At 37.4% G+C, this 72,089-nt stretch overlaps 1 protein-coding gene and 1 pseudogene across 1 annotated transcript; both read left to right on the top strand.

Annotated features, from left to right (window-relative positions):
* Positions 1-22,760: 22,760 nt before the first annotated feature.
* Positions 22,761-26,122, top strand: LOC105048558 (small ribosomal subunit protein RACK1-like). The gene is made up of 2 exons (XM_073260937.1): positions 22,761-23,837; positions 25,797-26,122. The coding sequence occupies exons 1-2, from the start codon at positions 22,953-22,955 to the stop codon at positions 25,896-25,898; spliced, it is 987 nt and encodes a 328-aa protein (XP_073117038.1). The 5' UTR covers positions 22,761-22,952; the 3' UTR covers positions 25,899-26,122.
* A 6,310-nt stretch (positions 26,123-32,432) lies between these two features.
* On the top strand, positions 32,433-55,791 carry LOC105048458 (uncharacterized; annotated as a pseudogene).
* The last annotated feature ends 16,298 nt before the right edge of the window (positions 55,792-72,089 follow it).

Below are 72,089 nucleotides of genomic sequence, written 5' to 3'. Positions count from 1 at the left end.
TTGTTGTTGAAGTAACTGTTGCTGTGTTTGAACTACTCCGATCAGAGTTTGCATCAGTTGAGTCATGTTCGGCTCCTCTTGTACTGTCGGAGTATTTTCGGTAGGATCATGGATTCCCTCCTGCTGAGTTGTGCCACTGTTTAATTGGGGAGTATTATCGCCAAGTGGATTTAATGTCCCTCCTACCGCTCTTTGAGTATTCCTCGCTCGTCGTGGAGGCATATTGACCTATGTTAGATTTGAGATAATAACTTATCCTTAATAAGGTTATAACTTGTGACAAGTCAAATCATAATCATCATAACTAACCTTTCAATTTCCTAATATCTACCCATCACTCGCTCACTTTATTCTACATGTCTCTATCTATCTACTTATGCTCTGATACCATATTAATTGTCATGCCCCCGACCCGAGATTTGAATCGAGGGTCATGGCAACCGCCGCATACTTATAGAATACTTTTTTCATAAGCATGCAAGGCATTTCATCATGATATCTTCACACAAAGTTAAATAAATTTTTCAAATCTTAGTTCAAATAACAAATCAAAACTCAGTGTTCAAAAAAAAATAACTGTCTGACAAAGTCAGTACTAAAAACAAAACTAAAAGTCTTAAATCAATTCTGAAAAAAATTCTAAAATCAATGAGTTAACTCCATCTCTAATTGCTCTCCCAACCGAAATCCCGCATCATGCTAATTTTTTGGATCTGTAAGAAAAATATAAAACTCATCATGAGCTAAACAGTCCAGTAAGCAGTGTATATCTTTAACTGAATAATCAGGCAAATAATACTATGCATAACAAATCAATAAATAATTTTATGAAATCATATTCATACTGTTAATCATTTATAAAAGTCAAATCATCATAATTTTCAATTATGCTTTTCTTCTTAAATTCATCAATTTCTTAAATTTTTCTTACCAACCATGACTATGACCACATTATCCCTGTGGCAGGGTCATAATACCGCGTATCTGCTTGCGGTGGGCTGCGAATCATCTGGCAGCCAAGTCCTTTGGAACCGCTGGTCTCGCTGGCGATTTTGTCGCTGGTCTATCTGACGACATGTCGCTGGTCTTACTGGCGACATAAATCCTCACGACAGTCAATTGCCAACGTATATGCCCCCATTGGCGGGATCCTCAACACAGTCAGGTTGTCAATTTTATATTGTCTTCTAATTCATATATTATTTTTAAAATAATATAAATAAATGATATTCGAGTCAAATCAATCATGTCATTCTTTGTGATCATACATCATCATAATAATATTCAATAACTTCAATCATAAATAATTTCTACAATTAACTTTAATCATAAATAATTTCAATAATTATTTCAATAAATAATTCCAATCACAAGCATGCATAAATTTATTTAATTCAAAATTTTATCAGATAAATTCAGTAAAAGTAAACACTACTTACCTCAAAAGAAAGTCCAAACTAGAAATTCTAGGGATCTCGAAAATCCTTCTCTGAACCTGATATGTCAAATATCATATTTTAAATCAAAATTTTATCGAATTAAAAATAACTAAATTATTAAAATCTAATATCCCCACGATGATCAATTCGTCGACAGCATCCAGGATTTTCGAACTAATCCATGGATACCCTAATTATATTTATTTATTTTTTATTTTTATTACTAATTTAATTAATTTTTTTAATTTTTTTAATTAATTAATTCCATAAATCCTAAAATCTAAAGTGAGAGAGAGAGAGAGAGAGAGTTTCTCTCTCCGCCCCATCTTTTTTTTTTCTTTTTCTTCTTTTTCTTTTCCTTTTCTTCTTTTTCTTCTTTTTCTTCTTTTTCTTTTCCTTTTCTTCTTTTTCTTCTTTTTTCTTCTTTTTCTTTTCTTTTTCTTCTTTTTCTTCTTTTTCTTTTCTTTTTCTTCTTTTTCTTCCTTCTTCTTCTTCTTGGCCCTAACCGCGCCGGAACAGAGGACCCTTGGTCCTCCGACCTTGATCGGCCGTTCGGATCGCGACCGCCACGGCGGAGGCCGACGGTAGAGGAGGGCCACTCCCCCGATCACGGAGGATCGATCGCCGGCATCAAAAAATTTAAGGAAAAGAGATCCAAAAACAGAGTCTCTTTCCCGACTGTAGATCGGCGACACTCGTCGCCGGCAGCCTCAATCAAAAATACGAAAAGAAAGGGAAGGAAGAGAGGAAGGAAAGGAAGGCTCACCCCCGGCCTCTGGTAACCTCACCGGCGAGAAATTACGGTGAGAAACCAACAGTGCCCGCGGCTCTACTTCAAAAAAATCGGAGAGAAAGAGAGGGAGAAGAGGCCGATGGTCGATCTCAAGGGGGAGGGGGTATTCTTATAGGGAACCCTAGGACTCCGAGGGGTTCTAGGAGTCCAATTTTGCCTGGGTTTCGTCGGAGAAGAAGACTCCTACCGGGAGTCTTCTTTCCGGTTTTACTTTGTTTTTCTTTTTTTTTTTTTTTTTTTGTTGGGCTTGGATCCTGATGCCGTGGGCTTGGCTTGGGCTATAACAATATTTCAATGTCACTTTTTTTTTGAGAAACTTTTAAATATAGCTTTTCTTATTTGCTCAAATGGATAGAATGATCTTCATTAAATGTTAGATACTCGGTAATAACCAGCTGAATTTTCTAAATGGTCTCCATGCTTCCTAGAGAATTATTTTTTGGGAGGAAAAATTTAGTGGATAGCATGAATTATCAATTTTTTTAGTAATTTCCAGTTGAACTTTCTAAATGGTGTGCACGTTTCCTAGAAAATTATTTTTTTTTGGGAGAAAAAGTTTTAGTAGCTAGCTTGAATTATCAATTTTTTTCAAGAGAAAATCTTGCATAAATGATGAATGATGTCATAATCGCACATATATGATGGGTAAATTTTAAGAGGAAATGTTGCATATATAATGAATGAGGTTTTGATGTTGCATATATGATGGATGAAGTTATATGGTTGATTAAAAAAATAAAATCGATTGGTTTACCAACTTTAGATGTATATGATGCTACAATCAAGTTGAGATTCTGCTTTGCAAGGAAAGTTACATTACTAATTCCATATTTAGCTTACCATAGTAAATTAATATCGTAAAAAAAAGTGACTAACTAGAAGAGTTTACTACCTTCATAAAGAATGGTGCATGTGGCATAAAGTAATTCTATATTCTATTTTATGCAGCTCCACGGGACTAGACTGAAAAGTAATTAAAAGGTATATTCAAGATATAATGCAATTTCTGCAGTTTATGCAATCCTATGCTTATTAGACATAATGCAGAAGTGGCCTCCGGTTATTATTGAATTCACTGCTTACATTCTCTTTATTTTTTATTATTATTTTATATATTGATATCTTTTTTAAAAAAAATAGGTTGATAAAAAAATGGAGTACAATCTGTTATCCACTTTGTCATTGAAAAAACATTATTGGAGAGTAAAAGTAAGACTTTTAAGAATGTGGGATTCTATAAATTCAAATATAGAAAAGCAATTGATTAATATTGATTGCATATTTCTTGATGAAAAAGTTATTAAAACTTCTACTTATTATCTTGCCTACAACTTTTTCTCACAAAAAGATATACTCATGTATTAGTAATATATTTCTTTTGTATTTAAGGCACTTCTATCCAAGCATCTATACATAAAGAAGATATTGCTTAATTTAAAAACTTTCTTACAGAAAAAAAATATATTATCTAAAAAAATTTAATGTTGCTTAGAATAGAAAAAATTTCAAGACTACTGTCCATCAATATATGATCTACATGGATAGATGGACAATTATACAACATGTAGATCACGATGATGATGCAATACTTCTATACAAATTTAATTTTGTTGACTTTAGTAATATTCTATCAAGAAATTATAATGAGATAAGCCTAAAAATTAATTGCCTTACTTTCAATAAATACAAATAAGATGATGGTTACATAATTTTTCTTTCTTCTTATGCAAATATTATTGGACATTTCACAATGATTGGATCTCTGGACTAGTTGTACATTAGAGAAAAATTAACTTTCAAAAAAAAATTGAAAATAAAGAACCTAAAGTAAAACAATTTAGCTTTCCTTTTCTTTATAACCATTTAAATTTTTTTCCTTTCTGGCTCCTATCTTTTGTTTTTTAGCTATCAAATTTTGTCTATCTTACAGAAAAGAAAAGTTAGCTAACATTTTTTGAGGTAAATATTAGATGTATGTCCTAAAAGCCAATATGACTGATATATTATAATTAATTTAGGACATAATTTTGTACTTAATATATTGATATGATCAATAAAAGGATAAATTCTTTTTCATTCAAGTGTAATATGTTATTGAATCGTTCATGGAATTAGTTTTGATACATACTCTCAAGATGTTGAGAATTAGAGACATATATTTAATTTCTAAAGGCTCCCGATCATAGGATCATCATGAGGATGGTGATAGATCCGGATAGACTGATGCACAAATCACTTCCTTCGGGATAGATGGATCTCTAATCTATTGTGTAGAGACACAGGATGACAAGTACAGATGCTTGTTAGAGAACAACTAGCACTAAGCATGATAATACAAGAGATCACTTGAATTTTTATTCAATCGTCAGTGATTGTCTCAAGGCTGTAGTTGTGTGACTGGTCCTTTGAATTGAGATGGTACTATTGCTCACAGTGAGGCTGCTGGAGTTTGATTGACACATAAATATAGGTCTCAATGAGCCCTTGTAGTAGATATTGACGACAATTGATCCACTGTAGGATTAGGGTGTGCATCAAGATATGATCTATCAACCTTGATAGAGAAGAGTAGTCCTATAAAATTTGATAAGCTAAGTCATAAATCTGTGACCACAGTAGAGTAATTGATGGAAATAAGTTTTCATAGACATCACATCTGGACTTGAACTAATCGAATCTATCATATGACTGATGTTGAGGTTTGATGATTTATCCATGACCTGTCATCTAGTCGGGACTCACGATAGAGGGACTGAATCACATGTTAACTACATCTAGAGGTTCATTTCAGTTTTACTGGATTGCCACTACATACTGCTAGGTGTCACTGATGGATTATGAGAGCTCACTAGGATTATTTTGGATCGACAATCCTTGCTGAGTTAGAGTGAAATTATTCCAATCCATTGAAAAGAGTTTCAATGATACAATGATAGAGATCATTGTATATCTTACTACCAGATATAATTGAATCTATGAGGTCATACAACAAAGAGATTAGGTCTGAAATTAGTAATTGAGCTTATGAAGTATCAATTGGGTTTAGAGAAACTCATTGGGTTCACGGTAACCTTGCTAGTATATGGTTGGATCCAATTTCTCTTTTTATTGGGATTACTTATTTGATAAGTTAATTCTAACTTAATTACCTGCTAATTACTTACATGAATAAGATTCATGAGACTCCAATTGTTGAGTGTCTAAGATTATGGATCACATAAATTAAGGATGCAAGTCCCTTATGAATCTCCTTGATAGTTATTATGGGGTGCCACTTTGAATTGTTCAATTTGGACGTGTCTATTGATTAGAGAGCCTTTAGTTCTCATATGGGGTGTCTCTTGAGTGCAAAAGAGGGTGTCTAATTATGGGTGCAAGGGCTCCATTAGTTGGGGCCAATAAAGTCTCCTAATGTAAGTTAGATAACTTAAGTTAATAGGAAATCCAATACAAGTAGGACTTGTATTTTGAGATTGAATATGATTCAATCCTTGTGCCTATAAAAGAAGACCTCTCATGAGATCCTAAAGCAATTAAGGCCAGCCCCTCTCCATGCCTAAAGGAGCTCCCACGCCCTCTCTTCCTCCCTCTTTCTCTTTTCCTTAGGCGTTCCCATGCCATATCCCTTGGGATGCGAGTCCCAAGGATTCTCATGCCCAAGGTGTTGGGTGTCCCACCAATTGCTGGTTGCTGGTGTTTTGTGGCAACATAAAGTAAGGAGAAAAGCTTAGAGAAGAGGAGAAGAAGAAGATCAAGGAGAAAGATCAAACATTGATCGCGATCCAAGCTTTGTTCAGATTCAATAGGTTGAATTTTGGAGAATCAAAATTCAAATTATAGAGAACTGTTCCAGACTGATCTTGAGTAGATACTCATAGAGGTCGGATACTTATGCGGCTAACAGAGAGCCTCATCTCTTCCAGATTCAGATTTGAAGAAAGAGATTGCGAAAAAGGTATGTGATTTGATCACAATTTAAATTTTAGCATATATCAATTTCAACATATGAAATAGATCCATGTGATTTTATATTTTTATGCATGTAAAATTTAGATTAAAATTATTTTAATCTTATTTTCTATTGCAATGTTTAGAAAATTAAGTTTTTGAAACACATATGCATGCTTCAAACTCCAAATTTCAACAGTGATACCAGAGCCACAAATTTTTATATGCTGAATTTTGATATATATATATATTTGAAAAGATTTTAAAATTAATTTTTTCTCGATACATGAGATGTATGGATAGATCTTCAAATCTAAAATTTAATTTTAAGTTTAATTCTAAAACATATAGTTGATATATTGATGCATGCATAGATCTGAAAATTGATCTAGAAAGAATTCTAGTTCATGTGAAATAGTTATATGTATGAAACCTGAATTTTTTTTGTGATCTAAATTTTGATTCATATATATGATATATGATTACATATTTAGATCATAAATTTGACTTTAATCTGATCTATGATTAGTATATGAGATATATGATATCATGTTTAGATCTGAAATTTTGTTGAGATCTGATTTTACATGCATATATGTGATATATGTTTGTATATTAGAACTTAAAAATTATTTTTATATTTTAATACTTACTTTCATGCAAAGAATTTAGATCTAAAATATGATTTTAGAATCTAAAATTTATGTTTGTGCATGAGAGTTTTGATCATGAAAAAAATCAAAAATTAGATCACGTAATAGGATTACATCTAAGATTTTTGATTTGAGTCATATGGGTCTAATTCAATTAAGAAATTGATCAAACCGAGTCAAGTATTGAATTGAGTTAAATTAATTAAGTTAATGATCATAAAATTATTATTGATCAAATCGATTGAATCCCATATGTAGAATTGATTAACCTAAGGACCTAATTTGACTCATTGGTTTGAGTCCGATACGCTTGAGCTAACCAATTCTGAGCGATCGACCTATTGGTGTCTAAGGCAAGTTAATGAGACGTGATTATTTAATTGGTTCCGTTAGCCGATCTAATTAATTCGTTGGTGTCTAAGGAAGGCAACGGGGGGAACCCCACCGTTCTCTACTTACCGGACCAACTTAGAAGATTGGGTCTAGAATTAGGTTGCTTAGTGGTTTAGTTCAGCCCATGCCAATTAGATCGGTCATATGATGACTGATTAGATGAGACCTAAAACCAAACCTCTCCACTAATATTAAGTCTATAGGTCTTCCACCGTTATAGATGTATGGGCATGTTACCGGTATTGATTGTTCTTAGTTGGTCACAGTGGTTCAGTTGCATTGAGAACACGCAACTACTCTATTAGCAAAGAGTTGCTCCAAGATAAGAATGGGGTTGGACTCAATAACTGTTAGGTGATAAACCCAATGACGGCCTTGCACTTGCTTGTAAACGATGGGTCGAGCCTAACTAAGAAGTGTGGGCAATAACTGTTAGGTGAGCCTACATGACTTAGAGACCAAGTAGCTGCAACATGCTTAGTGAAGCATCTGGATAAAGAGTTGTCCACGTATCGATGTGCATATTACCAATAACTGTTAGGTGAGGTGCATGTCATCGATGGGACCGCAGCACCCACTGAAAATCCTTTGTCACGTTAGGATTTTTATTTTCTTTTCGAAGAGTGGAGGGATCCAAAAAATTAGTGAGAATCATTATTTGCATCTTAAAGTCCGTAGAAGTAAATTAAAAATTAAGTATAAAAGTCTAACTTGAATCTTTACTCTTGCAGTTAAACCATCATGTCAGCCTCAAATCCTCTAGCTTGCATCCTTGAAATCAATTGTTTGATCGATAATAATTACAAAAACTGGCTCAGAAATCTCATGATTGTCCTGACTTCAGAAAAGTTAAATCATATTCTCGATCAGAATCTCGTTGTGTTGCCAAAACATCCTACTGCTGAATAGAGAGCTGCTTTTGAGAAATAGACGGATGAAGATAGTCAGGTTAAGTGCTATGTACTGGTGTCTATGTTAAACGAGTTACAAAGCCAGCACGAGCATATGCTCACTGTTCGGACCATGATAACTCACCTACAAGAGTTATATGGTGAGTAGAACCGTACTGCGTGCTTCGAAGTGCTCAAGAGACTCTTTAATCTAAAGATGCGTGAAGAGCAGTCTGTCTATGAGCATTGTATGACAGTGATCAAGGATATTAAGAAACTTGGAAAGCTCAGACTGGATATGCAAAAAAAATTACAGATGGATCTGATCCTTCAATCTCTTACAAGTTCATATAGTCAATTCATCATAAATTTTCATATGAACAAACTTGACTGCACTATTCTCGAACTTGTCAATATGCTGGTCACAACGAAGGGTACCTTGAAGAGTTCAAGGGACTCTGTTCTTTCTGTGGAGCGGACTTCTTCTTTCAAGAGAAAGTCTATTGGAAGGAAGAAGGCTAAATCCGCAAAGAAGCAGAAGAAAGAGAGCAACCCGAAGAAGGATGGTCCAAAGGTGGCTGAGGCAAAGGAAAAGTATTTTCACTATCATGCTGAAGGCCACTGAAGGAGGAACTGTCTGAAATACCTAGAGAGCCTATAGACCAAAAAAGATGATAAATCTTCTGAAGGTATGCTCGTAATTGAATCTAACCTTACGATTTCTTCTACTTCTAGTTGGGTATTAGACTCTAACTCGAGTGCTCATATATGTACCTCAATGCAGGATCTGATAGAAAGTAGAAGGTTGAAGGAAGGTGACATGATCCTTCGGATTGGCAATGGAGCAAAGATTACTGCAGAGGCCATTGGTACTTATCCTCTTCAATTATCGTCTGGCGTCAGATTAGATTTGAAAGACTGTTATTATATTTCTGTACCTAGTCAGAATTTAATTTTCATATCTGTGCTAGCACAAGAAGGTTTTAAAGTTAGTTTCAATAAAGACTTTTGTTCTATTTATTTACGAAATAAATTGGTTACACGAGGTCTTTTAATTGACAGTCTTTATCACTTGCATGTTGATGCGAATGTGAACCTAAATGAGCAAATAGGGAGTGCCATAGGTTAAAAGAGATCCAGAGATGAAATTAACCAGAAGTACTTGTGACACCATAGACTAAGCCATATTGGAGAGGACATGATAAACAAACTGAAAAAAGATGGGATCCTTGACTCTCTTTGCCCAAAGCCATATCCAGCTTGTGAATCTTGTCTTCGAAGAAAGATGGCTAAGTTACCCTTTGTAGAACATGGAGAAAGGGCCACAGAGTTACTTGTCCTGGTACACACCGATGTGTGTAGGCCATTTAATGTGCAGGCCAGGGATGGTTACACCTACTTCATTACCTTTATCGATGATTTATCTAGGTACGGGTATGTGTATCTAATGAAACACAAGTCTGAGGCCTTTGAAAAGTTTAAGGAATTCAGGCATGAAGTAGAAAAGCAGACAGGCAAGTCCGTTAAGGTTCTTCAATCTGATCGAGGAGATGAATACATTAGTCGAAAATTTTTGAGATATCTTAAGGACAATGACTTAGTCTCTCAGTGGACTCCTCCTGGAATACCTCAGCTCAACGGGGTATCTAAAAGGAGGAATAAGGCTCTATTGGATATGGTTCGGTCTATGATGAGCTTCACTGATCTACCTTTATTTCTTTGGGGACATGCCTTGTTAACTGCCATTCACTTGTTGAATAGGATTCTTTCAAAGTCCGTTCCTACCATACCATATGAGATATGGTTCGATAAGAAGCCGAATCTGGATTATCTTAAGACTTGGAGATGTTTGGCCTATATCAAGAGACAGATGGCAAAAAAATTGAAGGATAGATCTATTATAGCTCGCTTTATAGGGTATCCAAAAGAATCCATGGGATACTACTTTTACTTTTCACAATATCACAATGTGATTGTGAGTCGAAATACCGTATTCCTAAAAAAATAGTTTATCCAAGATGACGGTAGTGGGAGGTTAGTGGAGCTCGAAGAGAAGATCTCTGAAGAGCCTAGAGCTATAGATTCTCAAGAACCTGTAATTCCTGAGCTAGTAATTGATGTTCTTTTACTACCTCGTAGATCTATTATGGTCTCCCAACCTCCTGAAAGATACATGGATATGCTTACAGAGAAAGTGAAGAAAATATTCCTTATAAGAGATAGGGGTCATACTGATGACCTTAATACCTTTGATGAGGCGATGTCTGACATCGATTTCGAGAAATGGTTAGATGCTATGAAGTCAGAAATTGACTCGATGCACTCAAATTAAGTCTGGATTTTAGTGGATCCACCTAAAGGTATTGTAGCTATTGGATGTAAAAACTGCCTTCCTGAATGGATATCTTGAAAAAGATATCTATATGGAGCAGTCTATGGGTTTCACGTTTAGTGATGGTGATCATAGAGTCTGCAAGCTACACAGATCTATATACGGATTAAAGCAGGATTCTCAGAGTTGGAACCATCATTTTGATGAGACAGTCAAATCGTTTAATTTTATCAAAAATGAAGAAAAACTTTGTGTATACAAGAGAGTCAATGGGAGTGCATCACCTTCCTCGTACTGTATGTAGATGATATTCTCTTCATTGAAAATGACATTCCTATGCTGACCACGGTCAAAAGATGGTTGTCCAAAGAATTTTTCATGAAAGACTTAGGAAAAGCATCCTATATTCTTGAAATAAAGATCTATAGGGATAGACCTAGACAGATGCTTGGCTTGTCACAAAAGTTATACATAGAGAAGGTTCTGAAGAGGTTCAACATGAAAAATTTCAAGAGAAATTTTTTACCTCTTAGGCATGGTATTTGTCTCTCCAAGATGATGTGTCTGACCACATCTGAGGAGGTTCGATGCATGAGTAGGATTCTTTATGCTTCGGTGATAGAAAACCTCATGTACGCCATGCTATGTACTCGACCTGATATTACCTTTGCCATGAGTGTCATGAGCAGATATCAGTCGAATCCAGACGAAAAGTACTGGACAGCTGTGAAAAATATCCTTAAGTACTTGAGAAGGACTAAGGATCTGTTCTTGATCTTTAAAGGTGATTTTGAGTTGTGATTCGAGGGTGTATTCTTATTCGATTTACTAAAAAGATTCTAAGCAATCGATCAACAGAGGCTGAGTGTGCTATAGATGTGTAGGATGAATTCTGATTTTAATGTTAGTTGTAAAACTGGATGTCATACCATGACTCAGTACTGCAAAGACAATGGCACCATAGCCCTTGCTAAGGAGCCAAGATCTCACCATAAGTCCAAACACATAGAGCACTGATATACGCGACTACCTTATATCGAGGTGCGAAGAGTAGACTCTGCGGATAACGTGACAGACCCACTGACTAAGTAGCTGAGCTAATAAAAAATGAAAGTCTACCTTGAAAAGATGGGACTTAGATTTATGACCAATTGATTTTAGTCCAAGTGAAAGATTGTTAGATGTATATTCTAGAAGCCAATATGGCTGACACATTGTAATTAATTTAGGACATAATTTTGTACTTAATATATTGATATGATCAATAAAAGGATAAATTTTTTTTCATTCAAGTGTAATGTGTCCTTGAATCATCCATAAAATTAATTTCGATACATACTCTCAAAGTGTTGAGAATTAGAGATTGTATTTAATTTCTAAAGGCTTTCGGTCATAGGATCATCATGAGGATGGTGACAAATCTGGATAGACTGACGTACAAATCACTTTTTTCGGAATAGATAGGTCTCTAATCTACTGTGTAGAGACACAAGATGATTTGTGCGGGTGGTTCTTAGAGAACAACTAGCACTGAGTGTGACCATACGAGAGATCATTTGAATTTCTATTTAATCATCAGTGATTATCTCGATGCTATAGTTGTGTGACTGGTCCTTTGATTTGAGATAGTATTACTGCTCGCAGTGAGGCTGCTGAAATTTGATTGACACATAAACATGGATCTCAATGAGCCCTTGTAGTGGATATTGACGATAGTTGGTTCACTGTAGGAGTAGGGTATACATCAAGATAGGATCTATCAACCTTGATAGAGAGGAGTAGTCTTATGAGATTTGAGAAGCTAAATCCATGAATCTGTAGCCATAGTAGAGTGATGGATGGAAATGAGTTTTCATAGACATCACATCTGGATTTGAACTAATCGAATCTATCATATGACTGATATTGAGATTTGATGATTTATCCATGACCTATCATCTAGTCGGAACTCATGATAGAGAAACTGAATCACACGTTAACTACACCTAAAGATTTATTTCAGTTCTACTGGATTGCCACTACATACTGCTAGGTGTCACTGGTGGATTGTGAGAGCTCATTAGGATTGTTCTGGATCGACAATCCTTGCTAAGTTAGAGTAAAATTATTCCGACCCATTGAAAAGAGTTTCAATGATAAAGATTATTGTATATCTCACTACTAGATAGAAGTAAATCTATGAGGTCACACAACAAAGGGATTAGGTCTGAAATTAGTAATTGAACTCATGAAGTGTCAATTAGATTTAGAGAAACTTATTGGGTTCATGGTAACCTTGTTAGTACATGGTTGGATCCAATTTCTCTTTTCGTTGGGATTACGTATTTGATAAGTTAATTCTAACTTAATTACCTGCTAATTACTTATATAAATAAGATTCATGAGACTTCAATTATTGAGTGTCTAAGATTATGGATCATATAAATTAAGGGTGCAAGTCCTTTATGAATCTCTTTGATAGTTATTTATGGGGCGCCACTTTGAATTATTCAATTTGGACATGTCCATTGATTAGAGAGCCTTTAGTTCTCATATGGGGTATCTCTTGGGTGCAAAAGAGGATGTCTAATTATGGGTGCAAGGGCTCTATTAGTTGGGACCAATAAAGTTTTCTAATGTAAGTTGGATAACTTAAGTTAATAGAAAACTCAATGCAAATAGGACTTGTATTTTGAGATTGAATATGATTAAATCTTTGTGCCTATAAAAGTGGATCTCCCCTAAGGTCCTAAAGCAATTAAGGCCAGCCCCTCTCCATGCCCAAAGGAGCTCCCATGTCCTCTCTTCCTCCCTCTTTCTCTTTTCTTTAGGTGTTCCCACGCCATATCCCTTGGGATGCTAGTCCCAAGGATTCTCATGCCCAAGGTGTTGGGCGTCCCACCAATTGCTGGTTGCTGGTATTTTGTAAAAACATAAAGCAAGGAGAAAAGCCTAGAGAAGAGGAGAAGAAGAAGATCAAAGAGAAAGATCAAACATTGATCGCGATCCAGGCTTCATTCAGATTCAGCAGGCTGAATTTTGAAGAATCAAAATTCAGATTATAGAGAGCTGCTCCAGGCTGATCCCGAGTGGATACTCGTAGAGGCCAGATACTTGTGCGGCTAACAGAGAGCTTCGTCTCTTCCAGATCCAGATTTGAAGAAAGAGATTGCGAAAAAGGTACGTGATTTCATCACAATTTAAATTTCAGCATATATCAATTTCAGCATATGAAATAGATCTATATGGTTTTATATTTTTATGCATATAAAATTCAGATTAAAATTATTTTAATCTTATTCTCTACTGCGGTGTTTAGAAAATTAAGTTTTTGAAACACATTCATGCTTCAAATCCCAAATTCCAATAGTAAATTAGCTCAAGAATTTAATAAAAATACTGTTTGAGAAAAGGAAAGGAAAGGCACGATAGTAATCATCTTGGTTGGTATGATTGCATGAACATATAGATGTAACTTTTTGAACTTTTTTTTTAAAGGGAGTTTCATGATCAATTTTTTAGATGTTAATGATAAAATCTTTCTATATTTTTACTTCGCATTCAGAAAAATTATGTCTATCCACCTCCTCAGTATCAAAATATTATATAAATTTACAGATTGATGCCATTACTAAGTACTGGAATAGGTTCGCATATAGTACTATTAAATATTCTATTGTATACATACCAACCTTATAGATTATTGTTTAAATATATACATGTATCAATATGTAGATTGAAACTACCATTTGCTCCAATTATATTCATGGCTCATCAAACACAGGCCACCCTTGAACCTCGACAAAAGCAGCAGCTAATAGAAAAACAATCAAAGATCTATTGAAATTGAATCCGTACAAATTTTAGGTAAAATTTGAAGGAAAGGAATATACTATGCATAGTAAAAAAATGTTGCCAAAAAACTAATTGCCATAGATTGATTACAACATTATTTTCCATGTGCCATCTTACTATTATTTTTTTATATAATGATAGCTGAAATAACATTTTATCTTTTTAGGAAGAAAAATTTACTTGCAAAGTTGTGCTAAAGACAATCGATAGCTCCTATGGTTGGTGGTATAAAACATGCTATAATTGTAAGTCTACTATAAAAATCTATGAAGGTAGTTTTTGGTATAATCAGCGTTGCAAAAATGATCAACCTTCTGTACTATGGTGAAATTATTCTTTTTCCTATATATATATATATATATATATATATATATATTAAATTCTTAAACATAGAAAGGAAAGTTTAAAACTCAATATTAAAATAGCATTTCCTCTAAATTCTTCAAAGGTACAAACTTAATACAGTTGTTGAGGATAGAACCAGTATCAAAAATTTCATGATTTTTGACAAATTGGCTCAATAATTGATAGGTGTATCGACACTTAATCTCACTGCAAATAGAAGAACTGATAAATTCACTCTTCTTGCTGTCATTGAGAAAATAATCAATATCACTTATATTTTTCAGATCACATTTGATTTGCAAAACTTTAATGTTGATACAATTAGCTTTAAGGTAACAAAAATTTTTTTAAAAAGTGAATCACAATTGGTTGATATACAATAAAGTTTTGATGCTGGATCTTCTTCTTCTCAAGCTCCAGAAGAAGCTATCCTTTCAACTCCTAAAAAAAGTATTGATACCAAAATTTTTCAAGACGAAACTCCTACGAAGGATAAATTTCCTATTGATGAGTAATATATTTTTGTTTTTGATCCTTTTTTCATTACATAGCAATACTTAATTATTTTAAATTTAATTTTTCTTTTTTGAATGCACGGACCAATTTAATGCACCTTCAGAAAAAAGAATGTGTATAAGATGATCTACTATGCACACATGGCAAGTTTGTAGATAAGTTTTTTCCTTTTTGGTCCTATTGGTGAATCATGTAGAAATCATGAATAGCACATGATGGGTGATATGGTAGTATGAATGTATGTGTATATCTATAAATACATAAAACAATATGTACATATATATAAACATATATATACATGTATGTGCTTATCAATCGTATGCTACTGTTTTTTTTTAATCTAGCAAAAAACCACAGCGTAGCATGACCTTTGTGCTAGTTTTCATTATAGTGGATCCATAAGAATGTGATACTATAGATGATGATCATTATTTTCATTTTTATCTTCTTTTTTTTTGATAAAAAAATGGATACATTCATACAAATCTTGTATGAATACATCCCAAAGAGCCAAAAAATAAAACATCCTTGAAAGATCGAGAAATCAATCTCAGATCAGTCCACAAAATATCATCAGAGTGCTCCATGACAAACGTTGTAACCCAATTGACTGTACTATTGGCCTTCCGAAAAATATGCCGGATAAAAAGGCCCCTACACCCAACTAGTAGGATGGAGATATCCCGTAAGATATAATGAGAGATAGCTCCCCGCATACTTTCCTATATCCATGACATCACTGTGGCAGAATCACCCTTAATAACAATACAATCCATGTATAGATTCCTTCGAGCATATACAACCCCAGTCCAAGCAACTTGAAGCTCCTCACCTGGAGCTAAGGGCACCGCACCTTGTTTATATAGTAAAAGATTAATATTCTCTTATCTGATAAGGAAAAGATATTATGGTTATTTTTTATTATTGTCCATGATTTTTTTGTTATAACACCCATTATTTCAACCTCCATCCTTTGCTTAAATCAATCCTTTGGGTATAGAGAGGACCTTTTTCTTTTAGATTATTTCACTTTTATTGCAATATTTGTAATCTTCAATTTAATGTAGTTTTTTTGGTCAAACTTCAATTTAACATAGTTGAGAAGTGTTCTCACTGAAGAAAAGATATTTTTTTGAAAGTTATCCATCTAACTGATACTTTTTTCATAAATAACCGAGATCTCTTTTAGTTGCTCACTATGTTGAAAAGATACTCTATCGAAAATATTGAAACCATTCCTCAAGGTCAACTTTGACGACAGCATCAGAGATAGTAGAGCAGGCATGGATTTCATGATTCATGGATCTGATTCATGGATTCGACTCCAGATTCGCGGCTGCAGGCGGGTGTCACCTCATTAGGAGCACGATTCTGACAGCAGAGCTGCAAATGACCTGGGCTGGTGTCACATTCGCCATATTGAGACTTATAGCAAAGAGGCAGATGATTGAGAGGGATTCAGCCATTGTTATTGCTTGGCTATGAGAGCTACAGTTTAGGCTAATGTTATATCATCTTCTTCACGACATTTGGTATGTGATGAGGGGTTGTCTCTCTATCGACATTCGTCATATGTATTATGAGGTTAATAGCGCTGCTGACTGAATGGTTTCTTATGTAACTGAGCATACAAAAGGACTACATAGACTAATATAGAGGATACCTCTCTGGCCTCTCAGGCGACTTTCTCTTTTGATCTTTTTGAATGTATTTATACTAGAGTTACATGAACATTTTCATCTTACCAAAAACAATATTGAAATCATCTGAAAATAATAAATAAGTGATAGGTTGGCAGCTCATCCGAGTCTTCCTTTCACTCAGTGTAGCTTACTTTTCTTCTTTAGTGATGAGAGCTATATACCTTATGCATACGAAAAATAAATATCATGAAAGGGAGTCTCCTTGTTAGAGTACTCCACAAGGGATGATATAGTTTACAATTCCATACTTAGATGAATTTTGGTTTATTTTTTGAGATTATCAATCTCTACTCAATTGAATTGAACTTTAAATAATAGTAAACAAATTCAACTTGATCTCAAAATTGAGCTTGAAGTTAATGTTGAGTAAAGGTTGACCAAACTCAAGCTAAATCAAGCTTGGCTTAGATTACACTCCTTCCTCCACATAATGCATTGTAGGAGGCATTTCAATCTTGTCCATTTAGACTATGTCTAGATATTTTATGGGTCACAAAGATGTAATAGTGAATTATCTGTGTGTCCTTGACCAAGCTTCACATAAAATCAACAGGATTTTATCAGCTTTACTTCATATGAATTATGCCAGGGAAACAAATCATTATAGAGAATAATAAATTACTTAAATTCCTAATTTAATAGCTTCAACTTTATATGGATTATGTCAAAAGAATTTTTTATAGGTCTCTACTTAAATAATACATCACTAATAATATTTTGAAATACATGCTTCCCATGAATTCCCAGCTTTAGTTTTTGAATAAATATAAGCTCCGGCAAAAAATTATTCATAATTGCTGATTAAGTGCTAGGTTACTTTTTGGTTTTTTTGATATAAAAATTATTCAATAGCTTATTGAGTGACAATTATTCATGAGTCGGCAGTTGGGCTTTCCTACTTCCACTAGTGCGCCGATGGAGTAAGGCCCACGGTAGAATACATTGAATATTTAACAAATCTTTTTTCCTTTCTGTGGAATTCGGACCACATAAAACACGAAAATTATTAATTAGAACCGTTCTATCGCAGTGAGCTAGCCGACATCTTTTGCTATTTTGAATGAAAAAAAATATTTTTTTGAATGATATATTAATTTTTTATTAGATCGTTCAACATACATGTGATAGGATAATTTTAATCAATAAATTTAAAAAAAAAATAATTTTACATTATTAGGATTTGACGTCTCGAGATTCAATCCACATTGAGCCCACAACGAGGTCCGCGATGAAAAATGGAGTCCAACGAAATCAAGATCACCTCAAACGGAGCTCGGACGGAGGAGATACGAGCTTTTGAAATCGGCACAGAACTCGGGGCGGCGGAGGACCGCCAGTGGCCGGCAGTGGGCCAGTGGAGCGACGGCGGTGCGCGGCCCAGGCGCGGCCTAGAGGGCGGGCCCGGCCCAGGCCCGGGTGCACGAGCGCGTGGGCCGGCCCAGGCCTGGGTGCGCAGAAAGCCACCCAGGCCCAAGCACCCGTGCAGGCGCAGGCGCGGGCCGGCCCAACCCAGTGCACCGCACTGGGAGCCTAAATCTCAGTCCATCGTGGATCACAGACCCATTTCCCACCCATTTTGCACGGTCCACGGCATTGTTCCGTGGACCGGCATGCGATCAAACGGTTTGGGTGACTCACGGTGACGATCCAACGGTCCAAGGCTTGATCTGGGGTTTTATGGCTTGGTTTAGGAGTCCTAATATGGATCTAATTGGTGTTTAAGCCTTGTAAAAGCCCTGGTCGTGGAACGGAAGAGGGTGTGGTGCTGTGGCTCGGTTCTATGCCGCAGAGGACCTATGAAAACTCGTGGAAGAGAGAGAAGGGTTGAGATGTTGAGAGAAGGAGCAGAGCTCCTGGACAGCAGACAGCGGTTGCTTCAGTGGTTCAGGGGGGTCTTTCAAGAGAGAGCTTTTGTGAGGGAGAACTTTCTGTGAGAGAGAAATTGAGTGTATGAGGGTTGAGGATGAGATCTCTTCTCGTAAAATTTCTTTTTCATAGTGAAGTTTGCATGCCCCATGGAGGCGAGCCATTTTGTGGCTGATCCACATATTTTAATTATTTTTATTTTATTTATTCTTTCTTCATGCTGCATCGTGTGGTATTAAAAATGTCTTGGGAGGTGGTGTCCTGACCAGACATTCATTCAATAAGTGATATCAGAGCAAGACGGTAGAAGGGCGCATATTGCAGTGGTGGTGAGCAAGACTGAAGATGGAGAAGACAGGATCAATCAAGATGGAAATCAATAAATTTGATAGTAAGAGTAATTTCTCCTTGTGGCAGGCAAGGGTGAAGGACGTGCTCATCCAACAGGAGTTGATCGATGCTCTTTTGTGCGAGGAGAAGCCAACCATCATGGAGGTGCAGGATTGAAAATAGCTACAGATGTAGGCGATGAATACCATCCGTATGTACCTAGCGGATGAGGTGGTGATCCATGTGCTGAGTGAGACTTTTCCGACGGTGCTGTGGTCGAAGCTCGAGGAGTTGTATATGGTGAAGTCTCTCACCAATACTCTTTTCCTCTGGAGGCAGTTTTATCAGCTGCGGATGGCTGAAGGACAGAGCGTGTAGGAGCATCTAAGCCACTTTCAGAAGATCCTCCCCGACCTCCTCAGCATTGGTGAAAATGTTGAGGAGAAGACCAGGGTGCTGGTTTTGCTAACGTCGCTTCCCCTTTCAAACGAGTCCTTGGTTACTGCTCTTCTAGTGGGGAAGAGCACCATCAAGATGGACGAGGTCACCGCGGTGATACTCCAGAATGAGGTTCTCAGGAAGGAGAACCTGGCTTCGAGCTCAGGTGGCGGTAGCTCAGCTTTGGTGGCTTCTGGAGGAGCAGGAGGTGGTAGACAGAGCGACAGGAGATCGCAACGAGAGCGGTCCAAGTTCAGAAGAGACTTGAGCAAAACTAGGTGTTATCGGTGTGAGGAGTTGGGGCATCTAGCTAGAGATTGTCCTAAACTCAAAAATCGGATGATGGCTGCTGTAGCGATGGCTGGCAGTGATTCAGATGAAGATGTTCTGGTGATATCTGATGAGGTATCTACTTCTTTCTAGTAATGGATATTAGATTCTGCATGCACCCATCATGTATGTTGCAAAGAGGAGCAGTTTGACTCCCTAGAGAACAGTGAGGGCACTGTATATCTGCTGGATGGATTAAGCTGTGTGATTAGATGCATTGGGACGGTCAGCTGGAGGACACATGATGATGTAGTGAGAAAATTGAGAGAAATCCGATACATACCCGATTTCAGGCAGAATCTTATCTCATTGAGCAAACTGGATTCGAGAGACTACAGGACGGTAGCTGGTGGAGGAATCCTGAGGGTGCTATGCGGCGATAGGATTGTACTAGAGGAAAAGAAGGGGAGCAGAGGATATTATTATCTGGTCGGGAGCCCAGTGCGAGGTGGAGCTTCAGGAGCCAGGTGGAGCCCAGAGCGAGGTGGAGCTCCAAGTGGAGGTGAATCAGGCACGAGGCAAGAGACTCGGGAGGACAAGAGACGACGTCGCAATGTGAGATTCCTATTGCTGCAGGATGATGCTCCAAGTAGGTCTCAGGTCAAGAAGAGCACAGCATACGATGGAGATGGGATCGAGTGGCCTGGCTCGACTCCCATATTTTTTCATCCATGATCAGCAAGCGATTGCCCCAAGGCATGGGGGCGAGGAGATCCAGAAGCTCTCAGAGTTAGAAAGAGACCGAATATCGAGTCGAGATAGAGATTATTAAGATTTGATATCTCAAGATTCGATCTATATTGAGCCTACAGCGAGGTCCGCGACGAAAAATAGAGTCCAACGAGATCAAGATCATCTCGAACGGAGCTCGGATGGAGGAGATACAAGCTTTTGAAGTCGGCACGGAACTCAAGGCGATGGAGGACTGTCGGCGGCGCGGCTGCGTGTGGCGGTGCACGGCCCAGGCGTGGCTAGCATGTGGGTTACGCGCGCGCAGGGTGCGGCCCAATGGACCGGCCCGGCCCAGGCTTGGGCGCATGGGCCGGCCCAAGCTCGGGCGCATGGGCCGGCCCAGGCCTGGGCGCACGGGGAGTCGCCCAGGCCCAGGCGTGCCCGCCTGGGCATGGGCCTGTGCCCAGGCCCATGCGCAGGCCGGCCCCTCCCAGCGCGCCGCGCTGGGAGCCCAGATCCCGATCCACCATGGACCGGGTGGTCCACGATCGGGTCTGTGGACCGCAAACCCATTTCCCACCCATTTCGTGCAGTCCACAACATTGTTCCCTGGACCGACGCACGATCAAACGGCCTGGGTGACTCCCGATGATGATCCGATGGTCTGAGGCTTGATATGGGGTTTTAAGGCTTGGTTTAGGAGTCCTAAGATGGATCTAATTGGTGTTTAAGCCTTATAAAAAGCTCTGATCGTGGAACGAAAGAGGGTGTGATGCTGTGGCTTGGTTTTATGCCGTAGAGGACCCGTGAAAACTCATAGAAGAGAGAGAAGGGCTGAGATGCTGAGAGAAGAAGCATGACTCTTGGACAACGGACAGCAGTCACTTCAAGAGTTCAGGGGGGTCTTTCAAGAGAGAGAGCTTTTGTGAGGGAGAACTTTTTGTGAGAGAAAAATTGGATATACGAGGGTTGAGGGTGAGATCTCTTCTTGTAAATTTTTTTTTTCATAGTGAAGTTTGCATGCCCTATGGAGGTGAGCCTTTTTGTGGCTAATCCATGTATTTTGATTGTTTTTATTTTATTTCTTCTTTCTTCCTGCTGCATCGCGTGATACTGAAAAGGTCTTGAAAAATGATGTCTTGACCAGACATCCACCCAATATGGATATTTATAAATATATATTTAGTTCATCTTATAATTTAATGCTTTTGATAGTTGTATTTATCCAATCCATAAATACTATGAGATTTTAGGTCCAACTCTAAAAAGACTCTGAGGGCCCATTTAGTTGGGATATGTCAGATTATGGGGTAATTTGATAATTTTTTAGAATTATTTATTTGAAAAATTATTACAGAGAAAAATAATTTTTACTATGTTTGGTTGGTGAAAATCACTCTAGAAAATGATACTAAAAAAAAGATTACTATATTTAATTAGAAGTAAATTTATATAGAAATATGAATAAATTTATAAATATATCCATTAATATGAAATAATTTTTTAATATAATGATAGCATTATCATCTCATGCAATCTGTATCTTAATTTTTTTTACAAAAGCTCTTTATTGAATGTCTATCAATATAGATCACAATCATAATTCATAACATAATTTATGCCTATCAACATATTTTTTTTAGAAAATAGATAACTTTATTAATATAAATAGTTAGCAATAACAAGAATCCTTACAATCAACATACAGCCTAAATCAAGTAATGAGGAAGGACGTCAAGATTGAACCGACGAAGATTCCTTAGATGATAGATGGATTTGAGAGAGATAGCAAGATGTTAAATTTAAAAAAAAAAATTTCTCATGAAAGAAAGAAGAAGGGACTGAACTAATTTGGAAAGCCTTGGGAGAAATATCTAGCACCCATGACTCATTGAAGATATTTTTGCCGAGTACAGATCTCCATCATTCAAAAATTTATCAAACACTAATCTTCTATAATTTTTATTTTATTTTTTTAAAAAAAATTAAATATGAGATTCACCATTTTTTATTATTTTTTATCTTATTTTTATATTAAATATAATAATTTAATATAAAAATTATTTTTTTATATCAGATTATCTCCGACCAAATTGATCCAATCGGAATAAGGCCATCTCAATTCTACTCGCATTCAAATTTTTTCCGCAACCCTAATCTAGCGTATAACCTAATCCTTTTGGAAGTCGTATTGATCCGTATATTCTATGATATTTTGGGTCCAACTGGAATATCAATACCTGGAGTAGCGGAAGCCCGCGGGGCTGTCCCAGTTCGTCTCGCATTCGAATTGCTCCCAAACCCCAGACCACCCTATCCCTTATAAAACCCCCTCGCCTCCGATTCCCTACAGAGAAACAAGCCAGTGGGAGGAACCTCGGTGGTGAAGAAGGAAGCGGCGATCGCGTCCCCCGACATCGAGATCCCACTTATCCCCACCGTGCGGTCCGCATCCTACGGCAGGGAAGCCATGGCGGAGACACTCGTCTTCAAGGGCACGATGCGGGGCCACTCGGACGTGGTGACGGCGATCGCCACCCCGTTGGACAACTCCGACATGATCGTCTCCTCCTCCCGCGACAAGTCCGTCCTCGTCTGGCACCTCACCAAGGCCTCCCCGGTCGCCGTCGCCGGCGACTCCTCCGCCACCTCCGCCGTTCCCTCTTACGGCGTCCCCCGCCGGCGCCTCACCGGCCACTCCCACTTCGTCGAGGACGTGGTCCTCTCCTCCGACGGCCAGTTCGCCCTCTCCGGCTCCTGGGACGGCGAGCTCCGCCTCTGGGACCTCGCCACCGGCACCACCACCCGCCGCTTCGTCGGCCACAGCAAGGACGTCCTCTCGGTGGTCTTGTCCGTCGACAACCGGCAGATCGTCTCTGCCTCCCGCGACCGGACCATCAAGCTCTGGAACACCCTCGGGGAGTGCAAGTACACCATCCAGGACGCCGATGCTCACACCAACTGGGTCAGCTGCGTCCGCTTCAGCCCCAACACCAGCCAGCCCACCATCGTGTCCGGCTCTTGGGACCGCACCGTCAAGGTCTGGAACCTCACCAGCTGCAAGCTCCGCAGCACTCTCACAGGCCACGGCGGCTACGTGAACGCCGTCGCCGTCAGCCCCGACGGGTCCCTCTGCGCCAGTGGCGGGAAGGACGGGGTCGCGCTGCTCTGGGACTTGGCGGAGGGGAGGAGGCTCTACTCGCTCGACGCCGGGGCCATCATTCATGGTCTCTGCTTCAGCCCCAGCAGGTACTGGCTCTGCGCTGCCACCCAGGACAGCGTCAAGATCTGGGACCTCGAGAGCAAGTCCATCGTCCAGGATCTGAGGCCAGAGATGCCCACCAGCAAGAACCAGGTGCTGTATCACATTGATCATTTTTCACCTTTTTTTTATTATTATAATGGATTTAAAGTGCGTTTTCTTTTTAAAGGTTTCGATGAACAAAATTTGGTTTTTTTATAGTTTACCACCTCAGTTTTTGTGGTATTGCTTTATTTATTGTTTTTATGTTTGGATCTATTATGGGCTGTTAGGGGGTCTTGTTATGGGCTGTTATTGTTAATGTTGTCACAATATTAACTAGCATGTTATCACAATATTAACTAGCGGGAATCATATATTACTTTAGCAGCAGTACATGTATGATTTGCAAGATCTGGTTGTTAACATGATTTTCATATCTGAGCCTGGTGGGGATATTTTCATATCTCAGCAATGATTTTTGGCATGTTTTCATCAAGACCAAGTTCAACACAATTGTTCTTTGTTATTTAAGTTTCCTGATTTTTTTTTTTTTTTTTTTTTTGCAAACTAGATTGCAAAGAAGGTTCTTTTGCAAATTAAATTAAGTTCACAGTGGCAATATTAATTTGGTAGATTCCATGGTCTGGGAAAATTCTGTTCCTTTATACAAAAATATCTGTTCAACTGCTTTTTTGTTTGCCCGCAATACTTTGTATTAAGTTATACAGTAATTATAAAACCTCCTTTCGATCAGGGGTAAATTACAGTTTTACCCAAGAATTTGAAAAACCCATGCTTACCACGTTGAGGACCTGTTTGTATATTTCTACCAGATTGGGCTAAAAATCCTGTAGGATTTATGGATTGGACTGTTCATTTAAGTTTGGTTTTGTAACAACCAAACACCGCCTAGCTCAAATGGGTTGAGTTTGGACAGGCTCTTAAAAATTGCAAGATAGATGGGCTAATTGATCTGATTCCTACAGGATTTTCGGCTCAATCCTGGAGGAATATCTAAACAAATCTTGAGATTTAGTTTTATCCAACACTTTAATCCGTAAAAGAACATTAGTTAAAACATTAACCTTAAATAAGATCCAAATGCCATGTTAGAAAAAATTTCAAAAGCGACCAAAATAACCTTAAGTAATATAGCATCCACCCAAGGACATAAGAACACATGCATCCTCCTTCCCACCTAAAGACAATTTCAACTTTTTGCATGAGGTAAACAATTTCACTAACACTGTTAATTTAACTGAATGTAAGTATAGATTTTATAAATTATTGGATGGAAGTGTAATAAACATAAAATTTAGGAGAATTTTTATAATTTTATCTAAGTTGTATTAGTGGTTGCTTTCTAAGTAAGACTAGGAGTCTAGAAGTTAGGGACCATTTTCTAAGTGCTTTCCTAAAACCAGCATATTTTCATACTCGCTAGGTATGGATATAACTTTTTACCGTGAGCTAGGAATTCTTGGTTTTGCATGTCCATTATGGAGAAAATGATTGGTTGATTAGTTGAACGGTTTAGTGTTGGAGCCATGAAACAAAATTGGTTTGAAGTATCTATTGGCATAACATTTTCTTTCATATGATTCACAGAGCACTATATAATAAAATCCATAGTGTCCTTGTTGTTGTTCTCATGTATTTGGATCTGCACTCATGATGCACTCTTTGCCATTCTTATCAAGGTATTTATCTCAGCTGATATGATAGCAAAATGTCCGCTGGGATTTTTCTATTTTGTATTTTTTTGGAGTTTTAAATAATATTTTAATTGTTAATTATTCAAATCAGCTGCTAGACATGTATGTTAATTTCTGTTTACCATATTAACCAACATCAAGGAAATCTTGTTCCTATAATATTGGCCAAGATTTCCGAGCACCCTCCGAGATGGCCAAGATCTTGGCAATTGAAAACTAGGATACTGATGGATGTAGAATTGATGTTTTTTACTCTCTCTCTCTCTCTCTCTCTTTTTTGAAGAATCTGCTGTTCTATCTGCATGTACGATATGCTTGTCCAGAAAAAGCTTACCTCCTCTTTCTACATTTGCAGATGCTGTACTGCACGAGCTTGAACTGGAGCTCTGATGGAAGCACACTGTTTACTGGCTACACTGATGGGGTTATCAGGGTCTGGGGCATTTCTAGCTATTAGAAGCTATCAGTTATATTAGGGGTTTTGGTCACTTTTATTTATTTATTTTTTTTTGAGATGTTCTTTAAACGGGATGAGCCGCGTGGTTAATTTACATTTATTGATGTTGACTTGAGTATTTAGGCTGTGTTTTTGGAAATTTGAGGTTATTCTTGGCTCTGCCAACATATCTTTGAACCGGCAGATCCTGTCGAGACAAAAGTGTTACTGATGTTTTACTTTCTGGAAAGCCTTATAACTTTCGCAATTCTTGTTTCTTTTCAATGATGTGGCATGTTTAAGTTAACATTGTAGAGGTGTTTATACAAGTCTCTGTTGCATATTCGTGCCGCTTCAACACATCTACCAGCAATATTGATTCTTTTATGCCTGAAAACCTGTTTTTGTTGTGAAAATTATTAAAGTAAGTTTTTAAGTCTCATGCGATGGGATGAAGTTATTCTTGTTTGTTCATAGAACGGGATGCGTCACTGTCCCATCCTATCCCCACATTTGAGATAATTTTTCAAGATGGCAGATTGGGATGCTAGGACAATAGTGGGATGATTTTGTCCAACACTGAGGATGGTACCCATCTCAACATCCTGCAAATCCCATCGAGATTTCAGACTTTGATTCCAAGTGGTGATTATCATGAAAATCTGCGGTTAACCATTTGCATTTATTTAGCCCTCAGACCATTCAGTGAAGCAGTGCACTGATGTAATTCAAAGCCCTTCTTTTTCTGTGACAGGGCATTAGGCCATTCAGTGACAGTGAAAGCCTTGTTATGCTCCTAAAAGTTCTGAGTTGGTTTATTTAGCTGCTGAAAGATACATCTACAAGCAAATTAGCGTTCCTTAGTTGTTAATTTCACATCAGATGTGTTTGAAATGACTGAGCTTTGTATAAAATATGTTTTAGTTTAGAGTAATTGAAGTAGTTCACGCAAGAATCAGTATCACTATTTCAGTGCCATCCAGGTCTTTATTTACCGTGACAGATTGTATTAGGAAAGTTGCAGCAATTGATGAGTCTGAAAATGGTGGATAACAGCTGCGGATTAGATTTAATGTGAAAAATTCATGTTGACGGATAAATTGAAGGCGAATGTCCATCGCATATGGCCTGAAATTGTGCATGGATATGATATATATCCAGAGATTCATTATGGCCATATATTATCATGAAAAGAAACAGATTTGCATATACTTTAGAGCTCGGCCGATCCAAGTTCTCATGATTCTTATACACGGGCTCGGTTGAATAGTGCAGGGAATCTCAAGCTAGGCCTGGTATGGTGGCAGTTCAGCGTGCACAACTTCAATGTTGCCCAGATTGCCAATCTGCATCCCTATTTCTTTCATATAAAGTGCTTAAATAATTTATTTTTCCCAGTATTTTCTACTATAATTTGTCGCTGCTCAGGGTGATTGGTTGGGATTTGGTTGCTCAATTCTTAATGAGGTGGAATGCAGGTCCAGAAGCGCTTCAGCAGTAACAATGATATAGTTGTAGTTACATGCCTCAAACGTATAAATAATACCAGCCTGTGCATTGTGCTCTTTTTACCGAAATGCCAGCAAAAAGATGCAGGACCATGCAAGCAAAAAGATGCAAGACCTAGTTAAAACTGCAACACCCCTGAAGTTCTACTACTTATAATTTTTTTATTAAAAACCCTACGAGTGAAAGATTTGTTGTCTAAAGCTCTACAGACAAAAGTTCTACCACTTATAGCAACGTTAAACGGGAGCCTTTTGCATAAATCAATTTTAGTTACTCATATCATATTAAAAATAGTAAGCTGATTTCTACCAAATAAAATAAAGAAAAACTAAGCTGAACACTTGAACATGCGAATTTAGTTGATCAAAATTATTTTAACTACACTGCATTACCAATGCAAGTTCAGATGAAGAGTGCGCCGACTTAATTTTTCTTGTCCTGCCTGCAAGATATTCTCTCTACATAAAAGTAGTATGCTCATTTGCCTCTCTATTTCTCAAAAAGAAAAAAAAAGAAAACTTAGATAAATTTTATTCAAAAAATTTACATGATGGGATATATTAGCAATTAGGCTCTAAAATTTCCACCCCAACTGAAGCCGATGGAAAGACACGTAGTGCCATATCTAACAATTACAGTTAAATAACTGCCAAATCCATGTCTTAGATGATAGTACAATTATTTAGGATATGTTTGGTTGCTTAAAAAAGGTTGGATTTTCTTGATTTGACTTTTTTTTTTTTTTTTGGTGCATCATCCAGGATAATGGTTATTACTGTCGCTCACTTACAATGCTAACCGTTGCAAATTGGTAACCATGAAGAAACAAGTGGCCCACTATAAGATATCGTGTACCATAGCGGTCAAAGTTACTATACCTTTCCTTTTTAAGAAAATGATCAACGATGCAACGCTTGAACAAACCAGATGGCCACATTAGATCACAGCAAAGAACCGTGGAAAACCAGCAAAAAAGCTAAGATGCCGCTAGATAGAAGAGTAAATCAAATAACGGGAGGACCATACATCATATCAATACCAAGGCATATGGAAAAAAACCCACATTCATGTGTATGTTCCTTTCACCAATTGCTTATGCCACCAAGTGCTACTACGATTAATCCATTTGTAAATAGCAACTTAACATGTTGCTTTAAGTACGGCATGATAAAACCAGAGAACAAATAATTAGTTCTAGAAAGGTTTTCATTAATAGTGCATTAAAAAGTTGACTTGAGCCCACCATATTAACTCCGGAGCAAAGCACCAGAACGCCCCAAAATCGTGAAGGACCCAACACAATAACAGCAACCAAGACCACATGCATATTAGATGGAAAAATTCTGCTACGTGGAATACCTATTATACACTTAATGAATATAAGATGATATTTTTTTGCTCATAAATTTTATACAAATAATAATATTATATTCATATTAATATAAATATAATATAAATATATTATAATATAACATTAAATCATAATAATTTATTGTATTAATATAATACTAATATATATTAATATTATATTAATATAATTCTAATAATTTAATATAATAAATTTATTAATATGAATATGAATATAATATAATATTAATATTAATATTAATATATTAAAATAAATAATATATTAATATAATAAATATTATATTAATATAAATATTAAAATAATATAAAATTATAATAAATATAATGATTGTATTAATATTATATTAATATTCAGTATTTCATCTTAACCATTATATTATTATTCAATACTTCATCCTAACTATCTATTGATATTTGCAAAATCTTAATTTTAGATCTTAAAAGGATACTTTTAAAAAGAAAAAAAAGGTCATCAATTGTTATTCCATAGGAAGTCTCAAAATCTACCTCCCTAATGGATTTTCACTTCCCATGAAATATGCAAAGCATCTTTTTATGAGAAGAGATTTTTTCATGCTCTCTTCTTTTAAAATTCTAATCAAATAAGAGACTCCTCTACTTTTCAGGAGATGCCTCTTCTCTTCCCCCTAAACTTTCTGTGAGCCAAACAAGTGAGGGTCTTTCTCAAATGCTTTCTTTGAGATGTAGCCATCAGCACCTAGTGCCTTCATCGTTCTTTCGCTTCCACCCCTATAGCTGCCTCCACTATTCAATTTGGCCGAGTAACCACCTCCGCCATTGTCTTGGCTACCACTGCCTCTCCTATTTTTACCATCACTATCTTTGCCGCCATCTTTCCCATTACTGGCATCACTTTTGCCTTCAGTTACGGTGGTTTCATGAGTACCTCAGATCTATGTGTTATCAAGGCATACCTCAATCTCAGACCACCGAACTATCACTGTGGCTGCTAACCTAAGCATAGAGCTGAGATATGTAGAGCCAAACTATCTACATCCTGTCTGCTGCATGGCCTATTTAGTACATGAGCTGCCTCCATTACATCGACCAATGAGTCTCTTGACACTGCTGCAGCTGTCCATCCTAAGTGGATAAACTCAAAGATAACTATCTTTCCTAATCTCATGGGAGGGATTAAGGACGAAAATATTTCATTCGTAATGGTATGTTTAATGATCCTGTAATCTCGAGATTGCACGATTTCAGAGCTGTTTGACCAGCTGTTCGATGATATTTTATATAAATAATCAAAGTCTCGAAGACCAAAGTAAGCAATCCCTCTCAGAGAATCCATTGTTGCTTCTTTGTTCTCTAATTTCTGACTTTAGCGTCGGAGAGTCTTCGTTGGAGTGAAAGTCTTTGGCTTGAACTTATTTTGCAGGTCATTTCAGCATCCCTGTATGAGGCTCAGTCATCCGTCTTCCGATCTTCACAAGAACGAGTAGTAACACCTTCCTTCGTTTCTAAGTTATGGTAAGTGGAAATTGATGCCATAGTTGAGAGAATGACAAAGGGTTTGGACCTATATATATATATATATATATATATATATAGAGAGAGAGAGAGAGAGAGAGAGAGAGAGGATGAGCATGCTACTCTATTCCCTTTTAATGAGTTGCCATGTTTTTTCATTGAGAGTGGAATGGTTGTCATCACAACTAGTAGAGTGATGGGAATTGGAAACACCGATCAAAAGGACGTGTTAAGGGGATGGTTGGAGCGTTGTGGTCTTTTAGGAGTTGGAAATTATGTGGCCGAATTGATCAAGACCTTCAGATAGATGGGCTGCCTTGGGATCCAATAGTCCAACGAATGCATTACCTTTTGTCTCCTCCTTTTTAGCGAGGCTGCATGTTGTGTTATATTAGAACTAAGATATCTCTACCCTAGCTGCGTTATATGATCGACGTTGTCTCTATTTTAAGCGCCAGCATAACTAGTGTCGGCTTTTAATAAAAAGTACACTATTAAATTAGGTCTTTTCCGTGGGAGAAGAACCGCATGGGCGTACATGTCAGAAATGAGATTACAGATATAAAGCTACAAAAATAATAAAATAAACTTCTTATCAGATTGAAGGATCACAGTCTTCAATGCCTCCTTTCATGTACGCAATGCATGCGTTGGATATAGTACGTATCATAAAGTGAGAAGGAAACATTTGCAAGTGGTCTGATGCAATCAAACATCCAAGTACTTCAGAGTAGCACGTAATTCCCAATTCTGCAGCTTAAAAATAAATTATTTCGTGCGGACTTCAATGTTCGTTAAGCATATTTCTTGAGAGGCGAATAATATCATTGATTGGAACGTTTCTTATATAGTCGGATATATTAATAATTAAATTTAGCAACAGAATTCGATACATCCATAAATTTTATAAGATATTTTATTTTTTTATTTTATATAAAATATATACTAAATTAATATGAGTATTCATTTATAATAAAAATAAATAAATAAATAAATTGAAAAAGATGAGACCCAATATTATTATTTTGTGAATCCTAATTAAATAAATATATTATACATACATTGACAGTTACTCCAATACATGACATATCCTGAAATTTGACATTTAGACATAAGTCGGTTGTGAAGAAAATAATATTATATATTGTTAAAGTGAGAATTTTTTGACATTCAGATACAGTGCGGTTGGCTGCTCTGTCATCTACATTCTCTCGACTGTCTCCAACCATTACTCTCATATCACCATCCAATATACCACTATTCCACATTACACAAGTACTTTTCCATATGGAGTTTCCTGTTGCTACATTATTCTATTATTGATTCACTTTCATAAAGAACTTTTCTTCTTAAATCATATATTTTGGAGCTATGCTTTATTTGACTGCTGTAATGATTTACCATCTCCAGCTTTCATCTGCAATTGGATGATCAGTTATCTGGATAATCATACCACACATATTTTTTAAGATTGGTTGCATTTTGGTTTCAGCTTGTTTAAAGATTGTTCACTCTATCCTATGGTGTTTACCATATTTTTTAGCAGGCTTTACGTGTGTTATGTTCTATTTGAAGTAATTTTTTCAGTATGTTATATTTAATATCTGCTGGTTTGGACCTATTTTGTATATTATGACTCTTTGTTTCAGATCAATTTAATATAACTTCTTTCTTATTGCAAAAAAAAATAAAAAAAATGAGAACTCTTTGAGAAACAGCAATGCACATAAAGTACATATAATAGCTTAATATTATAAACAGATATCAGTTCAGTTTAAATCAAACAAAATAATTTACATTGTTTGTTTTCTTGATACTCTCAATTTAACATAACAAGATTTGACTCAATTGATTGATAAGAAAATCCAAGTAGAATAGCAAGTAAATTAGTTAATTGGACAATCAATACAAAAAAGAAAAGAAAAGAAAAGAAAACCACAAACAAGCTAAACTGATGAAAATAGCTTGATTTAAAAATTGACACGCAACGTATTTGAATTGACAATTAGAATGTAACCTGAACACACAATATTCATCTAAAAAAAATACACATAATGTTAATCATGGAACATCTCAACACAATTAGCGAGTATGAATCAGTTACGAAGGAGATAGATGGTTCCAGTTCGATTGGGTCGGCCACCGGGTCGGGTCGGGCCCGGTTCAATGTATCAGGTCCGGCCAACCTGGCCCTATTGTGTCATTCTGTAACATTTATATGGACACTTTCGTCATTTAGCGGACCGATATGATCCCCTCCGGTCCGGCCCCATCTTTCTCGCCGGCGGGAGCAGTGTCCTCCGGCTTGAGTGGGTTTATGTTACTCGTCCGCCGAAACCCCAATCCAGATCCTAATCCTAAGAATGAACGAGCTTGCGTTCTTTAGACCCTAGAAGCTGGAGTTATCCTCTCGATCTCCGTCTCCTTCCGAAGATTTCATATTCGCGGTAAGTTCTTTCCTCCTTTATCTGCGAGTGTATCGGTTTGTAGAGCTTCTCAATTATACTTGAAGGATTTTTATAATTTTTCCCCTTTTTTGGCGTGATATCGGAATATGATTATTTTCTGCCCTTCTTCTCCTATCAGTTGATTTTTTTGGAATGTTGATTCCAACAGAGCTCTTGATTGATCCATTAAAGTCTTTGGTCGCAAGAAATTGGTTCTTGGTGCAAATCAAATGGGTAGCAAGAAGAGGCCCTTCAACTCCTTAGAGGAATTGGACAGCGAGGAAGATGCCCCTGTTGGAATTTCTCCAGAATCTGTGAAAGAACCGAAAAAGGGCAGAACCTTTGATGACAAGACCGAGGCCGAGAGTGCGTCGATTCCAGCAACCCCTTTATCGCTGAAACCTATGGAAAGAAAGAAGAAGAGGAAAGCGATGGATGAGGAAAGGCACCGCCTTGATTCTGAATCCAAGGAGCAATCCAAGGATCAATCCAAAGCTAACAAAGCTAGCAAGTCTAGTGAATGCCCTCCCGAGGATTGGGCATCATTGCCTTCTTCATCATCGAGTAACTGCCTGGGTTCCACATTGATGTATTCAGGGATCTGTCATCTCCGGACCCGTCGGTTAGGGAAGCGGCAGTGGAGAAATTGGTTGTAGAGCTGATACGAATCTCTTTGATTCGTTTCCCTTTTAGGTCTTTTTTTCTTAATTATTTTGCTTGGATCTTAAGAAAAAAAAAAAAAGAAGCTAGTTTAGGCCTCTTGATCAATTTCATTATCTTCTTAATCCATTTTTTTATTTAGTTTGCTTGTACTGCAAGAAAAAAACTGTCATAGACCTATGAATATGTAACTCCTGAGGTTTTTTTGAATCAATCAAGAATTATTCACTTATCTTCTATTCTTTCCCTTCTCTAGAGGTTTGATCCCCTCGAAGTGATCAATGGAGGCCTTCGATCCCTTCAAAGTGATCGGCATATCTCTGATCCTCAGATACGATCCGGATTTGTAGCATCATCTGAATCAGATCCGTACCATTTGGTATCAGAGCCAGGTTACCCTCTCCCCCCGTTGCCATCCCAAGTTATCCTCTGCAACCATCACCACCACCAAGTGCATGCAAACAAGATCAAAGATCAAGCAGATGGACAAAGACTTCAAAAATGCCACCAAGGTGCATTTAACCAAGCTTGATAGCCATTTTGGCTGGCTTGAAGGAGAGATGTGGGATATCAAAGATTTGATCTTCGGCCTCAGTGAGCAAGTCAAATTCCGAACCACCATCGAAGAACAAAGGTCAACTTTAAGCTCTGATAAGAGTCCTTTGCTTCCCACTCCCCCTCTACATTCATTTAATTCTCAAGATGAAGCCATAACAGTACAACCAAAGGTTATACGGCTAGACTTCCCTTGCTTTGATGCTGAAGATCCAACAGGATGAATCTATCAAGCTGAACAGTTCTTCAGATTTAATTAAATTGAAGACTCTCAAAAGATCCTTCTCACTTCATACCATATGGAGAAAGAAGCCTTACAATGATTCCAATGGTATGAGATGAGCCAACAGATGAAAAATTGGAGGAAATTTATGGAGGCCCTCTGTGCCCGTTTCGGGCCTTTCCTATATGAAGACTATATGGGATAGTTGACCAAACTATGCCAAGGTCTCATAGTCTGTCAGAGACTACACAAGCCACCTTAAGATGCTCGCCAATCGGACTTCTGGGCTTACCCAAGAGTTCTATATAAGTTGCTACATAAGCGGGTTGCGAGATGACATCCGACATGAGGTACGGGCTTTTCAACCTAAAATCTTATTGAGTGCTATTGGCTTAGCTTGTCTTCAGGAGGAAAAGTTGTTGGCACAATGCTGCTTGGGAAGATCCACACCAGTTCGAGTGGCAACTTTTACAACAACACCAACAACATCAACTTTTAAAGAAGGAACCTGCATACCACCTATCAAGCATTTGACTCCAACCGAAGCTAAAGCAAGGAGGAAAAAAGATCTATGCTATAATTGTGATGAAAAGTATAGCTCCGATCATCACTGCAAAACAAAACAGCTATTTCTAATTGAAGGTGAGTCAGATGAAGAAGAGGAGTTTCCCTCTAATGAAAAAGAAGAAGCTCCAAAAAATTTTGAAGAGATATCACCGGAGATCTCGATGCATGCCATCTCTAGTTCCCTCTCTCCCTAGACAATGTGGGTGAAAGAGATGATAAAGCGGCAGCCGGTCACCATCCTCATTGTTTCTGGCAGCACTCACAATTTTATTGATCCAACACTTTTCAAGAAGATCCAATGTTGCATCAACAAGGAGAAACTCTTCGAGAAACTTGCACCAAGTGGTAAATGCACTAATATAGCAGTTTCTATCCAAGAATTTCAATTTCATTCTGATTTTTACGTACTTTCCCTTAAAGGATGTGAGGTAGTACTTGGGGCCCATTGATTACGTACTCTCGAGCCTATTCTTTAGGATTTTTCAAATCTTTCTATACAGTTCACATCACATGGGCAGCAATATACTTTGAGAGGTTTCTGGATGCCGACCTCACAAATTTTAAGCAGTCATGCCATTGAGAAGATCCTATCTAAAATGAGGCGTGCCATCTATATGACCCTCCACTTCTTGGAAGGAAGAGAAGCGGATAAGAAATTGTCAGGTGATCTGCAAACTCTTTTGAAGATCTTTAATGACTTATTGGCTACTCCTTCCTCACTTCCTCCTCAACAAGCGCATGATTTTTGAATTTCACTTCCATCGGGCAACACTCCTCTAAATATTCGATCTTATTGCTACTCTCACTATCAAAAGGGGGAGATAGAGCGGCAATCCCAGGAGATGTTGGCTAGTGAAATTATTCGGCCTAGTCAGAGTCCATACTTGTCAGCACATATTCATTCCACCTCATCACTCTACTTTTGGCATATACTCTTATTTGTTTTCTCTTTATGTTTAGTAAGTCAATATATATTCATATTTAGCCTGCACATCTATTTTTGATTTATCTTTATTTAGCAATTCTACTTTTGGTTCTTTGACCTTACTGAGTATGTAATCAAGATGTTCCTTTTTCTTGTAATTACTGTAATTGCTGACATTGTAATCTACAAATACTCTTATTGGAGATCAATGAAATCAAGGTATGAAAATCAGAAATTATCCTCAATAAAGAAATTACCATTGTCATAGTATCAGAGCCCTGAAGCTCCAACGAGCATCCCTTCTTCCTCCTTCTTCAGTGCTCTCTCATGGCCACCAGTTCATCTATCTCCACCTCCTCCAATCCCTCTTCTCCTCCACCAATCACAACGACGCCTCTCACCTTTCCATCTGCACAGCATTTTCTATCCATCAAGTTGAATACCTCCAATTTTTTGATCTGGAGAAAATAAATTACTCCCTTCTTAAAAGGTCAAGGCTTATTTGGGTTCCTCGATGGTTCTCATCCACAGTCCATCGATTCTATTGCCGTTGCTGCCTGGCAACAACAAGATGCCCAACTCGTAAGCCTTCTCATTGCTTCATTATCTGAAGATTTGGTTCCCCTTCTTTTTGACAAAGAGACCAATTTTGAGTGCTGGAGTATTCTTCATGAAGCTTTTGGTTCAGCATCTCCTACCCGACTCATGTCTCTGCATCTGGAGTTGCAGAATCTTCATCAAAAATCAGATGAGACCATCACCTCTCTGCTCTGACGTGCAAAAGCTGTGGCTGATGAACTTGCTGCATCTGGTAATGCCCTCAAGCCTACTGAATTTAATCTACATGTGCTGCATGCTTTATGTGATGATCTACAAGATGCGGTCTCTGGTATTCTTAATCGACATACTCCTCCGACATATACTGAACTTCATGGGCTATTACTTAGCCATGAAAGCATGCGGACATTCAGAAAATTAACCATTGCTGATACTACTACCAATCCTTTCGCCAATACCGCTTAACGGTCCCCCCATTCTTCTACTAACCTTAGGCCCTCTATTGGCCGTGGCTTTAATCGAGATCATGGGGGGCATGATAGGTTTGGTCGAGGTCGTGGTCGTTTTGGTTCACCTGATGGTCGTGATTCTCAATGGTACTCCTTTTGCAATCGTAACAACCACTCTAATGCCATCTGCTTCTATCGTCCTTAGCAACCCTATCTATATTCACCACAACCCAATGTAAATTTCTCATATTCACCATACCCAAATCCAAATCCATCTCACCATCACCCTAATCTGCCACTTCTTCCTATCCCTCACCCATCCACCGCCCTCACCTGGTACCCTGATACAGGAGCATCTCACCATGTTATTTCTGACATTCATTCTATGTCCTCCTATGCTGAGTACACTAGTCTTGATCAGGTGCATGTAGGCAATGGTAAGGGATTACATATATCACATATTGGTTATAGTTCTTTTTCTCCTCCTCACTCTTCTCTTTCTTTTCAATTATTTAACATCTTACACGTTCCCTCTATTTTTAAAAATTTACTTTCCGTGCAACAATTTTTTTGTGAAGGATCGAACCACCAAGACCACAGTATTATCCGGTCCGAGTGAAGGAGGATTATACACTCTTCATTCCAGCCCTTCTTCTTTGTCCGCATCTGTTCACATGGCCGAGAGCACCACTCTTGATGGCTGGCACAACCGTTTGAGCCATCCTCATTATCGCTTGCTTCGCTCCATGGTGAAGACCAATAATCTCCCCTGTACGTCTACATATCTTCTTCCTCTTTGTCCCTCGTGTCAGTTAGGCAAGTCCAGTAAGTTGCACTTATCTCCGTCCCATCGTCGTAGTCAATTTTCATTAGACCTCATTTATAGTGATGTTTGGGGTCCTTCTACTCCATCTTTGTTAGGACACCGCTATTATGTAATTTTTGTTGATGATCACAGTAAATATATTTGGTTCTATCCATTAATGCGCAAATATGATGTATTCTCTATTTTCTTACAATTTCAAGCTTTGGTTGAACGACATTTCTCTCGTACTATTAAATCAATCCAAACTGACTGGAGAGGAGAGTTTCGCTCTCTTTCTTAATTTTTTAGTAAAATTGGCATTACTCATCGTATCGCAGCTCCCCACACCCACGAGCAACAAGGGGCTGTTGAATGTTGTCATCGTCATATTACGAAAATCGGTCTGTCTCTTCTTGCTCATGCACTGTACCCATGTTGTACTGGTACTATACCTTTGAAATGGCTGTATTTCTTATTAATAGGATGCTATCTAAAGTCTCTAGTGGTGTGTTCCCCTTCGAACTCGTTTATAATAAACCACCATCCTATGCTTTTCTACGAATTTTTGGGTGTCTATGCTTTCTCTTTTTCGTCCTTACAATCGTCATAAAATGGAGTACCGCTCTCAACCGTATGTGTTTCTCGGCTATAGTCCCTCTCATAGTGCCTATCGATGTCTTGATGTGAAAACAAATCGTACATATATTGCTAGACATGTTTGCTTTGACAAATCTATCTTTCCTTTTCAATCTCTCTCCATTGGATTGTCCACCACCACCATTTTTCTCTTCCCTGCCATGGGGTGTTACATCACTTCGACCTCTACAAGAGGCCAACCCTCCACCATCCATTCCTCCATCTCCTTTGCCCCAGTTGTCCACCTCACCATCAGGTTGCATCCTCCATGTCTCGGTCTGCCCCAGCACCTCCCATGACCGTTCTCCCTTTCAGCCCCTCTAGTACTACAGACTCTGTACCTGTTCGGACCAGATTACTTACTGACCCCTATTGCAATCCCTTATCCACAAAGTCCTCCCTTCCTACATCTTCCCCCATGACAAGTTCCCAGCAAGACACAACCTCCTCTAAACAACCTACCCAACCCATCCGTACACATTCCATGGTGCTTCGACCCCATCCCAAACAACCATCCGCCCTCACTAGCACTATCCTCACCATAGAACCTACTTGTTATACTCAGGCATCTAAACACTCTGTGTGGCGTGCTGCAATGACTGAGGAGTTTAATGCTTTAGTTCGTAATGGTACGTGGTCTCTTGTTCCGCGTTCATCTCAACAAAAAAATTTAGTTGGATGTAAATGGATGTACAGGATCAAGAGAAAGGCTGATGGCTCTCTCGAGCGCTATAAAGCATGCTTAGTTGCAAAAGGGTTCCACCAGTAGCTTGGTCTTGATTACAATGAGACATTCAGTCCAGTTATCAAACCTATCACCATTCGGGCTGTTCTAAGTATTGCCATCTCTCAAGGTTGGTCCATCAAGCAATTAGATGTTCATAATGCTTTTCTGCATGGCAACCTGACAGAGGAAGTCTACATGTCACAACCTCCAGGATTTGAAGATCGTGACCATCCAGATTATGTCTGTCATCTCCACAAATCTCTATACGGGTTAAAACAAGCACCCTGTGTCTGGTTTCATCGTCTCTCTGAGTTTCTTCTCGGACTAGGATTTGTTGCCAGCAAGACTGATTCGTCATTATTTATTTTGAGGACGAACTCTCATGTCCTCTATGTGCTCATCTATGTTGATGATATTTTGGTAACTAGCAATGACTCCAGTCAGGTCTCTCTACTTCTTCGTCAGTTTGCTACAGAATTCTCCATTAAGGATCTTGGTGATCTTCATTTTTTCTTAGGAATTGAGGCTGTTCAAAACTTTACCGGATTATTATTATCTCAAACCCGCTATATTAGAGATCTTCTTTCAAAAGCAGGCATGATTGATTGTAAACCTGTTCAGACCCCAATGGCCATGACACAGGGTTCTGATTCAGGGGGTGCTCCTTATCCAGACCCTACACAGTATCGCTCCATTGTTAGAGCTCTTCAGTATGTTACATTGACACGTCCTGACATTTCTTTTGCAGTGAATAAAGTATGTCAGTTTATGCAGTCTCCTAGTTCTGATCACTGGGTTATGATCAAGTGCATATTACGGTACCTTCAAGCTACAGCTGATCATGGGTTACAAATTCAGAGATCAACCTCTCGCTCTCTTCAAGCCTCCTCCGATGCAGATTGGGCAGGTAGTGGGACTGATAGGCATTCCACTGGGGGCTATGCAATTTTTTTTAGCCCTAATCTTATTTCATGGGCATCTCGTAAACAGAAGATAGTTGCTCGATCATCCACAGAATCTGAATACAAAGCCTTAGCAGATGCATCAGCTGAACTAATCTGGCTTGAGTCATTATTTCAAGAACTTGGCTATCCCTTACATGGCCCCTCCATTCTATGGTGTGACAATATTGGGGCCACTTATTTCTCGATCAATCCTGTCTTCCATGCTCGCACGAAGCATGTCGAAATTGATTTTCATTTCGTTCGTGAGCATGTTGCACGACATCAACTATCTGTTCAGTTCATCTCCACCCAAGATTAGCTTGCCGATATTCTCACCAAGCCTTTGGGTACCTCACGTTTTAGGTTCCTAAGGGACAAGTTGAAGATTCGTGATCCTGACTCTTCATCTTGAGGGGGTGTGTCAGCACATATTCATTCCACCTCATCACTCTACTTTTGGCATATACTCTTATTTGCTTTTTCTCTATGTTTAGTAAATCAATATATATTCATATTTAGCCTGCACATCTATTTTTGGTTTCTCTTTATTTAGCAATTCTACTTTTAGTTCTTTGGCCTTACTGAGTATGTAATCAAGATGTTCCTTTTTCTTGTAATTATTGTAATTGCTGGCATTGTAATCTACAAATACTTCTATTGGAGATCGATGAAATCAAGGTGTGAAAATCAGAAATTATCCTCAATAAAGAAATTACCATTGTCAATACTCATCACCAGTATTGATGGTGCGAAAGAAGGATGAATCTTGGAGGATGTGCATTGACCACAGAGCACTCAACAACATAACCATCAAGGACAAGTTTCCAATCCCAACCATAGATGAGTTATTGGATGAGTTACATGGAGCAGCATTCTTTTCGAAGCTTGACTTAAGGTCAAGCTACCATCAAGTTCGAGTGCATGAAGAAGACATTCACAAGACGGTCTTTAGGACTCATGAAGGTTACTTTGAATTTTTAGTTATGCCATTTGGACTGACTAACGCCCCCTCTATTTTTTAGAGTCTTATGAATGATGTCTTCAAGCCCTTCGTACGATAGCTCGTCTTAGTATTTTTCAATGACATTCTTATTTATAGCCATACTTGGGAAGACCATCTCTTTCACTTGGAGGTAATCCTTTACACCCTTCGGCAGAATAAATTATTCATCAAATAGTCAAAGTATTCTTTTGGCAAGAAATAGATGTAGTTGGGGCATATCATGTCTCAGGATGGAGTAGCAACTGACGCTTAAAAGATCAGTTGTATGTTGGAATGGCCGATCACCAGAAATCTTAAAGGATTGCGAGGCTTTCTTGGTCTTACTAGGTACTATTGCAAATTCATCAAGGATTATGGCAAGATTAGTGCCCCACTCACAGCTCTCTTAAAAAGGGATTCTTTCCAATGGAGTGAGGGGGCAGAGTCAGTCTTCAATGATTTAAAGCAAGCTATGATCTTGGCTCCAGTCTTGACCTTGTCAGATTTCTCAAAGGAGTTCATTATTGAGAGTGATGCCTCGAGCATAGGTATTGGAGCTATCTTGATACAAGAAGGGCGACCATTAGCCTTCACCAACAAAGCCCTCTTCGAAAAGCACTTGAGGCTACCAACTTACGAGAAGAAAATGATGGCCGTACTACATGATGTCCAAAAATGGCGACAATACTTGATGGGGAGACATTTCACCATTTACACTGGTCATTGCAGTCTTCGATACTTGATGGACCAACGATTGTCTTCTGAGGTACAGCAAAAGTGGACAACCAAGCTTTTGGGTCTTAGCTATGAAATCAAGTACAAAAAAGGAGCTGAAAATTCAGCAGCTGATACATTATCTCAAAAAATGGAGGCTCAACTACTTGCCATCTCGCGACCGCTTCCTAGTTGGGTTCAACAAGTTTAAGAAGAAACCAAGTATAATGAATCTCTACAAGATATCATCCGAAGGATTCAAAATAAACCAAACAAGGTACCTAATTACACCTTCAATGGAGGGCTTCTTCGCTACAAAGGCTGGGTGGTTTTAGGTCCTAACTCTGAATGGAAGAAAGAAGTGCTCAAATTACTCCATAATACTCCTGAAGCAAGTCATTTCGGCTTTTACAAGATATATAAGAGGGTTACCAAAACCTTCTATTGGAAGGGCATTAAGAAGGATGTCAAGAGGCACGTCGCTTTATGCGATATTTGTCAAGGAATAAAAGTGAGACGACATCACCACCAGGATTTCTACAACGATTACCTATTCTGCAGTGCATTTGGTCATATATCTCTATGGACTTCATTGATGGACTTTCAGTATCTCATTGAAAAACAACTATAATGGTTGTCGTTGATTGATTCTCTAAATATGCACATTTCATCCTAGTTGCCCACCTTTACAAGAACCCCCAAATTGCACAACTATTTGTGGAGCATGTGTTCAAACGACATGAGATGCCAACTTCAATTGTTAGCGATCGAGATCCATTATTCACCAATTCTTTTTGGAAGGAGCTATTTAAACTCCAAAGAACCAGACTAGCTATGAGCTCGTCATACCATCCTCAATCAAACAGCTAGACAAAAGTCGTTAATCGTTGTTTGGAATTTTACCTTTAGGTGTTTTGCAGGACAACAACCTAAGGCATGGGTCAAGTGGCTTTCGTTAGCCGAGTGGTGGTATAATACAAGCCATCATTCTTCCACCAAAATGTCTCCATACAAAGCAGTTTATGGGCAGACACCACCCACAGTGCTCTCCTACATTCCAGGGACCACCGACGTAGATGCAATAGAGCGAGAATTAAACGATCGAGATCGCATCCTACGCTTGCTTCGGGAGAATCTTAATGAAGCTCAAGCTCGAATGAGGCTATATGTTGATAGATACCATTTAGAGGGGAAATTTAATGTGGGAGATATGGTATATCTCTGATTACAACCCTATCGACAGACTACTATCACTATTCGCAACAATCTGAAGTTATCTCCATGATTTTATGGTCCCTACAAGGTTCCAGAGAAGATTGGATGGGTTGCTTACAGGCTTGAATTACCTCTTGGATCAAAAATTCATACTGTCTTTCATGTCTCATTTCTAAAGAAGAAGGTGGGCTTAAATGATGTAACAGTATCACAACTATCAGATCTGAAAGATGGTACACTAAACATTCAACCCGTTGTTATTTTGGACCGACGCGTGGAGAAGCACAAGCATCGGAATCATGCTATAATTAAGGTGCTAGTCCAATGGGCTCACTTGCCACCCGAGGATGCAACTTGGGAAAGTTGGCACAAATTGCAAGAGCGCTTTTCAGATTTTCAACCTTGAGGGTCAAAATTAAGGAGGGTGGAATGATACGAATCTCTTTGATTCATTTCCCTTTTAAGTTTTTTTCCTTAATTATTTTGCTGGGGCCTTAAGAAAAGCTAGTTTAGGCCTCTTGATCAATTTTCTTATCTTCTTGATCCACTTCTTTATTTAGTTTGCTTATACTGCAAGAAAAAGACTGTCATAGGCCTATAAATATGTAACCCCTGGGATTTTTTTGAATCAATCAAGAATTATTCTCCTTCCACCTATCTTCTATTCTCTCCCTTCTTTGGAGGTTTGATCCCCTCGAAGTGATCAACGGAGGCCTCCGATCCCCTCGAAGTGATCGGCATCTCTCTGATCCTTGGATATGATCCGGGTTCGTAGCATCATCCGAATCGGGTTTGTACCAAGAGCTGTGTGTGGTTCAGAAGGCATATGAGAAGCTAGAGAATGAGAAAGAGGACAGTGGAGCAGTTCAACTGGAAGCTGAGAAGGATGACGGGATGGAGCACTGTTCACCCTCTTTGAGATATGCTATTCGGCAACTTATCCATGGAGTATCTTCTTCAAGGGAGGTATGATAATTTTGATAATTTGGTTTTGCTTTCTGTTGCTTGCTAATCATGTGGTTGAAAGTTTCATCGTTACATTACAGGATATAATGTTTTCTGCTTCCATGTTAGATCAATAACTCATTCTTTTGTCATTGGATATATTAGAGGTTCCTTCAATGCAACAATTAATTCATAGTCAGCATGAGATTTGGAAGAATGAATGCATGGATCTATGTCCATGATTTCTGATGAAATTTATTAGTTCTTTCATACTGATGTCTGGCCTTTCCTAGACTATGAAGAAGAAAAGTTGAAAAGGTCTTCTCTAGTCCAGTTATTTGGTAATTTTGCTACATCATATGGCTTTCCTTTTTCATCAAGGAATGAGCAATTTTTTAATTCATTGCAACAATCCTGCCTCTTGTATCGTTTCTAGGTAATGATTATTGGCACCATGTTTTAGTTAATTACAGGGAGAGAAGTCATGTAAATACAATTAACATGTAAACCTTACACTGTACTGTGGGCCTCTGCACAATAATTAACTTATCTCATTTACAAAGTCGAAAAAATCATTATACCAGAAACAGCTGAGGTCAGACCTCTTTCATGCAATCAATTGTGACCACGAAGACATCAGTGTGCCAATATGCAGCTTGTTTTGTGCTTCAAGAAAGCATTAGATCTAGTCAGTTAAGGTGTCAAAGTTGGAGACATCTGAATCCAGGCCTAACCTTTTTTGGTTCGAACAAGAAAAAAAAGAGAAATAAAAACACCTTTTTAATTTTGAATGATCTACAAAGTGGCCTCGCCACTGATATATGATGAAACGATTTATTGAAGAAGATGATAGTAAATCTACAAGGAACTTTTATTTTTCTATGACATATGTCAAAATGTTAAGCAAGTGCTCAAGTTATTTAGCTATTGCTTAATGTTTGTGTTATTCTAATAGATAACTTGAAAACCATTTTGTCTCTCAATTAATACTCATGATTAATATGCTATGTTAAAACATTTTAAATTAACATGTGTTGGGCCTCCAAGATAATGCTTACTCCAACCAAGGATTGAGTGGCCAATGTTTTGGCAGCTTTGTTTACCTTGTGCCTAGGCAGCTAACTGCAGCAACATTATTTTGGAGGTCATTCAGCTGTAGTGTCTTGCTTGCTGTTTGGGCTTTTGTTTTCTAGTTTAGTTTCTGACGTCATGATAAACTAAGTGCTTTTCAAGATGCCAATAATCAAGTTTAAAAAAGTATTTAGTTGTTTTATTTCTATTTGTAATGGGTACAGCACTGTAAAATTCATCCTGTCATAAGGCAGGGACCTGTATTGCTTATGTGGTTAAGTGTTGTTAGGTGTATCATTTTTGAAATCTGCCCAGGGCACGATTGCCAATTCTATGTGCAGTTTGCTGCCTAGCAGGTAACAAAGGGGCTGCCTAAGGCAGTGTAGGCAGGTTAATCTTGGACTATATATTGTTGTCAGGCTAGGCAGTTGTAGATATTTGGTGAATTAACAGTCAAGTTATTCATGCTTCCCTAAATCGCAGTCATTACCTTAACACTGGATTAGTTATAAGCTACAGGCCTACAGCATTAAGTTTTGCAAGTTCCTGACAAATTTCTTGTTTCCAACTTATTATTAGCTGTTGATAGAATTGCTTTTTTTGCATTTACTTGAATTATCTTGTTCTTGTTTCCAACTTTTTATTAGATGTTGATAGAATTACGTTTTTTCCATTTATTTGAATTATTGAGTTTTGTTATTGGGCTAGGCAGTTCTAAATATTAGCTGGATTAACAGGCAAGTTATTCACCTTAACACTGACTTAATTATAAGCTACGGCATTAAGTTTTGCTAGTTCTTGACTAGTTTCTTGTTTCCAATTTTTTATTAGCTGTTGATAGAATTGCTGTTTTTCATTTATTTGAATTATGGAGTTTTTCTGATTTGGAATTTAACATGACAAGTTACGAAATATTGGTCCTTAAACAGAAAATTAAGTTTTTCTTTAGTTGATCTTACCTTTTCTTTTTCTATGCGTTTTTTCTACTTATAACTTGATGTGTGCACCAGTACATATATGTGTGTCTCTCACTTATTTTTAGTTCTTCAAATAAAACCAGCCTATGCATCCATTTGAGTGCTTAGGCCAAAGCCTGCATTTGGCCTAAGGGTAGTGTGGTCCATTGCATTGCTTAACACAGTCAGGTCATCTTTAACAACATTAATGTCAGCAGGATCCATAGGACATCTATTATTAGCAACTTTGTATCATATCTTGATGGTAGAATATTATATGAGTTGGATGTCGTATATACATGTAAATGTACTGAAAGATCATCTTATCTGATTCGGATGGGATTGTTTATTAGTTTGTCATCATGTTTTTTTCTGTGGAACACGTGATCCCTTTATTAGTTGCTTGTCTTTGTTTTTTTTTGCTTGTTTAATCTTATAAAATGTTTATTTGTATTAATTTGTATATTATATTTCTTTAGAAAATGCAAATATCTGCAGAGGACCTTTTTTCTTACATTTTGTCACTAATGGTCTATAACCTAAGATATAAGATTTATTTGAAGGCCAAGATTCTTGTTTTTTGTTTTTGTCAAGATTATCTTACCATTCCATGCCATGTCCATCAATTATGGCATATTTCTTTTTTTTTTTTTTTTTTGTCCACTCTGTGCTAACATATGGTGAAGTGCAATATATGTGCCTTCTTCTGCCCTTTGACTAGCATTGCATGAGCACAATACACACATGCTCCTTGATTTTTCATGAGGGAAATAGGCACATCAATTTTGAGTATTATGAATGCTTAGTTACCATCGTTCTCATACTTTCTGAACTCTCTCTCTCTCTCTCTCTCTGTGTCTCTATGTGTTGTGGTGGGTGGGTGGGTGGTGGTGGTGGGGGCTGTTTGGTGGAGGTTTCAAGAAAGGACTGGTAGATATATGCATTATATACACTTGTTATTAGCACGCAATTTTCACAGGCTACATGTGGGGAGCTATCTTCTCTTTGCTGTAATTTAACTTATTATAATTTAAATTTACTATATCTCTTTGGTGTCATACTGTTAAATTTGGAAATCATCCAAAACTTGCTACTCATATTTAGTCAAATGAATAATTTAGAAACGAGTCCTTGCGGATTTTTGACTGCTTGCTTCATCTGAAGAAGCTCTGTTAGGTATAACTGTCAGCTGATGGGTGCAATTAGTGTATCAGAGCGCCAAGATAAATCAGGCACAAACATATGCAGATTTAATGGATGGATTATAGGATTTGTTCCTTCTTTGTCCTGGCATGCTGTGCTATATTGATGCTACTAAGTAATATCTCATTAATTCTTAAGAAGATTAACTTAAGAAAATCATAACTTATCCAAATTCTGTTCTTGTGAGAAAGGCAATATAATGATATCCAATTTTTCTGAAAGTTATATTCCTGTGATGCTTATCAAATCTACATAGTGCATGCTCTTACTAACTCATGTAATTCATTTTTATTCTCAAAATTGTAATGCCTTTTCACCATACAAGTTGTGTTACTAATGCATCACATTTCATAGATTGTATGGACCAGCTATCCCTCATCTACCAGTTGAATGTTCATAGCTTGATGCATAAGAAATAGATTTTTGCCAGGATTAGTTAAAAAAAATAACAATGCTCATATTTGATGGTTCAAATGAAAACTAATGCTGTATATAATTATGGGCATCCTTTCACGCCCAGGTACATTGTCCATGATGGCTGCAAGTCCAATTGTTTTGAATTCTTTTTATGCCATAATCATCTTATCAGAAATTTGCAGGAAATTGGTTACTAGCCTTGGTTATTTTTGCTTTTTTATAGTGTGCAAGACAAGGCTTTGCACTGGGGTTATCAGCTGTGGTTGGAGCAACTCATACCCTTGAAATGGAATCAGTGATGAAATTGATAGTTGATTTGTTGGAAGCTTCATCTTCAATGAAGGGTCAGGTAGTACTTAAAACATATTCATGGAACACAAGCAAAGGATTTGCTGTTATCCATTTGTTTCAATTTTGATTATGTTTTCAATGATTGTAGGAAGCGAGAGATTGCCTTTTGGGTCACCTCTTTGCTTATGGAGCCCTTGCTAGATCAGGACGAATTGCTAAAGAGTCGATTCTGGATGGCAGTACATTACTCATCAAGGATTTTACAAACCTTGTCATTTGTCTTGCAGGCAAGAAGCAATATTTAAGTGAGCCAGCTGTTGCAGTCATTTTGGAAGTGGTTGAGAAGGTATATGTTATTTATCTTCCTGCTCCTTAATATAAATCATGTAGCCATTTGGTTGGTTGTTTTGAATTGATCGAAGGGGTTCTTGCAAGTTATCCTTTTAATGCTTAATGTTAGTATTAAGTTTTCTTGCTGTCTTGTTCCTTTAGTTCTTAAGTTCTTGATTGTTGTGAAGAGAAAACACCATAGTTATCCTCTTCAGTTCCACTGCTTCTGACTTTTAGCAATCGCCTATATTCAAGTTGCAATTAGTTATTCTATTTGTACCAATTGGAGTTGAGTGGCTGTGTACTTTCTTATCCTGCTTATTATAGGGCTACTTCCGCACAAAGTCCTGAAATCAGTATTGTTCTCTTGTACAAAAATTAATATGACGACATTATTAGATACAAATCAATAGAATAGTCTGATGGACCTATAAGGATTTTATTAGTAGTCTTCTCATTATTGGATTCAACTCCAGCTCTGAAATATGTTTGGGTTGGCCTTAAGAGCATGTTTCTTGCTGCCAAGGTTTTAGGTTGCATCAAATATCTGCAGTTTAGGGGTATTGTTTACCATTGATCATAACATGGTGGCAGTCTCTGATTATATAATTACATCCAGCAGCATGAAGCTGAATCTAAAGCACAATTTAAGTTCACTTGTTACCGTCTCTTTCACAGGTTGCATTTGACTTGGAACACAGGGTAGGTCTGAGCAGGTCATCAGGCTAGGAAATCAGGCTTTGAATTCCTTTTGCCATTTTTGAACGGTAATATGAACATGCAATTGGAAAGCCACTTGTTTTTTATGAATTTGATCCACCGCCATTCTAGTAATGTTTTCCATTTTCCTTGTTGATGTTATTTCTTGTTAGATATTTTTTTCTTATTCCAATTTAGAGATTTAGTAGATCTGATGATTTTTTCTTCTAGTCTTATAGCTACCTGTGGATGCTTTGTTGAGCCAAGTTCTTAAAGCTCCTGGCATGCATGAGTGGTTCAAGCAAGCTGCTGCTGAAGTTGGAGATCCAAATGTGCTGTTCTTAGCTTTGAAGTTGCAAGAAAGAGTACATGGAGACTGAAATGTTTGGCAAGCTCCTGCCATGTCCATTCAGTATGGACGACTTCTTTACTGAAGACCATCTGTTATATCTTGCCCCTTGCTTCAAGGTTAGATCTCTAATATGTGATTTATTTGCATGCTTGGTGGCTGTAAAATGAAAATTTTGATCAAATCACACATCGTGGTATACTAGGCCTTCTAATTCTTTAAGGGGTTTATCTAAAAGGTTCGCGATATAACTAGGAAGATGTTTGAAATACCATGCATGAGTCGCTGGACATGCGAGTTTGATATATCCCATTTGATATCTTCGTATCCTAGAATCAACAAATTCCACCCTGCATTGAATTCAATCATTAAGATCGTTAACTAATAAGATAACAATAACGTAATAAGCAAGGTTTGCCATATCGTGCCGAACCGATCGGTACATCCCGTATCGTACCGGACCGGCGGGGAACCAGCATGATTCGGTCGGTAAATTTGGTACACCGGCGGTACGGAAGGAAAAAAGAGAAAAAGTGAGAAAGAGAGAGAGAGGAGGAGAGAGAGGGAGGTGGGAGCCGTCGGAGGTCGGCGGTGGCCGTCGGAGGGCTTTCGAGCCCTGTATTGCCCGATAGGGCTTTCAAGAGAGTGAGAAAGAGAGAGAGAGAGTATTCGGGGAGGGGGGTGAGGGATCTGCCGAATGGACGGCGCCTCCGTCGCGAGGCCCCAGGTGGTCGGCGAGCGGACGCCGACGGCCTGAGGGCGGTCGAGTGGGTGGAGGCCCTCCGCGGCTCTGCCCCCTTCTTCTTTTTCTAAACAGACGGTCGTCTGTTTCGATTTTTTTTTTTTGGTTTTAAACTCATGAAGTCGGCAACCCAGTTGCCGACTTAAGAGATTTTAAAAAAAAAAAAGACAAAAATCGTGAAGCCGACAAACTATTTGCCGGCTTCACTTAAAACTATGTTTTTTAAAAAAACTCACGAAACAGGGGCGACGCCCCTGTTTCACACCTGCGGCACCACGCGCGTGGATTGCGCCCTCTGGCGGCTACGGCGGCTGGCCGGCGGCCCCTCCGGCTCCTTTCCCTCCCTCTTTTTCTTTCTTCCTCCTCTCTCTTTTTTTCTTCTTCTGGTTCGTGTCCGCTTGCCTTCGTCGGTTTGGTACGGTACAAAACCGTACCGAACTGTACCACCGGCCGGCCGATATGGCCGGCGGTACTGGTTCAGCATACCTTGGTAACAAGTGATTTGATTTTGGCTTTGAAGCAACTATGTGTTAAGCAATTGGACTCTTATAAATTTTTCAAGAGCTGACTGGAAACTTCATGGCTGTAAAATAGTACTATGGCCAAAATAAATATCTATGGATTATTGCTTTATCAAAGACATGAATATATTACTTTTCTGTTTATATTTTTGTTAATTTTTATTCTTGCTATTAAGGAATCGACGTTCTGTCTGCCGCATGTACACAGTCTTTGGCTTTTCATGATAAATTTGCTTATACCTGAATCGACATCTCAAAATGAAGATACTGTGGTATGTTCAACCTCTAGTAAGAAACACTGGAGGAGCAGGAAAGGGAGATCTTTTGAGGATGTTGTGAAGCATATTCGCTGTTTCTGTGAGGTTGTTGTTGAAGGATCACTTCTTTCATCATCTCATGACAGGAAACATTTGGCATTAAATGTTTTGCTTCTTCTCCTGCCAAAGTTGCCAGTATCATGCATTCAAGTTGTCTTATCGAACAAGCTTGTGCACTGTTTGGTGGACGTTCTTTCAGACAAGAGTTCTTGGTTGTGCAGTGCTGCTCAGCATTTTCTGAAGGAATTACTAAACTGGGCTGGGGATGATGATGACCGACGTGTTGCAGTTATTGTGTCATTGCAGAAACACAGCAATGGCAAATTTTATTGTATCACAATGACACAGGCAATCAAAGAGTTGGTTGGCAAATTCAAAACTGGACCAGGTTGCTTGCTTTTTGTGCATAATTTAATGAGCTTGTTTGTAGATGAAAGGGTCCTTACAGATGAACTGTCCGATCAAAGTCAGACTACAGATGGAAATTCAGAAATATGGTCAATGGAAGATAAGGAACCTCCAGCATCAGGGAATACATACTTATTAAAGAATTGGGTTATAGACACCATGCCTCATGTTTTGAAAAATTTAAAACTGGATTCTAATGCAAAGGCTTGGCTGCATACAGAAAAAGAAAAATTTATGGAAGAAAAATTTCGTGTGCAGACTGAAATAATGAAATTCTTGGCGGTTCAGGGCTTGTTCTCTGCATCTTTGGGCACTGAAGTTACATCATTTGAATTGCAAGAGAAGTTTAAACGGCCAAAAGCTGCTCCATCCAGTTATATGTGCAGGATGCGTATAAAGCAGCTCCAGCTGTTATTGGAAGATGCACAAAGAGGGGAGGACTCGAATCTACTAAATGGACTTGAGCTCAATGATCTTGGATCTTACTTTATGTGTTTCCTCAACACTTTGTGCAACATTCCTTCTGTTTCACTCTATATGACCTTAAGCAAGGAAGATGAAAATGCATTTAAGAAACTGCAAGCAATGGAGTCTAGACTTTCCCATGAGGTACTTGTCAAATTCCTATTCTAAAATCCCACAATATTTAGTGAGTACTGCACATTGTTATTGTAGTACTTCGCATTTGCCCATTCCTTGTGATTACGTGTATAATAAATTGTCTAAGGTTCAGGAACCACTGGTTTATTTTGTCTAAAATGTTAACAAATTCTAAAATAATTATTACATAAATAAATTTATAATACCTGTCATTCTATCTCACATGATTTTGGGTAGTTGTCATAGTAAACAATAGGAGATGCGGAAGTTGAGCAAATTACCTGGTATATGTTTAGGCAGCTTCAAGTGTGTAGTATTTCCTTGAGTGGGTATTAGTCCTCTATATCACGACTGGTTGCACCTTTGCTAATTTTGATTTATATATGATATTGCCATTCATGATTGCTGATTATATAACATCTTTCTCCAATCAATTAACAATAAACTCTAGTTTCCAGTAATTATCACTTTTAGACTGAAAGTTGGGGATAGCTTAGAAAGAACATCCTTTCTAAATCCCTCATCAACAGTTTACTCACGTAATTGATAAAGATATTGTGGAGTCTTTTTGGTTTTGATGTTGGCTTCATGAGGCCTTATCCACCTTCTGTCCTGACCAATGCTTTATTTGCTGTGGAGCAGTTACAATGAAAAGAGTAGCTCTAAGAAACAAGAACAAGAAGGGCTTCATGTAGTATATTAAGCTCTCTCTTAGTCTTATGTTTATGGACTGGTTATTCTGATTTATGTTGTCAAAGAATGCTATGCTTTGGCAATGTATACAAAAACCAGATGTTGCTCGCCCAGTTATTAATTAGTCACTGGATTGTTGATGGTGGTTTGATGAAGAATGAATGAGTCAAATCCCTTAAATAACCATTTGAATGCAGATATGTTTTAGTTTTATAAACAACCAAATCTTTTCTGACTCAAAAATTTCATCTTAAAATTCAATAACGTTGTTTTTTCTTGAATGTTCCAATCCTATGAAGTGCTGCTTCATCAATTGTTTGCTCTTAATTTTCTTCTGGTTTACTCTGTGAATCACATTTTCATTCATTACAGGAAAGAAAAATTGGGCCTGGACCAGATGCAAATAAATTGCATGCTGTTCGTCATTTGCTGATTCAGTTGCTGCTGCAAGTCCTCCTCCATCCAGGTGAGTTCTCTGAAGCTGCGCTGGAGCTAGTCATATGTTGCAAGAAGGCTTTCCCTGCTGCTTCTCCTGGTGACTCTTTAGAGGAACAAGATGAGTTTGATGATGGTGATGCACCAGAGATGATGGATGTGTTAGTAGACACATTGCTTTCACTTTTGCCTCAGTCATCTGCTCCTATTTGTTTTGCTGTTGAACAGGCAAGTTACATTATGCGACAATTATTTTAAAATTTATGATTTTCATGAGTTTGAATCATTAATAATATTACACAAGGGAACTTTTAGCAGACACGATTTATAAATATTTTTAAAATAGCAAAGGTTGTCAATAAGACTAGTTCTGGGTTCTTTACTCAAAATGGAGAGCTCATGGCATGTGTGCTTTTCGTGAGAACAGTTTAATAATAGTCTGCAATTTATAATAAATTAATGTCATGTTCTCTTTTGTCCCCAGAAATCCCTGCTATTTGAAACACAATATAGGCTTTTTTTACTAGAGCTGCTTAATGGAGTTATCATCCAGTTATTCATTTTTCCTTCTCCTTTCTCCAGGTTTTCAGTTTCTTCTGCGATGATATAATGGATGCTGGACTCCTTCAGATGTTGCGTGTTGTGAAGAAAGATCTGAAGCCTCCTCGACATCAAGTAGCTAGTAGTGATGGTGATGAAGATGATGATGATGAATTCCTTGAAATAGAAGCAGAGGAGACTGATGAAGTTGAAGCAGGGGAAACTGATGAAGTTGAGTTTGTAGAGATTGGTGACGGTGATGACTATGCAGATAATTCCAAAGGAATGCTTCAAGCTGGGGCAGCTGATGAGGAAGTTACGGAAAATGATGAGGGTTTCAAGAGATCAGATGGAGTTGAGGCAACTAATGAAGAAGTTACGAAAAATGACAATGACTTTTCAGCTTTGGATGATTCCGATAGTGGTATGGATGATGATGCCATGTTTAGGATGGATACTTATATTGCACAGATTTTCAAGGAGTGGAAAATTTCTGGGAATGGCAGTGCTCAGTCCCAGCTCACACCTTTCAAACTTCATGTGCTCTCACTTCTAGAAATATATCTGCAGAAGAATCCAGGTAGCACTCTGAAATTGACTTAATATTTTATTCATTGGGTATTATACTTCATCAATTGGCTTTTACCTTATCTCGTAATTGCTACACTGGGTAATAGGATGATGAAAGAAATATGTCAAAGGCATCATTTTGTAAATTAGGAATTCCAGACCACAGGATGGGGGGCATACAGGAAACTTTATCCTTTTTCTTTTTTTCTTTTTTAACTTATGAGATTTGTTTTCTGTTTATTTCCACATTTAATTTTATGTTTTCCCAGGAATTATGGAACCTGATAGATTGAATTTTCCAGCAAGATATTTATAGTATGGATTCATCTGTTTACATTTTTTTTGTAGTATATTATTATTGGAATTTGGTTGCAGGCAAGCCTCAGGTGCTGATGGTCTATTCTTACTTAGCTCGAGCTTTTGTCAATTCACATACCACTGAGGGTAGCGAGCAAGTCAGGCAACGCGTTGGAGGGATTTTGCAGAAGAAAGTATTCAAGGCAAAGGACTATCCAAAAGGTGATGACATCCAGCTTAGTAGTCTTGAAATCTTGCTGGAGAAAAGTCTGAAATCAGCATCACATTCACGGTTCAAGACGGTCTCTTCTCTAGCTCAGACCTCAGCATTCTGGATATTAAAAATCATACATTCACGAAATTTCTCCAAATCTGAACTCAAGGGGGTGGTTAATGTTTTTCGAAATGTATTGCTTGACTACTTCAATAATAAGAAGTCCTGGCTGAAACCTGGATTTGTGAAAGAGGTTATTCGAAGGCATCCCTAGCTTGGGCAGCAGCTTTTTGGCTTTCTTTTGGAGAAATGTGGGAGTGCAAAATCAGAATTTCGATGAATTGAAACACTGGATCTCATAGACTGTATAATGAAATCATGGGCGAGTGCGAAGGCAGTGAAAGATAATGCTTCATCAAGTAAATCTAAGTTATTAAAGAAATACTTGCCAGCACTTGGTGAGCTGATATGTGAACTCCTCAGCAATCTGCCAGAAAAACAATCAAGATGTGCAGAAGTGCGTCGGTTTTGCACCAAGGTGCTGTATGCAGTCTCAATATCGAGCCTGAACAAGTCTTTTCTCAAAGCATTGAAGTCAGAAACTTGCTCTCTTTCAACTACTGGATGCTTTTCTTCCCTTCAAGATTCCTACACAATAGATCAAATGCTAGGAGGCTTTTCGAGTCATTGGTGAAAGAGGATGCCAAAAGCTATGATCTTTCCTATGAGTTATCTTACATTCTTTTCAGTAGTAATGGTGGCAAACTCTTCATCAGACAGTAGTCTTGGCATCTTTCTAGAACTGTTCATCAGATGATATTTACACTAAATTTCATAGTCTCTCTATATCAACTTTGATGTTACCATAAAGAAGTTGGTGGTAAAAGTTTACAAGTTATGATTCAGAAGTGGCAAGGAAAGAATATTTATGCCTAGTGCCTCCTTTCCATTTAAGTTTGCTTCCATTTGGCTTGTCATGTATTCTTATGTTTTACTCTCTCAGATAATATTGTTCAGAGGCTTCTCGGAGATGATCATTCAAGCTTCAATACGTAGTTGCTGTGGAGGAAGCCAATTTTTGTGCTGCAGAAATCTTGGTTCAGATTGGATTTTCGACGATAGGCCTGCAATTTTGGTCAGTTCACCATCTGGTGCTGGAATATCATGCGTGTTCCCCAAATGTCTAATGGGGGAAAAAAGGGATAGGACTGAGTGTTGGATCCTCAACTCTAGAGCAACAGTTCTGAACGGTGTTAAGTGGTGAGACCATAGGTTGTCTCTCTTTTTGGCTAGTGATCATTGCGGCATCCAATAAATACTCATATGTCTTTATAGTTTTCATAACTTAGGTTCCAGAGTATATCTTTGGCATTGACACTATTTATCTAATTAGCTTGTAAAAGTTTTTTTTGGGTAGAATTAAAGTTAGTTTGTTCTCTTGTATATAATTACACCTCTATTGGACAGTGTAAGATGTGCTTAGCTTTAGAGAACTCCAGGTAAAAAACTGGAGCCACTTGTTTTTGCTACAGTTTGCTTCTAATAATCATTAAATTATTCTACTTGCTCGCCTGGAAAATACCTGGGCAGCACTAGATTTAGGCTTTCGTTTTACTTCTCTCCTCCAGCTGGGCCTCCTGCATGTGTGGCTTTTTTTGATAGACTTGTAATAAAAAAAGAAAAAGAAAGAAAAAGCTGTTGCTATGCAGGTTGTGTATCATTTGCGGAAGCTCCAAGATTGAAGAAGCTGATTGACATAAGCTACAATCATAACGTATGGCAAAAAATTATCACTACAGGAAAACCGATCCTGTGGAACTTCAGATCCATTTTGGATAGATGGTATAGCAAAATGTTGTTTCACGTCGATTGTTTCACCCCCTCCTCCTACGGTTTGTGTGGATAGGGAATGTGTTAAATATAAAGAGAAATTCTTTATGCACTACGGGCAGTGTAGAAAATCTGACATGGAATATACTGTTTTATGTGATTGGTCTACATAGCCACCACTTTCCAACATGTAGTTTCATTTTTTCGTTTAAAAATTTTATATGATAAAAATATTCATATTTTTTATAAAAATATTATGACATTTTGTGGCATATTATGACTTTCTATACACAGGATATCATAATATGGCCTAAAAAATTATAACATTCTGTCCATATTATGACATCCTGTGTTACTCTCTGTATACAAGATGTCATAATATGGTCTAGAATGTCATAATATGGAAGGGACATTTTTGTCCAACCACTTTTCAATGCACATTTATTGCTTGCAGCTTTATTTTTTTATTTAAAAATTTTGAATGATGAAAATATTCATATTCTTTGAAAAAAATTATGATATCCTGTGCATATTATAACATCCTGCGTTATATTATGACATCCTGTAGATAAAAATTATGATTTTCTGGACACAGGATGTTATAATATGAACATAAGATATCATAATTTTTTCAAAGAACAGGACATTTTCATCATTCAAAATTTTAAATAAAAAAATAAAATTACAGACATTAAATATATGTTGGAAAGTGATGACTACGTGAATTAATCGAGCAAGATAGTGCGTTCTATATCGAATTTTCTATATCGCCCACGGTGCACAAAGAATTTCCCTAAATATAAATTATGATGGCAATAATTTCTCCTTCCAATAATTGTTTGATGTGTATTTCACATCTCCCAAAGTAGCCAATCGATGAAGAAATGGAGGATTTTTGAACCAGCATCAAACACCTCTTTACATCTTACATGGCATGCACGGTAGCGGAGCTAGAAATTTGAGTTACGAGGGGCCAAAATAGTATATATAGAACATAATTTAAAATTTTTTATTATTATAACTTAAAATTAAAATTACAAATGACATTCTTTTAAAGATACAAATTCATTAAGAATAAAATCTAAACTAAAGATCTCTGCAATTTCTCTTTCAACATAAACGACCAAGCTATCGGCAAGAAATTCGTCCTCCATTTTATTGCACAATCTAGTCTTCAAAAATTTTATAGCTGAAAAAATATGTTCAGTAGTTGTAGTTGATATTGGAAGAGTCAAAACAAGACGAATCAATCTATCAACAAGATAATAAATCCTTAACTTTTTTTGTCTCCATTAAATATTGGCACAATTCTCTAATATATGACAATCTCTTCAAGTTTGGATTATTAAGAAAATCAATATGAAAATATTGCAACTGATATCTCAAAGTGATCCTTTCATTCTCTACGAAATCAAAATGATAATACTTTTCTACAAGGGAACAAATAGTATTAATATCAAAGGATTTATACCCATCCCTCAGATCCAAGGCAGAGCTTACGAAATCTAAAAGATAATACTTTTCTACAAGGGAACAAATAGTATTAATATCAAAGGATTTATACCCATCCCTCAGTTCCAAGGCAGAGCTAAGTTTCAAAAGCTCGATAACTCGCTCATTAAACCTTGTAGATATCTCTTACAGCTAAAAGTCTATAGCAGCATTAAAAATATCAAAATAGTAATAATGCTCCACAGTAATATTATCTAGTCGGCGACCACTGTGACCTGCAACATGTAGAGTACTAAAATTCAGAACATCAATACTATGATTTGTGCAAAACAACATAATCTTTTTTAGAAAAGAATTTCATCCATCATCTCTAAACTGTTGAATTTGCAATATTGTAGTTGATACTATGTGCATTGCATTAACAATATTTTAAGACTTTTGTTGTAAACTGTGGTAAAGAATATTAGTGATGTCCATAATTTCTTTCATCAAGTGCAAGATAAAAATGAACTTAAAGAAAGTGATCCTTTTGAGAGCTGGAACAGCATCTCCTTTTGTTTTGTAGTTAGATCCATCATTTTTAATACTTTCAAGAACTGAACAAGTTGCATCAAATAATCTGATAAGACTGCAAATAGAATTAAAATGAGAACTCCAACGAGTATCATCTAGTCGCTTCAAAGTACCAAGTTGATTGGCATCTTTTCTTATTTTGATTCCTCCGTTATCATCATCATCATCAATAGCTAACTTTTGTGCAATCTCAGTTTGTTGAGCAGCTCGTAATTCATCCTGTTGCTTAAAGAACCAGTCACAGCATTAACGATAAAAATTAAATTCAAAAAAATTTTATGAACAACAAACACCTCTCTAGCGGCTGTAACCAAAGCCAACTATAATCGATGAGCCATGCAGTGTACATAATATGTATAAAGGCATTCATTGAGAAATAATGCCTGCAATCTCTTCCATTCACCTCACATATTGTCATAGCCCAAGCCCAAGCTAGATTAACAGACCCAAGCCCAAACGAAAAAAAAAAAGAAAAGAAGAAAAAGAAGAAAAAAAAAAAGAGAAAGAAGGAAAAAGAGAAAAAGAAGAAAAAGAAGAAAAAGAAAAAAAGAAAAAGAAAAGAAAAGAAAAGAAAAGAAAAAAATAATAATAATAAAATAAAATAAATATATATATATAAGTAAGTAAATAAATAAATAAATAAATAAATAAATAAATAAAAATTGAAATTGATGAGAGAGAGAGAGTTTCTCTCTCTCCTCTCTCTTCTTTTCAGTCTGAACCCTGACTTTCTCTCTCTGGAATTGGACTTTCTCTCTATTTTCTCTCTCTAGAATTTTCTCTCTCTAGCTTATTTCTCTCTCTTGATGGATTCCTCTCTCTCTAAAGTTATTCCTCTAGGATTAGCGTAGTGGGAGGTCTCATCTGATGATTTTGATCGAGTCTAGAAAAGAGTCGATTTTAAGTGAGGTTTTGAATTGGAATTTGTTTAGATTTAATTTTGAATTAAAATTAATATAAAAATATAATTTTGGATAATAGGCACGGAAGAATCTCCTAAAAGTTAGTTGATCTATTCATTCAGTGCTCCATGAAAGGTAAGTAATGAATCATCTTCTCGAGATATTCCATATTTATTCTGAAAATAAATAATTATTGTCTGAAATTATGCATGATTTATGAAATTATGTTTTGAAAGAAAAGTACTTTTGAAATGTTATGGTATATCGATTTATGCACATGTTTAGTGAAAGATTATGATATATTATGGTACAAAGTATTTTGATATAGATCGGATTTATGCTCTCAGCCTAACTATGTTTCTGTGGACCCTGCCAGTGGGGGTTGTGCGCTGGTATTTGTGGACCCTACCAGTGGGGGTTGTGCGCTGGTGTTTGTGGACCCTGTCAGTGGGGGTTGTGCGCTGGTATTCTGTGGACCCCGCCAATGGAGGTTAAACGTTGGTCATAGTCAAGACTGTTGAGTTACGAGTGTTTTGAATCGAATCGAATTTATAATTATATTATATATGAATATTTGAAAATATTTGATTTGTATTAAATCAGCATGAAATATACTCTTATGTTTATTTGCAGCATTATTCTTAAAAATTATATAATATCTGAAATATCTGGTAGAGATACTTGTTACTTACTGGGCTGTCTAGCTCATTACCTTTCTTTCTATTTTTCAGATTCAGATAATTAATTTCGAGCGTGGGAAGAAATATTGAGACAGAGCTTTTAGAGGCGAGATTTAGCATTGTCAACTTCATTGAACTTAGATCTATTGTTTTATTGTTAGCAAAAAATTTATTGGATGTAAGACATTTGATTTAATTACATTGAATTACAGTTGAATAATAATTATTTGAATTTATTCTGCTGCGATGCATTGATATCGTGATGAGATGCCTTGCATGCTTATGGAGAGAGTTCTTCATGAGTATGCGGCAGTTGCCGCGACCCTCGATTCACAATCTCGGATCGGGGGTGTGACACATATTACTAGCCCCATCATAACCTTGACCACGTAGATTTTGGACATCAAGATCATGATGAGAAAGAATAACACAAATCGAAAAAAATAAAGTAGCTGCTGATGTGTCTTTCACATGGACAAGATCGACGACACGTTCTTGTATGTAGCCTCTAATGTCAACAAAATGAAGAATAACAGTCATTTATTCTCTCTTGGATTCATCATTTGCTTCATCAATAATAATGCAAAATTTAGAATTTTCAATCTCTTCTTGTATTTTTTTTCACATTGTTTGCCAAAATATGCAAGATTTCTTTTTAAATCATAAGGAATGTGTACTTTGCATTTAATGGAGCATTGTCTAAGACTACGCTTTTCATTTCATCATTATAAAATGCTGCAAATTGAATCAACTTAAGAAAATTCTCATAATTCTTTGAATTAATAGACTCATTATAAGCTCCAAAAGCCATCTCTTGAAATACAAGCCAATGAATGACATTGATTGATGTTTCGACCCGAAGCCTATTCTTTATTTTTTGTTCTTATGATTGTCCCTCTATTACCTTATCAATATATCCAGGCTAGTTTAATAAAGCTGAATAATATCTTACAGCATTATTATGCGAAGAACATTGATCTTGTCCCATATGTTTGAGAAAAGTATAAATTTTTCTACATTTTTTCTTTTTCTAATTTCTAAAACCAGTAATCGGGAATGCATCATAACCACTCTGTATACTAGGTTTCTCCAAAAAAAAAACATGGAAGACAAAATGCAGCATCCCTTGCAATAGAATATTCAAGCTAAGAAAATTCAGAATACTAAGAAGTCTGAAAACGACGATGGTGCTTTTCTTCTGAAAATGAAAAAGTGAAAAGTTTGATTTGCTAAGATCCAAATCTCAAATAAGCCCTCCTTATTTTATCTCATTGATTAACTAGATAATCCCACATAGATTTATGCAGTCCCGAATCATGTTCTATACAAGAAAAACTAGGAAGATTTTCAATCATTAGAGACATAGGAGAAAGACCTCAATCACTAGAGACATAGGGACCGAATAGACTTGCTTACTCAGGTTGAAAGACTCATTATTATCTTCCTTTGATTTTTTGTTTTAGCCATACCCATTATTATCTCCTTAAGAACTACTTTCTTCATTTTTCTTAAACAAGAAATCAAGTTTTTTTTACTTTCGATCATTTATGATTAAATTCCAAGCAAAGAATGACCTAAAACAATAGCAATTAATAAAAAAATTACGAAAAGAACGAGCAACTCACTAATTTACTAATTAATCATATAAACTAAATGTTAGGGAACAAAATACAAATTACAAATACATCGGTTTAATTCATAATTTCAAACTAAAATTTAGTAAATTAAATTTTAAACTAAATTTAATAGGAAAAAAGCAAACGAATGCATATAAATTATTTAAGAATTACTCAATTTAAAATTTTTTTTCACTAAATCATTGATACCTTCTTCGATCAATCGATGCGATGATGCCTGATGGTGGTGAAGGGTTAATGGAGTAGTGGGATGCCGACATTAGCTTTCGATGACTGACGACACATGATGGGGGAAGAAGAAGTGAGGGGACGCATTGGTGTTGTGGTGCAACGCACGGTGGGGGAGCCTAGGGGCGCACTAGTGCAATGCAAGGCATGAGGGGTGGGGGGGAGGGGGGAATAGGGTTTAAAGGCCGTAAGCCGTTTCATTTACCTTATTAAAAAGAAATTGATGACATCTTCACTCGAATTCGGCGCATCAGGGACCCATTTCGTTTACCCTATTAAAAAAAAATTGATGATGTCTTTACTGGAGTTCGATGCATCAGGGACTCGGAGGGTTGGAGTGCAAGTTGCACGAGCGGTGCATGCTGTGCACCTGGAGGGCCCGAGCTCTTGGGGGCGTGCGCGAGCTCCACGAGCAACGCATTTGCGGGGGGAGGGGGGGTTGGAGGGTGCGGGGCTTCTCAGGTCCGTAGTTTTTTGGGGGGGATCCTGTGCCTCCATGTGGCTCCGCTATTGGGCATGCATCATGTGGCCATACATGCTACAAATAACAGTTGCTCATTTTTGTAGTGATATATCAAGATGAGTGCTTGATGAATAGAATTTATAAATATGAGTAGCTGTGAGTGGTGGCATGTATGGCCATATGGGACCATGTAATGCACGTCTTGTAGTATACAATTTCTCCCTTAAATCATATCATGTCCATTTAACCTATATTTTGCCATTTTATCTAAGATGGTTTACATTTAAGCTGCTTCTCAAAATCTCAACCTGGTTTATCCCAGCTTTTTAAATTCCAATCTCTCCCCTCTTATGATAACTCATTTTCGCATTTTCCCTAAAATGCAATTCAGTTATTCCTTTCTCTTCCTTATAAGCAATTATTTGACATCCAAGTTGGGAGTGCGATCAGGTAGCTTTGCCACCCTGTCATTAGAAAAAAGGGTATTTTATAGAGTCCTACTCCTGTCATGCGCCAATCTAAGGTAGACCATCAATCCATTAAAAGAAAAGTGCTTATCCATTTACTAGCTTGATTAGGCAACTTTATATAAGAACATATATTTTTTTTCTGAGGTCAATCGTGAAGATAGGATGAGAAAAAAGTAATCTTCTATATATATATTGTTATAGCCTAAGCCCAAGCCCATGACATCAAGATCCAAGCCCAACAAAAAAAAAAAAAAATAGAGTAAAATCGGGAAGAAGACTCCCGATAGGAGTCTTCTTCTCCGACGAAATCCGAGCGATTTGGGAGTCCTAGGACCTCTCAAAGTCCTAGGACCCTCTATAAGAAGATCTCCCCTCTCCTTAGAATCGACCATCAGCCCCCTTCTTCTTTCTTTCTCTCTGTTTTTCTCGATCGGAGCCGCGGACACCATCTTGATTCTCGCCGTGATTGCTCGCCGGTGGGGTCACCAGAGGTCGAGGTGAGTCTTCCTCTCCTTCCTCTCTTCCTTCCCTTTCTTTCTGTACCTTTGCTCGAGGCTGCCGGCGACGAGTGTCGTCGATTTTCGGTCGGAAAAGAGACTCTGTTTTGGGCCTCTTTTTCCTTGGATTTTCCGGCGCCGGCGATCGCAATCGACTGCCGGCCATGCTCCTCCGTAACCGGGGGAGCAGCCTCCCTCTGCCACCGGTCTCCGTCACGACGACCGCAGTCTGAACGACCGGCCAAGGAAGGGCCACGCCGGTCCTCTGTTCCGACGTGGAAGAAGAAGAAAAGAAAAAACGAAGAAAAAAAGAAGAAGAAAAGAAAAAAAAGAAAAAGAAGAAAAAGAAAAAAAGAAGAAAAAGAAGAAAAAGAAAAAAGAAGAAAAAGAAAAAAAAGAAGAAGAAAAGAAAAATAAATAAATAAATAAATAGGAAGAGAGAAACTTTCTCTCTCTGCTCTCTCTCTCTCTCTTAGATTTTTAAGATTTATGAAATTAATTATTTAAAAAAAAATTAATTAGCAATAAAATAAAAATAAATAAATATAAGTAGGGTTTTCATGGATTAGTCCGAAAATCCTAGATGCTGTCGTCAAGATTGATCCTTATGGGGACATTAGATTTTAACAATTTTAGTTATTTTTAATTCATTAAAATTTTGATTAAAAATATGATATTTGACGTATCAGGTTCAGAGAAGGATTTTTGAGATTCTTAGAATTTTTAGTTTGGATTTTCTTTTGAGGTAAGTAGTATTTACTTTTATTGAATTTATCTGGTAAATTATAAAATTTTGAATTAAATAAATTTATGCATGCTTGTGATTGAAATTATTTATTGAAATAATTATTGAAATTATTTATGATTAAAGTTAATTATAGAAAATTATTTATGATTGAAGTTATTTGTTGAATAATTATTATGATGATGTATGATCACAAAGAATGATATGATTGATTTGACTCGAATATCATTTATTAATATTATTTTTGAAAATCATATATGAATTGGAAGACAACATAAATTTGACAACCTGACTGTGTTGAGGACCTCGCCAATGGGGGCATATACGTTGGCAAATTGACTGTCCTGAGGGTTTATGTCGCCAACGAGACCAGCGATATATCGCCAGAGAGACCAGCAACAAATCGCCAGCGAGACCAGCGGTTCCAAAGGACTTGGCTGTCAGATGATTCGCAGCCCACCGCAAGCAGATACGCGGTATTATGACCCTGCCACAGGGATAATGTGGTCATAGTCATGGTTGGTAAGAAGAACTTAAGAAATTGATGAATTTAAGATGAAAAGCATAATTGAAAATTACGATGAATTGACTTTTATGTATGATTGATAGTATGATTATGATTTCATGAAATTACATATTGATTTTGTTATATCAGTAAATCGATATGTATAGAAATAATTACCTGATTTATTCAGTTAAAGGTATACACTACTTACTGGGCTATTTAGCTCATGATGAGTTTTATGTTTTTCTTACAGATCCAGAAAATTAGCGTGATGCGGGATTTCGGTTGGAAGAGCGATTAGAGATGGAGTTAGCTCATTGATTTAGGATTTTCTCAGATTTGATTCAAGACTTTTATTTTTTTTTAGTGTTGACTTTGTCAAACAGTTATTTTCTTGAACATTGAATTTTGATTTGTTAATTGAACTAAGGTTTGATTATTAAATATAAAAAAAAAAAAATTATTTAACTTTGTGTGAAGATATCATGATGAGATGCCTTGCATGCTTATGGAAAAAGTATTCTATGAGTATGCGGCGGTTGCCATGACCCTCGATTCAAATCTCGGATCGGGGGCGTGACAATTAATATGGTATCAGAGCATAAGTAGATAGATAGAGACATATAGAATAGAGTGAGCGAGTGATGGGTAGACATTAGGAAATTGAAAGGTTAGTTATGATGATTATGATTTGACTTGTCACAAGTAAGTTATAATCTTAATAAGGATAAGTTATTATCTCAAATCTATCATAGGTCAATATGCCTCCACGACGAGCGAAGAATACTCAAGGAGTGGTAGGAGGGACATCAAATCCACTTGACGATAATACTCCCCAATTAAACAGCGGCACAACTCAGCAGGAGGGAATCCATGATCCTACCGATAATACTCCGACAGTACAGGAGGAGCCGAACATGACTCAACTAATGCAAACTCTGATCGGAGTAGTTCAAACACAGCAACAGTTACTTCAACAACAACATGCACAGCCACGCCAGCAATTTCCACCAACACCTGGACATGGAGAACATCCGATGCAGAGAAACAATATCGTCGAATTTAAGAAGCTAGCTCCTCCAGCCTTCAAAGAGACCATCGAGCCACTGGAAGCAGATAACTGGATTATAGAAATGAAAAAGGCCTTCGCCGTGCAAGAATGCCACGATGAAGAGAAGATCCGCTATACAACCTATCTGTTACAAGGCGAGGCATACAACTGGTGACGTATACTGAAATAAAAATATGAGCACGATAGGATACCACTCACTTAGGAGAGATTTCGAGATGAATTCTTTGACAAGTATTTCTCCCGAAGTGTCAGAATACAGAAAGAGCAGGAGTTCATTCACCTGAAACAGGAAAACAGATCCGTTGCAGAATATGAAGCTAAATTCACGGAGTTAGCCAAGTTTGTTCCAAGATTAGTTGAGATTGAGCAAGACAGAGTACACAAATTTGAAATGGGACTGAAGACAAAAATCAGAAAATAGATTGTACCCTATGAGCTAACTACCTATGTCTCAGTTGTGAACAAAGCTCTAATAATTGAGAGAGAAGTTAATGAAGCTCATGTAGAGCGAGAACGGAATCAGAAGAAGAGAAATAGGTTTAGTGAAACTCAAGGACGAAATCAGAACAATAAGGTTCCAGCAAAGAAGCCAGCAATTGATAAGAATCGTGAGAATGAGGCAGCTAGATATTCGAGATGCGGTCGAAGAGAGCATGAGATTTTTAATTGCCCATGGAATACTGGTTCGTGTTTTAGATGTGGACAGAAAGGACACAAGATTGCAGATTGCCCCCAGATGGACGAAAATAGATCAACACAAGCAAAGGACGGAGGTCAAAGGCCAAAAACTCAAGGAAGGATCTATGCACTCACACAACAGGATGCTCAGGCCTTCAATGCTGTGGTGACAGGTACCATTCCTGTATCTGGTATTCATGCTTCAGTTTTGTTTGATTCTGGTGCTACACACTCCTTTATATCCACTACTTTTATTAGACAACATGATATAGGTTGTGAACCCATGAAAACCAAATTATATGTTGAGACACCAGTAGGTGGTATTTTGAGTACTGAAAGTGTGTGCAAGTCCTGTAGTATCAAGATAGGAGAAAGAGAATTATTGATAGATTTGGTGGTCCTGGATATGCATGATTTCGATGTCATTCTACGAATGGATTGGCTGGCTACTTATCATGCCTCTGTGGATTGTCATGGAAAGAGAGTGAACTTTCACATACCGAGAGAATTAACTTTTAGTTTTGATGGAAGTACAGGAACTATCCCTCCACGTATTGTTTCATTTGTGCAAGCTAGACAGATGATAAGAAAGGGATGTAGAGGTTACCTAGTATCAATAAAGAATAAAGAAAATCATGAATTGAAGTTACAGGATATTCCTATCGTAAATGAATTTTTGGATGTATTCATTGATGATTTAGTCGGACTACCACCAGATAGAGAAATTGAATTTACTATTGAGTTGGCACCCAATACCAGTCCGATTTCTAAAGCTCCTTACAGAATGGCCCCTATGGAGTTGAAGGAGTTAAAAGATCAATTACAGAATTTATTGGATAAAAATTTTATAAGGCCTAGTGTATCTTCTTGGGGAGCTCCAGTCTTATTTGTGAAAAAGAAGAATGATAGTATGAGACTTTGTATCGACTATAGAGAGTTGAATAAAAATACTATCAGAAATAAATATCCTCTACCTCAAATTGATGATTTGTTTGATCAGCTGCAAGGTGCACAAGTCTTTTCTAAAATTGATCTTCGTTCAGGGTATCATCAGTTAAAAATTAAAATAGAGGACATACCAAAGACTGCATTTAGAACTCGTTATGGACATTATGAATTTTTAGTGATGCCTTTTGGGTTAACCAATGCTCCAGCAGCCTTTATGGATTTAATGAACATAATATTCAAATCCTATCTTGATAAGTTTGTTATCGTATTTATTGACGATATCTTGATATATTGGAGAAGTAAATTGGAGCATAAAGAATATTTATGGTGTGTACTACAAATATTGAGGAAAGAAAAGTTTCATGCCAAATTTAAGAAGTGTAAATTTTGGCTGGACAAAATAGTCTTTTTAGGACACATCGTATCTAAAGATAGAATTTTTATGGATCCTGCAAAAGTGGAAGCTGTGATGCAGTGGAACAGACCTACAAATATTTCTGAGATTCGAAGTTTTCTGAGAATGGCAGGATATTACAGACGATTTGTAGAAGGATTCTCCCGCATAGCTGCACCTTTGACTCGTCTTACTCAAAAAGGAGTTAAATTCGAGTGGACCGAAGATTGTGAACAGAGTTTTCAAGAATTAAAACAATGATTAGTTTCAGCCCCTATCCTTACTATACCAGCAGGAGATGAAGGTTTCACAATATATAGTGATGCATCTAAAAAGGGACTCGGCTGTGTATTGATGTAACATGGTAAGGTAGTAGCCTATGCCTCAAGATAATTGAAATCATATGAACAGAATTATCCGACACATGATTTGGAATTAGCTGCAGTAATTTTTATCCTAAAAATTTGGAGACATCACTTATACGGTGCGCAGTGTGAAGTGTTTACTGATCATAAGAGTTTGAAGTATATTTTTACGCAGAAAGAATTAAACATGAGACAGAGAAGGTGGTTAGAACTATTGAAGGATTATGATTAACAATCCATTATCATCCGGGAAAAGCTAATGTCGTTGCTGATGCCCTTAGTAGAAAATCTGTGGAAAATTTGGCAGTTTTAATTACACATCAAAGCCAATTATTGGAGGATATAAGAAAACTGGAATTAGACATCCGAATATATGACTCAACAGTACGGTTAGCCAACATGAGGGTTCAGCCAACACTCATTGAAAGAATTATAGTTGTCCAGAATGATGATCCACAACTAATGAAAATAAGAAATTCAGTGAAAGCTGGTGTTCAATCTGAATTCAAGATACATGAAGATGGTTCGTTAAGGTTCGAAAATAGGATTTGCGTACCCAATGATTCAGCACTCAAGCATGAAATACTTCAGGAGGCACATCAGACCGGCTATACAGTTCATCCGGGAGGTACTAAGATGTATAGAGACTTAAAAAAAATGTATTGGTGGAATAATATGAAGAGAGAGATCGCTCAATTCGTGGCCCAATATTTGGTGTGTCAACAAGTTAAAGCTGAACATCAGAGACCTGCGGGACTACTTCAACCTCTTGATATTCCAGTATGGAAGTGGGAACATATCACTATGAATTTTGTAACTGGACTACCGAAGACTCCCAGTAAAAATGATGCAGCCTGGGTGATTGTGGACCGATTGACAAAGTCTGCACACTTTCTATCAATTAGAGTTGGATTTACTTTGGAAAGACTAGCAAAGTTATATATGAAAGAAATTGTAAGGCTACATGAAATTCCAGTGACCATCGTATCGGATCGAGACACCAGATTTGTATCACAGTTTTGGAAGAGCTTACACAAGGATTAGGAATAAAATTGAACTTCAGTACAGCTTTCATCCACAGACTGATGGTCAGTCAGAGAGAACTATTCAGATCTTAGAAGATATATTGAGAACCTGTATTTTGGATATGAAAGTTCATGGGATGAGCATCTACCTTTGATTGAGTTCGCTTACAATAACAGTTATCAGGCTAGCATTGGATGGCACCTTATGAAGCTTTATATGGTAGAAGATGTCGATCACCGATTCACTGGGATGATATTGGTGAGCGAAGAATATTGGATCCCGAACTTGTTCAACAAGCAGTCGAGAAGATTCAATTAATTAAAGAAGACTTTCGGACAGCACAAAGCAGACAGAAAAAGTTATGCAGATAATAGGAGACGAAAATTAGAATTTTAAGTCGGTGACCATGTATTTCTTAAAGTACTCCTTCAAAAGAAATCTCAAGATTTGGCATTAGTGGCAAATTGAATCCTAGATATGTGGGTCCGTTTGAGATTTTGGAAAGAATTGGTGAGGTGGCTTATCGACTTGCCTTACCCCCTTCACTTGCAGGAGTACATAATATTTTTCATGTTTCTTGTTAAAGAAATATTTACAGATCCAAGTCACATCGTGGAACTTGAACCAGTACAAGCCAGAAAGATCTAACATATGAAGAATCCGATACGGATCGTAGACGTAAAGAACAGGTGCTGAGACGTCGCAACATTCCTTATGTCAAGGTACAGTGGAGTCGACATTCAGAAAGAGAAGCTACTTGGGAGCTAGAGGAAGAAATGAAGCAAAAATATCCCCAGCTCTTCGAGACTACAGGTATGAAAAATTTGAGGATGAAATTTTTTTTAGGGGTGAAGAATGTATAGCCCAAGCCCATAATCAAGACCAAGCCCAAAAAAAAAAAAAAAAAAACAGAGGAAAATCGGGAAGAAGACTCCCGATAGGAGTCTTCTTCTCCGCGAGACCCAGCAATTGGGAGTCCTAGGACCTCTCGAAGTCCTAGGACCCTCTATAAGAAGACCCCCTTCCCTTAGAAATCGACATCGGCCTCTCCCTCTCTCTTTCTCCCTTTTTTCGATCGGAGCCGCGGACACCGTTGTTTCTCCGTGATTGCTCGCCGGTGGGTCACCGGAGGCCGAGGTAAGTTTCCTCTCTTCCTCTCTTCTTTCTTTCCTCCATTGTGACGTGCCGGCGACGAGTGTCGCCGATTTTCGGTCGGAAAGAGACCCTGTTTTGGGCCTCTTTTTCCTTGGATTTTCCGGCGCCGGCGATCAATCGACCGCCGGCCATGCTCCTCCGTAACCGGGGAGCAGCCTCCCTCTGCCGCCGGCCTCCGCGCGTGGCGGCCGTGGCCTGAAGGCCGGCAAAGGAGGGACGCGGTCCCTGTTCCGCGTGGAAGAGAAGAAGAAGAAGAAGAAAAGAAAAGAAAAAAAAGAAGAAAAAGAAAAAAAAGAAAGAAAAAAAAAAAAAGGGGAGAGAGAAACTCTCTTTGCTCTCTCTCTCTCTCTTTTAGATTTTTAGGATTTATGGAATTAATAATAATAATTAATAATAAATAATAAATAAATATAATTAGGGTATCCATGGATTAGTCGAAAATCCTGGATGCTGTCGTCAAGTTGATCCTCGTGGGGACATTAGATTTTAATAATTTTATTATTTTTAATTCGATAAAATTTTGATTAAAAATATGATATTTGACGTATCAGGTTCAGAGAAGGATTTTCGAGATTCTAGAATTTCTAGTTTGGATTTTCTTTTGAGGTAAGTAGTTTTACTTTTATTGAATTTATCTGTAAATTATAAATTTGAATTTAAATTTATGCATGCTTGTGATTGAAATTATTTATTGAAATAATTATTGAAATTATTTATGATTAAAGTTAATTGTAAAATTATTTATGATTGAAGTTATTTGTTGAACAATTATTATGATGATTATGATCAAAGAATGATGATTGATTTGACTCGAATATCATTTATTATATTATTTTTGAAAATAATATATGAATTGGAAGACAATATGAAATTGACAACCTGACTGTGTTGAGGACCCCGCCAATGGGGCATATACGTTGGCAATTGACTGTCCTGAGGATTTATGTCGCCAGAGACCAGCGACATGTCGCCAGAGACCAGCGACAAACCGCCAGCGAGACCAGCGGTTCCAAAGGACTTGGCTGCCAGATGATTCGCAGCCCACCGCAAGCAGATACGCGGTATTATGACCCTGCCACAGGGATAATGTGGTCATAGTCATGGTTGGTAAGAAGAACTTAAGAAATTGATGAATTTAAGATGAAAAGCATAATTGAAATTATGATGAATTGACTTTTATATATGATTGATAGTATGATATGATTTCATGAAATTACATATTGATTTGTTATATCAGTAAATCGATATGTATAGTATTATTTGCCTGATTTATTCAGTTAAAGGTATACACTGCTTACTGGGCTATTTAGCTCATGATGAGTTTTATGTTTTTCTTACAGATCCAGAAAATTAGCTATGCGGGATTTCGGTTGGGAGAGCGATTAGAGATGGAGTTAGCTCATTGATTTAGGATTTTCTCAGAATTGATTCAAGACTTTTAGTTTTTTTTTAGTGTTGACTTTGTCAGACAGTTATTTTCTTTTGAACACTGAGTTTTGATTTGTTATTTGAACTAAGGTTTGATTATTAAATATTAAAAAATTTATTTAACTTTTGTGAAGATATCATGATGAGATGCCTTGCATGCTTATGGAAAAAGTATTCTATAAGTATGCGGCGGTTGCCATGACTCTCGATTCAAATCTCGGGTCGGGGACGTGACAAGTGGTGTCCTTTGTAAAAATAAAAAAAGAGAAAGACGGAGGGTAAAACCTATCTACCACTTTTTCATCTTCATGCACAATCGCTGCTCAAACTCTTTCACTTTCTCGATGGATTGTAATCATCTGCAGACCTTCTCCCTCCACTGTTCTTTCTTTTGGTGCATCCATTGTTGTCTCTGTTCTTTTCTCGTCCTACTCTCGACAAATTTTTTTTTTTTTGGGTGATCCTTTTCTTACATGGTTTGATAGATTGTCCCTTAAGTTTGGAACCAGATAATGAATAAGGACAAGCATCTTCAGCATTTAACATAATACTATGTTTTCTGATAGGACAAATCCTTAGGTGGACTTTAATTGAAATCTTGTAAACCGTAGATAAAGAGTAATCAATTGGCAACACAGGGTGCATTGGTGATATATGAGCATCTGAATGAAAGTGTTCTTTGAGTCATTTCTTTTATCATTTATTTGTTGACCTGTTGACGTAGTAGTGTATTCATGTGGCCCCGACGAAGCCTGCATTCGTAACCGTGGAACCCTATTTTTTATTCT

This window comes from Elaeis guineensis, chromosome 7 (assembly GCF_000442705.2).
Source record: "Elaeis guineensis isolate ETL-2024a chromosome 7, EG11, whole genome shotgun sequence".
NCBI lineage: Eukaryota > Viridiplantae > Streptophyta > Magnoliopsida > Arecales > Arecaceae > Elaeis > Elaeis guineensis.
Note: the sequence above shows the minus strand (reverse complement) of the source record. Positions and strands in the feature narration are given on the sequence as shown.

Excerpts from the sequence above, each read along its gene's own strand:
- LOC105048558 (XM_073260937.1), top strand. The coding sequence starts at position 22,953 with ATGGCGGAGACACTCGTCTTCAAGGGCACGATGCGGGGCCACTCGGAC. Across the intron at positions 23,838-25,796 it reads TGCCCACCAGCAAGAACCAG|ATGCTGTACTGCACGAGCTT; the intron begins GTGCTGTATCAC and ends CTACATTTGCAG.